We start from the raw sequence: 72,089 nt of genomic DNA on the forward strand, positions 1-72,089 counted from the left end.
CACAGTGTCATATGATATAATATTAGTACCTAAAGCTGTACACATGATTTGGTGGCATTCTGTAGCTGCCTTTTTTCAACAGAAGTGGTAGTAAAGGATGGTTCCAATCTCGTAGCGTGATAGTTCCATATCAAACACATTGTATTTAATGGTAATGATATTTTTTCAATGTCACAACATAGTCTTCCATGCAAGTCTCTTTCTTTCAAATGTTATTAATCGTTGGAGAAAATATTATTAAACATGCCAACGCGAACTGTTTGTACAGACGATATTTTCTGTGACGGAAAGCTTTCGTTAAAACCTGATATAAGCTCTTCTGCTTGATAAAATGCAATTAGCTTATAAAAAATATTTTGGGCTTTTGAGATGAAAATACTATTTGAGGAACCAGAAACTTAGAAAACTGATTCTGAACTGGCTGTAACAGAAGTATGTTTCACAAAACTCTAATTAAATGTTTAATTTCCATTTTAAAAAGTGTTTATGGAGAGAAATACAACGCATATCTCTGACTAGTCAGCGTGGCAAAAACGAAAGTGTGAAATGACATTCGTATGTGCATTTCCCTTACCTTATTTACCTCCATAAAGCATTGATGAGTGTTGACTAAAATTAGCGGACGATTCTCCTATGTCCGACCAAAGTGAGAGATTTAACAATTACGTGATGCAAAAGTGATTTGACAACGAATTTACGGAAAGCATTTGAAATTGTTACGACAAAAAGATATAATGATAAATGCTTTAGACGGCTAGCATTATAAACTGAATAATGGCATAAGAAAATCGCATTCAAATGTCTTATACTGGAATTAAATCGTCTATTATTATAATGTTCTGAGATATAAGCATAGAGATCAAAATTCCCAAGGGAAAAAATGAAAATGTACACCGAGTTAGACGAAATAGAGAGAGCAATTATTATGAACTTTAAAAACGGTAAGATCTCTTTTGAAGTTTATTTAGAAACACCGAATCAACTTTTACATCTATAATATCTACATACTTTTTAATATAACGTTGACATACCTGTATGATATATCAGGTATTAACTGATTTCGTGGTATTACTTAGCATTGGTACTTAAGAGGAAATTTGTTTTGTATCGATATTTGTGAAGCTCTTAGCTGAAGTTTTCCAGAATTTTTCATATGTGTATATTACGCTAACATCGCGCAGTACCACAACGCGAAAGTATTGATTTATCTTCCACATTCGCTTACGTGTAGATAGTTCTGAAAGCTATTTTTCAAAGCATAAAATTTCGAATTTAATCAGTCTGTAGCTGCTTAACAAATTCTGAAATTTAAATTAAATATGAACTTGCCAGTCAGAATTTTCTTTGTGAAAAGATTATAAAAGTTTTAATGTATTGTACTTTTTTTATTTATAATTTATTCAGCAGACAGCGCAGCATTTGTTTTCTTTTCATTCATTATTTATTTTTATTTCATATCTTAACTAACATATATTCTACAAAGTAACTCAGAATCTTTCTGTACCTTGAAAATATAGTATCAGCATCAAACTTCTCTCAGAATGCAAGGAAACATTCTTTCAAATCAGCATCAATCAGTGATTAAATTTTGCCAAATTCTAAGTTTATTGCAGTTTCAGAAAAACGAAATTTGCAATAAAAAACTGAAACTGTAAAATTTAAAAACTGCAAAACGTGAAAATTCATTGCGCAGTGAATTAAGACACAATTGATTAAACATTAAAAGCTATGTAGATAGTTTTTAGAAAAGCAAAAGCAGTAGGCTAAGACATTCGTCTTGGATGAATGCCTTTATGAAGCAATTCTTGAGGGAAACTGGATTGTTCTTTATATTTCAACCTCCTGAGAAATTTACAGAACCGGCTGAAGCGGAACTTTTCCAGCTCCCATCTGCTGCTCCAAGAGCGCCATCGTATCTGATTATTATTATCGACCATGAATCGGGAAAGGCGGACGTGTATTGAGAAGCCATTGAAGTGCCACAGCCAAGCAAGACAGAAAATTACCCCTCGACGAAATTAATCGATACTGTCTTTGATCGCAGCAAACAAGCACATCAAATGCACCAACCTCACTCCATGTACGTGTGGTTATATGCTTTACAATGAGGGCTGAAGGAAAGGTGAAGTTGATTTCAAATGATTAGATGTTGTTGCTATGATATACAAAGCTTATGATTTCAAACAGGAAATGGTTGATAAGCATGAAATGAGACCTCAACTTTAAAGACTTTTGGCACATTTACTAAGTAGTTTAAAAGTTTCTCTTATTTTAAAAAGGGATTCAAATTTTACTTTAACAATGATATTAAAATATATTTAGAGGAATTAAATATATTTATAGGAAAATTTTTATACCATACACACTATGTCATTTTATATTAGGCTAAGCTGTCACGCATTTATCATCCACGCAACTTTGCAAGTATTGCTACTGAACGAAACATGAGAAGTTGAATTCAGTTTCCACAGAATTTGATAAATAATCTGTTGTCAGAAGACTATCATTCGATGTGACGTTAAGATTTTAAATTTATCTTCCAGTTTACATTAGTTACATTATTTCACTTACCTTTTGAAATCGGAAACGCTAGATATTGACAGATACAGTGGAATCGCTGGTTATTCAGACTTTAACTATCCTGAAGCTCGAAATATTCTCGTCGGTTTTATTTTTCCTAAAAGACAAATAAAGTTTGTTAATTTATTTTATTTTTTTAAATCTTTAGTCCTTGATTTAAATAATATGAATAAAATTACTATGAAAATATATATTTAAGAAGCTGTTAAAAGTAATCTGGATAAAAATCTTTTATTAATTTTTTCATTAAAATCAGAAATTTGGGACAAACTTTAAAAGAAAAAATGTTTTTAGTTTCATATTAATAAAAACGATGTTTCATTTTAATATAAAAGAATTATAGTACACAATTTATTTTTATTTTATTTAAGCAAATAAAAAGTGATTTCTTTGATTAATTTTAGTGTAATAAAAATGATAACAGGATTCAGATTTAGAGAATAAAATACTAAAAAACGAAAGTATCAAAACTTTAAATAAATTTTGGAGAAACTTTTGCAGTAAATTTTTGCCATTTTGTAAGGAATAACGCTTTTTTGCCTTCTAAGATGATAGACTGAAAAAGTTTGACAAGTGTCATTTCTCAGAGACCTGCCCTAAAAATTTAACACCATTTCTTCTATTTCTTCTTATTATTATTCATAATTACAGTCCTATATTGTTTCCTTTGTGTAACTGAAACGATAAAAATTAGCTTCAATCGGACTCTGTTTTTATTTTCTTTTCTAAATATAATGAATAAGTAACATTATCATATTAAAGGATAGCTTCAAAAATGAACAATTTCTGTACTTTACGAAAACAAGCGCGACTAAATAAATAAATAAACAGAATCCTAAACCTCTCTGCCCTAATTAATTCGGATAAATGGGGTTATATTGTACTAAAATATCCTTTGTTACTAGAGAATGATTGTAATACTTGTCTGAAACGGTGTAGCAAAGCTGAATTAAACTTGCATTGAATTTCTAACTTTTATTCTGTGTTCTCAGACAAAGCTCCTGAATTACTGAAGTTCCCTCTAAATGAAATAAATTCTACTGTAATTTTAAAAATACAGGCATTAAGAACACACTTATTCTTAGAACAGTTTTATAGCAGCTCCTTGGTTACCTTTAAATAATCTAATTTTTCTCTCCTCTTCCTTCACCATATCTTAGTTTTTAGTAGGCAAAAGCATGCTTTACTTCTATTGTATGGGACAACCAAAAGATATTTATTTTTAGAAAGCCAAAAGTACTTTTCCATAATATGAAAAAAAAAATCACATATGAAATTCGTTCAATTTTTTACCTTTTTCAATACTTTATAAGCAATCTATTTTATAAAATGCATCGCCTACTCTACCTAAATTCACTTTTAGGTTTTCTGCTGTCTTCTGATATTGTGTAAGCCCTTTTTTATGACATTCGATATAGTTTTTAAAATTTTCATACAACATACCCTGTAAAACATGAATAAGAAGTTTCCAATTTTCCTAAAGTAAAGTTAAAATGATGTGTACATACTTTTCTCGGATATAAATTTCCCGATTGCTCAGTTTTCTCGCCTAAAAGTCTAATTTCATACATTTTGCGAAATTTTAATTGTTTAGTTAAGTTTTTGAAACCCTATTTATAATAATTGCATATTCAAAGCTTTAATTCCTTCGAATTTCAAAAGTCGTTCAAATTTCAGTTCGACTGACTGCTTGTTTCGAGTTGACAATGTGTGCCTTGATCAGGTAGATCTCTACTATGCAGGATAAGGTGCTGATTTTTGATTATTTTGCTGATTTCAGTGGATGGAACAGCTAAAGCCTGAACAATAATGTGTTAGTTACAACAGTTAATTGGCTGATAAAATTGATCTATGTATACCTGTCAAAGTATATTAAAATCTGCGTACATTTGTGACTACTGAATCCTACGTTATTGAGACTCTATGTAACAGCAGTAAGTTAACTTTCCTGTAGTAATGAGGACTCTTCTTTCGAAATGGATTTAAAAGCTACGTTATTCTTGGTTATTAAAGGTCAGAAAAACTTGACCGAGTACTTGAGTATACTACAATATGATATGACACAAGTACATCACATTATTTCACAACATAATCATCCAGTCTTTAACTCTTGTCTTAACATTCAACTAAATGTTATATTCCCTGACGCCAGAAATCTGCTGCTGAATCATGCAACCATTATATAACCTTTATCTTTGAGGACCTAGAGTCCTTTCCCGTGCAGTTCCTACATTGTCATTCTGCGAATTATTTCATTAGCTTAGAGCACAATGCCTTCTGTGATTGATGTTTTTTGCCGATCAGCATAACGCACATCTGTGCTACAGTGTTTGAAGTTTTGGAAATTATGCCCGCAGCATAGATGGTGTACGAGAACATAGTCGAAACATAGACGGATTATGCCTGAAACATAGTTATTAAACTAAAATGTTGGAAAGCTACTTCGCCTTTACGTACTTTTAACAAAGTACCAACTTCTGCAATATTCGAACCACTGCTGGCTGAGACATCGCATTCGCTTCCATAAAACTTTGTAATTTTACAATAAAATATCAGTACAGCTGAGACGAATTGTTCTAAAAAATCTCACAGATCCTTGTCCTCTACCTTACAGTTGACGCGCCATCACTGCAATTACAACGAAATTATTTCCATTGAACAGCATGGACACGACTTCAACTTCATGCATGTGACGCTCTTATTGCTTAATTCTGCCACATACTGGTGATAATTATTACTTATTTCTTGAACCTTCTAAGGTGAATTCAGCAAAAATCGAAAACAAAATGTATGTGTTTATGTATTTTCCTCGCACTGTGGGAAATCGACATCATCTACCCCCAGCCATCAGATTTTCAGTACACATACGCCTCCGCCCAAACGCATACGTCTCGAAGCCAGAATTTTGAATTTCGGATTTATTTTATATTTATTTCGTATTTTGTGCGAATTTAAGCAACTTTTAATTAAAAACTCAAAGATTTAAAAGCTTCGTGTTGCCACCCGGCAAAACGGAAGATATATTTCAAATTTAATCAGAAAACTCTGTAATATAAAAGAAGTCTGTTACCACTCACGGCAATGTGCTATCATTCAGCAAAGAGTAATAAACATAATTTTTCTTTCAAATTTGTTCTGCTATTAATTAACAGATCAAACCATTTAAAAGCATTATACACAGATTGATATCAATTATTATTAATTACAAGCTGAATCCGTAAAATCACATTAGCTGATTCATTAAATTGATACGCATTTTTTTCCTTTTTAAAATAATTATTTTAGGCTAGTATAATAAATTTATGATAGATCAAAGTAAATATGAAAAATGTCTCTTAATGCTTCTAGTGATATTTTGAGTTTTTAACTAAGTATCATATTGCTTTTAAATATGCTTAATTTCTTAATAAATCTTCTTACCTAAGAATTTCGTAACTATCTGGCCACTAATGAACGTCATAGCAAGCTTAACAAGTTATTTTTTTTATCAAAGAAGGTCTACATTTTCGCTGTTGTTTGAACCATTGTGGTCAATAGACGATTGCAGTGCTTATAGCTTAAAGCTTCGTCAAATTGTAATTGTCATGTCTTTTCTGATAATTACAATTTGACGATCTCACAAACAAAAGACAGAATAAATTGTCAGTTTTGATAGCTCAGGAGACTGAATCTCATATCAAGAAATTTGTCTGAAGGGTTTCTGCATCCCGCACATTATTTTGCTGTTTTAACTGTTATTAGTTGAAAAATGCTTTTCTTTAAAAAAAATGATCGCAATTGCCCCCAAAGGAAACTATTGCATTTATGTATTTAAAGTCTCGAATGATGTCTTAAAATGAGGGCAGCATAAAACATGAGAAACTCTACCCATTTAAGTACCTTAAAAAAATTAGAATCTTAGCATAAAATTGAAAGCTTAGAACATTGAAACCAAATAACTTACTCCACATTTAGTGCCACGGCGATACCTCATTGCGTAGTAACAAATTTTTTGCTTTTTCTACATTTGATATCATAATGTGAATTCTACGTAAGTCCATCTACTCCACATAAACACTACCTTCACAGACGAATGTCAACGCCTTATCCATGAAAAATATTTCAATTCTTTGGCAAGAAAACAAGTTTCACTTACTTAACCTATCTGTCCGGCATTGCGCTGCATTATTCATTACTCATGAAAAAGTTCTTTTCGTGAAAAATGTGAGCATGGTGGGTGTTACGAAGATTTTTGTGAAATGCATTGAACTTCCTTAAAGAAGGAAATTTATCTTAGAAGGAGCGATAATTCTCATGCCATCTAATAGGGTCTGAAGAATTTTGAGTTAAATCTACACAATTAGGACCCCATAAGTTAAGTATAATAATTTAAGTTTACGCATATCATTTCATCCAGAACAGTCTTGCACTTTTAATAATAAATACAAGACTATTACTCTTGTATTTTTTAATTAAATTACTGCATTTAAAAATAAATACAAGACTATTTGACTTCCATGTAGTTAAAACTCTAGTTCAAAGGATCTAGTTTTGCATCGATGCAAAATTCCATCAATCTGGCAACAGACCTTACTGATATATATTCTTAGATTTGATTCCTATTCGGAATTTCAGTGCTCAAGATACAAGAAAAGATAGTGAAGTACCATTTACAACTACCTTACGCAGGAAAGAGAAATCACCGGCCACAAAAGGGAAAAGAAAACTACATCCGAACTCTTACCACAGCCTATCTGCTGATAAAGGCCAGAGACTGTAGTCGCTATCTGGACAACATTAAAGAATTAGTGACTAGTATCAGGCCTCAACACTTAGAAGTTATAGTAATACAAGTTCTTCCGACCAGAATAAAGAAGCTTCTGATACCTTGCAAAGAAAGGGCTTCATACTTCAAGACTTTATACCTACAACTAGCTTAACCATTAACTATCCCAAATCCCTTCCAACCTCCAGTATTAGCAGAGCCAAAAGATGGCCTGACCTTAATCTAGCCTCCCTTGTGCTGGTCACATGTGTACATAAACAGACAGTTAGTGACTTGCAGTTACTGAATGGTCTAAGTCCAATAAACCATACAGTTGATATCCATTTAATACAAGTAATCAAACAAAGGTTTAAAACCAGTTTTAGAGAACGTGCAAAATTCAGAGAATTCCTACAAAGTTTAATTACCATGCATTGTACTGCAGTTGACTCATCGCACAGTCTTAAAAATATGTATTTCGTTAATCTGATTAATGACACCCAAAGTAGCCTATAAAGTAAAGGGAAAAAACTCTTTCTCCTGATAAAGCACAAAACTCACCAATGACTAAAACAGAATAGCACTAATTAGGAGAAATGCACAAGCAGAAAAAAGAGGGTCTTCTAGCAGGAAAAGTAGTAGGAAAATTATCATCTTCTACAGGAATGCTAGATCGTATATAAAAAAAAAATAAAGTAAGCTCGGCAAAGTTACTGCATTAATGTTAAACAAAACTATGTCATGGAGCAAAATAATGCGTGGTTTTGTGTGTTAGAACTCTCAGAAGCCATCGATCCACAGGACACGACAAGTCAATCCACAGGACACTACAAGAATGAGACTTTCTCGCTGGATAACCTGGAGCTGGATGATGATATAAAAAGCACAACCAAAGTAAAATTCCACGAGAAACAATGGACTTGTTTTAGCATAAAGAAGCCTAACCTTTCACACGAAGAACTAGCGAAGAACCATAATTCAGGTTACGGTGGGTAAGAACTTACCTGGGCCTGAAACAGATGAAGAAATCATAAAGGCCATATAAAGAAGCTTCTTAGAATTACTTCTCTATCCAAACCATACTCGAGAATTAGACACTTCTCGCAGGCTACGAAAACTTCGAAAGAAGTTTTGTAGAGACATAAGGTTATTTTTCTGAAGCAGGAAACGTGAAAAAAAAGGCCCCTTCGCCGGAGCTCGAACTTGGACCTCTCGAATACGCGCCGAGTGTGCCACCGTTACACCAAAAAGGCAAGCTGGAAGGAGGGAGAAAATACCTTATAGTCTTCTTTCTCAAAACTGAGAAAAATCCAACAGACCAGTGAATCTTTTCGCCTCGGTTAATAAGGTGCTTCAGGAAAATTGGACTTGCACGTCTAAATTGCCACTTAGAGATCTCGGCACATAAGCAACCAGAATAGTATCGGTTTTGAAAAGTAAAATCCACAGAGTATGCGCTGCAAAATCTGCTACAGTCTTTTACTATAAAGTAGGAAATTATTTTTCTCCGCTCGATTTGACTCGTAACCATGAAAACAACTGCTACGGAGAAAAATGGTCAACTTTTTTTTTCCCCCATTTCATTTCTGTTTAGTGTTTTCGCTTTATAAAAAGCAGGGGAATAAAGGCTGACTTAAAACTACAATCTCAAATAACGTGGAGAAAATAAATGCTGTGCAATGATGATAACACGAGTTATGATCGCAAATATAGAGGTGGGCTAACAACGGCGTTGAAGTGCCTATTTTAAAGTACCAAATACAGAAAGAGGCAATAAAAGCAACAACCTCCACTCCATTGTCAAGTGGATTTGCTAATCATTTCTTTCCCCACACACATAAAATGGTGACTGGAGTATGGTACGAAACTCAGCCAGTCAAATGCAGATATGCCATCACATTTTATTTTTTACACAACTGTACATACTGTTAGACTTTGAGAGCTGGAAACATGAAAATCAACTAACCCTCGTCAGTATTCGAACCATGGATATACAGATTGTTAGCTGGATGAATCACTTACCTCACAAAAACAAACTTAGGATAATATGATAACTCTTTAGAACCACTCACATCGTCATTTCAAACCTCGAGTCAAATAGTAACCCCTGATAGCAAAGAAATAGCCCTATCCTTCAAACAGGAAATAGAAATAAAAAAAAAATATATTATTTTTCCTAAAAAAGTGTTTCGATTTCCTAAAAACATTTTTAGCTAATTTGCAAATTAAATTTTAGATTTTATAATTTATAGATTGCAAATTAAATAATTTTTGTAGTGAAAAATAAAACAGCATTTAGGTATAAAAATATATTCTTAACCTTTTACTATGCAAAATATGAAGTTAATTGTTTAGAATACGGAAAAGTGCACTTCACGTGAAAGGGGTTCTCGAACATTTAAAAACCTTTGGTGCATTAAGTAGAGAAATTAAGAAATTTAAAATATGAACGAAAAATTTAAGACATAGTCCTTAAAATTTTATTTTATTTTGTCAAAAACTTTAGATCTGGAATATTAGGACTGCTTATTACCATGTTATTGCATTATTTCCCCAGAGGAAGATGACAGATGAAAAAGAAATCTCAGAATGCCCTGACATACATCAGAAACTATGTCATCGTAATGGCAATACGCTCGATAAACAATAAACAAGGCCATTGGAAGAAGGGTAAAGTTAATTCTTGAACGACGTTTCGAACTGTGAGCGTCCAAGGATATATAACCTTTTTTAAAAATAAATAAATAAATAAAAGCATTGAAATTTTGGGTTTTTGGCTATTTTCCACATTTTCAGCGAGTTAATGACAGACATAAATATGAGCATTGATAAATAAAGTATATCAGTAATTGTAAAAGTATTTTCTTTTTTATTGCTTCCTTTAACACGGCAATAGAATGCTCAACGCATGATAGCTAGAAATGGAAATAACTAATTGTTTATGTTGTCAATAAGGCTTTCAATAAATGATCAGTTCTGAAAAGTACTGATCAAAATACTTACAGTACTGTTCACAATAACAGTACTAGCGACAAGCTATTAAGAAAATGAAGTATGTGAAATATTTTTCAAAATAAAAAAAATAACATCTCTCTTTTTAAATAAAAATAATATCTATTGCTGCTAAAATACATATTAAAGCTAGGAATTTATTTGTCACTGTTAAGTTCATCGTACTTTCTAGATTTTACTTTTACTGTAGACCACAATATACGAGAATTAGCTAAACATTTGGCAATGGAAAAAGAAATAAAAGTGCTACAAACTTATTTCATGCATAATACTCATAGCATAAAATAACAGTTATTATAAATATTGCTATGAAGTCCAGTTATTGGAAATTTTTATATGCTAATTTTGCGATATATTCAACAACACATTTTTATAATATCCAAAATAAATGAAAAATGTTACTCAGCGTCCATTCCCAATATCTTTTATGCACTTTTGTGCGATTCTATGGAAACTGAAACTGAAAACTTCGTTAAGGCATTCAAAATAAAACATGTAATTTGGAAATTTCAGATTACAACTTAACACATCGAAAAATTATAGTTTAAAAATTATAAATGCTTTCAAATGAAGACGAAAATAAATATAATTTTATCGTTCTACAGTTTTCAAAACTCATTTTTCCTCTTTCTTAGAATTGTGTTTTTCCACATTCACTTAGAACATTTAAATACAATTTTACATTAATTAAAATTGCTACAAGATATTTATTTTATAAGAATCTCAAACGATGTGGAAAGAAAGTCAATATTTGAACACTTATATTCAAATCAAATAAAGTATACTGTTTAGTTTTCTGAAAAATATTGAAACACGAAAACAGTTTGAAACACGAAAACAGTTGGAAGCAACACTAAATATTGTCGCAGCTATTATTTTTATTTTTAAGAGACTGACAAAAAGGAAGTTTCGGTGCAGTACCTATTAAAGAAGCTGATATTTCTTTAGTTTTGTCGAACAACTGAATGTTATCTTGAACAGAAACAGTGGAAGAAAAAACATAACGTTAAATAATATGTGCCATCGCCAACCCTAACATTAAATATTTATATGAATAAATAAAAGGAACTTTAATTTTAAATATAACCATGTTTATTCCTACGTTTGCTCCAGAATATGAAATGGTACAAGTAGAAAATATCAAAATATTAATAAAGTGTATTACCGTTTAAACATGATTTAAAAGGAAGTGTGCAGGAGAAAGGAAAAAAAGGAAAGAAAAAAAGAATCATATGGTAGAATTTTGCAACTTTATTATTGCTATAAAATTTTAACATATCCAAAAACAAAAGATTTTATTTTGGACGCTGACAGTAAATGGTGAACAAGAGAACTACGGTTAGAAATTTTGACAGTCCCCATATTATAGATTGCTAGAAGCATATTTAATATTCCTCATATTTAAGCATATTTAATATTCCTCATATTTATATTATAAAATAATACTTGTTGCAAAATGTTAAGAAGTCTAGATAAAATTATTTTCTTAAATTATTAACTAAAGCTATATTGAGCAATGCATTTTTATAATATCGAAGATAAAGAAACATTTTATGCATTGTCGATTAACAAAAATGTCTATTTATAGCACACTGGAATTTATTCCAAACAACAGTACCTTTTTAATGTGTTAAAAATGTCCGCCATTAGTGCTTCGAAGAGCAATCTTATTCTAGGATTTGTATTAGATATTGAATTTAAAAATCGCATCTGTTTGTCCGCATCAACTTTAATTTTGGAAATAAGGGATAATGACAATCTTTTATGATAAGGTATGTGTCCACGTAGCGTCGACGATTTGGTCCATAATAACCAACTCAGATACCAATGCGAGTTTAAGATATCTTTTTTTTTCCCACAATGATAACAAAGTAGACGAATTCTATTTAGTTTTCTGTCAGCATTAAAAAAACGCGGGAGACAAAATCTTAATCCCAGAAAGTATAAAAAAATATTAACCAATATAAGTAACTTATGTAGATCTATAAGTGATGAAATTTCTCCTTGATCAACAAATAAATCCGCAAAATATTCTTGTTCTCTTATATGAGGAAATAGAGAAAGAAAGTCACTGGAGTTAAAAAGAGAAAAGTATCCATCCATCCGATCAAAAAATAGAAAACAAATTCTAATTAAGCAACTTTTAGTTGGTAAAGAATAATCCTGTTGCCATCATTGCATATCTAGGTTGACAAAACAGTTTTGGTACATTTTGAATAAATTCCCGCGACTGAGAATCTAATGCTGATAGCTGAAATTAATTTTTCGTCCTCAGCTTAGACAGCATATAAAAGGTTCACATGTGACAATAAGTATTAATTCTAATGTCTTATGCTTATTAATTTTATTTGTCAAAAAATATTTTGACAAGCATAAGTGGAAAAACTGTTCATAGTTTAAAATTTTTAGCTTATAAAATACAAATGAGAGGAATACGACCCGATCCACCTGGTATAAAAATAGACCTTATGATCTTGTTTGGGTATGCTCTCCAATTTCAGTACGCCTAGTTGTAATATGAGTTAGAAAATTCATTATTAGCGATGAAATATGAATCTTCAAATCCCACGAATCTTAAAGAATATTCGAGATTCGAAAGCACAAATCTGTGCGCTTTTTTTTTTTTTTTAAATTTTTCAAATCTTAATTAAAAAAAAACCACTTTGATTTTTTTAAAATTAAAAACTTTTGTGTAAAGTTGTAAGGTATTTCTCCCGCCTTCCTAGCGTGCCTTCGTGGTGTAATGGTCAGCACACTGAGCCGGTATTTCAGAGGTCCGCGGTTCGATTCCCGGCGAAAGCGTTGGTTTACTCCTGCTATGTACATTGTACATGCTTTATTTGTAATACTAGTTACATATGTTAATGATGTTCTCTAAATAATGGTGGGCGTGGTGCTGTACTGATTAACCACTATGGTAAAGGGACAGTGCCCACGTCCCCCGTCACTTATTGCTTATCTCTTCTGCTTCCAAAAATTGCCTAATGTCACTCTAAAGTCTTGAATTAAAAGACTGCAGTCCAATAGAAATGCTCATTTAAAAAAAGAGTACAGTTGTTGCAGTTTCAATGTTACCTGCACAACTCGGGACAGCTCCGAATGCCAAATAAGTGCGCTTTTATGAACTTTTAAAGTAAACTGTATTCCGACATTATTCATTTTCTAGAGATGAATTTAGCATTCATGCATAATTTTGACCTACCTTAAGTCTAGAAATTATTTTCCATATATTCTGTAAGCTTGCTTTCATATAAAAAGAATACGGATGATTTCGAAAGGAATTTGTCAATTATGGAAAACTACATCTATAAGCTCGGTGTCCATTTTTGAGAAAATAGGCTTTAAGCAACTTTTTTTGCAGTTGACTAGTCCGAAGTTAGTGCAATTGTTATTCAGAATCAGATTAACCAACGCGACAATGTCAGATATTTCCAAGATTGCATCATCAGAAATGGAAGTGGTTTTTATATTAGATAACATGTCAAACTGTTTTCAAAAACTAAATTATGTTAATCAAAATATAAATGAAAATTTGGGCCAAATATGTAATCTTTATAATATGGCGACCCTCCATCGATTTTTAGTAAGCTGGTCTAAGTTACCTTTTAACATAAAATAATTGCATGGATTTCACATATCACATATATTATTCACGTGTGTCGAGGGCGTAAAACTCGATTTTCATATAAAGCCTCGAATGAATGTTTTTTATACATACAATGAGTTATGTTTTCGAAGCCTCTATTATATTTGATGTTTACAAAAAAGGTGCTTTCATGGATAATGATCTGAAGAAATGCATCTACTAAACTGGAACTATTGTTAAAAAAAATTAACATCTAAAATGCTGTAGATAGACAGTTCAAAATGTAATGAAATTGGGAAAGAAAGCGCTGTTTTGTGGCTTTCTCAAAATTTCAAATTGCTGTTTCATCTGCTCCAGATACAAATCTGCTAACGAAAAAAACATAAAAATGAAATCTAGATTACAGTTTAAAATTTCAAAAAAGACTTCTTAAAAATTTGAAGAAAAAATATTTTAAACATAAAAAAGCATATTTTAAGTCTAAAAAAATAAAATTAAAAAATGCATTCTAATCTTAGATTTCAGATCCCACCCAGGCAGCACGTCTCCAAAAATATACGTATAATTTTGGTGAAATAAGGGTATGGTATTTTTTGCACGTTACTTTTACGAAATTTATACGAATGAAAAAGGCTGAAGTTACTGTTGACTCTTGATCGTTATTTTCCACACGTTATTTTTACGAAAATTATACCAATCCGAATGTACTGATAAAACTACCGCCATGACGGTATATTTTATTCGTCACTTTTACGCATATTATACGAATCCGAATGTTCTGAAAGAAACTACTGCCTTTATGGTATATTTCATTCGCCACTTTTACGGATATTATACGAAGTCTAAAAAGATTGAAAATGAAGTTTATTAATTCAAAATATTTAGTGTATTTCTGGCATTTCACTTTGTTTTCCTTGTCCACGAACATGAAAAAAAGGGCATTCATATATGAGGCTAAAATTTTTCTATAAATTTTAACATGTGAGCTAAATCTTTACGTGCATTTTTACAAAAAATTATATTTTCTTAATTCAAACATCTTCAAAATAACTTATTTATTTTCTGATATCAAATTTGTTATTTTTATTCATATCAACACTTACATTAATTTACACAATTTAATTTCTTTTATGAAAATCCTATTACCCATTTAACTGGAATAAGCTGTATATTAAATTTGTGTACTTACTGAGTTTGGTATAATACTCGCCTTATTTTATTTAGCAAATGTGGGCAGTTAAATTGGAATAAGACTAGCAAATCTTTTATGTAGAGGAATAGAATAATAAATACAGCAGAAGATGCTCGAAAACGTTTAACTTCTTGAACAATAGTTTAATGTAGACCAAAGGATCATTAATTATAATCAAAGATATACTAATATTTTTATTTAATAATAATAATAATAACTCTACGAAATTGCAAGCTGAATCCTGATATTTTACATATATTTCAGTTCCTTTAATCTTTGTTATAAAAATCATATGAGGCTAATTTTTTTTTTTTATTATTTTGTTTAATGTACGGAAAAAATGATATAGCGATTTTAGTAATTTTTATATGAGGAAAAAATTAATAAATAATGTAAATAAATAATTATATTATATTTTATATTTTTCCTGAAACAGTTAAAGACATTCTTAATATGGAGATCTACAGAATAAGTACAAGGGTCCAGTTAAATGAACTCAAAATTTGCATAGTTAATTTTACGCTAACTTTTAATTTACGATTATACACTGAGCATGCGCATACACAGACATTTCTATTTTTCGTAGAAAAATTTAATTATTACCTTAATACAGAGATGCTGTGAATATAAATTTATATAATGCAAAAGTAAGTTTATTTCATATGCTAATTTAGAGGCTTTCTTAATATGTTTAATTGTAAAGAAAAAAAAAAGCGTTGCAATTCTTGTTCACTGACCAATGGCAAAGCAGACACTTTCTACTTCCGGTTGTGGCGGGATATTTGTGAAGTCAGCACTCAGCAATGGCGGTCGAAAAGAATGGTAAACTCGCAAAGAATACTGTTTGTTCGTGGATTGGCGTTTGTGACTGAATCCATCGAAGTTACTAATTATTTGAAGAAAGTAAGTGAATATTTTTTATTTTCAGTGTTTAATACTCGTACTTTCTTCACCTATATAAAATTTTATAAATAACGTCTGTGTAGGAAATGTGATTTTCCATGTGTTGTTCTTTTGTGTACGTGCCTAATGATTCATTTTCAGGATTTGGTACTGTTAAATTTTGCACTAGTCTGTTTCTTACTGTTTGTGTCACTCCTTTTTGTATGTGTCTCACCTTTTTATAGTTATATTATTTTTACTCAAACGTTTTAATATTTATCTTAAAGCATACTGTAATTAAGCAGGAAATAACTTTTAGTGGAAAAAGAAAGGCAATATTAACATGACTAATTGTTCAGAAATCTGTTATGGAAATGTTATCTACCTTATGCCAAAAAATAAAGCATGTAACTTTCATTTATTTATGAAATTCAAAATTTTTTATTTGCGTAGTGTTTTCCCTAAAAAGAATTTTATTTCTTATTTTTGAATTTAGTTTTATAAATTTGCTTTAATATATAATCATTAACTCAAAGATATTGTGCTATTAAAAAAGGAAATTTTATGCCATAGAAACACAGGTACTTTGTTCCAAATCTGTGTTCTTTTTTTTTTTTTATATATATATATACTGAATTTTTATGCACTTGTAATTACTGAAATATATCCTTTCATGAATAATAAATAAGTCCTAAGTCCTTTCATGAATGCATTTCTTTTTTGTTTGTTTGATTTTGTTGTTTTAAAAGATCTGCCATAGTTAAAGAAAGAAAATAAAGTAAGAATGCTTTACTTTCAGTTTTGAATAAATTTATTACTATTTACTGCAGCTTCAAGTTTCTCTAAATATAATTTTCGAAGTCAAAACTTGATAGTTATGTTGATTATTAGACTTGCATGAAAAAATTAGTATTTGATCTAAAATACCTTAAATTATTTGAATTATATTTTACTAAATCATGTATTTTGATATAACTAGATAGTTAAAAAAATTAAAATTGTAAATGTGCAGAAATGCTTATATAAAACCAAGAAATTGTTTATATTTTTGTTGCTTTTTCCCTTGTAAATTAATTATATATATATTACAGTCTGGGGAGTCAGCACCTTGCTGAATTGTAGTAAACGAGACGTCCAATCTACTAGACCGTCAAAGATGCAGATTTGGATTTTCTATTTCATAGTTATTGAAATCATAATGGTATGTTTGTTTAAATTAGTACTGTTTATGAATGTGATAAAAATAAATTCTGATAAACTAAGAAATGATTTATTTTCTATTAATTATGAACTGTAAATAATGTAACCAATTTTCTTCATAGTATTTACTAAACATTTTTTTTAAAAAAGGGAGGTAGTCTTATTTATACAATTCTTGCAGAGATACCAAGAAATAAAACATTTCAGGAATTTTCACTCAGTATATCTTGATGTGTAAAATCGTGTTGTTCAATGCCATATTACTTTTTCACAGGAAAGTAATTTTATTGATTTAACATCTGCATAAATCAAACTTTTTTAAGAATGATTACAGTTTCTAAGCTAACTTAAAATTTTCAGATTTAGAAAATGTATGTTTAATTTAGCATTAGTTTTCCATGGAATAGAAAAGGTTTTCAAAATGTTCAGTTGTTAGAGGGAAATAATATAAATGAGATTGTCCTGATACAGTTTCAGCTGGAAATGAAACTGAATTTTCGGATAGTGAAGATTTCATTTAAGAATTCTAATAAAACTGATTAATGTAAATCCTCTGCATTTCAGAATTCTAATAAAACTGATTAATGTAAATCCTATGATTCATGTAGGTATTCTTCTGTTATCAGGACCAGATTCAGAAATGTGTGTTTATATGCATGCATTTTTAAATGTAGGTGCTCGTGTGTGCATATGTATATTCTTTATGTATGTATGTGTATACTTTACACATATATGCGCATACATGCATATACACATGCTTACATATCTACAGTGGAACCCCGAGATACGAGTTTAATTCGTTCCAGCATTCTACTGGTATAGCGAATTTCTCGTGTCTAGAAACAAGCTTCCCCATTGAAAATAATGGAAATTCAGTTAACCCGTTCCACACCCCAAAAAATATCAACATTTTAATATCAAGTCAATTTTTCCTAATAAATAACACTGGTAAATAATATAACAATAGGGTACTTTTCCGTTTCGCCGGCGCAAATCTCGCCAAGCAGACTTTGTTGGCGACAACATACAGTATACACATAAAAAATGTTAATTCTGAGAATTTTTTATTTTGAAGGCATAAACATTTTAATATGGTTTAAAATTTTGTAAAAAGCCAATAAATAAAGACAATAAATTTGTAAAAAGACATTAATTTAAGAATTTACTATGATTTCATGGTTCAAAATCCTGATACGCCGGTTCGTATCACGTGACCCCAAGTGATCTCATCTCACGTAAACTACGCTACTAAAATCTAATTCGCTCAGTAATTATCTACATTAATTTCAAGTTAAATCTTAATTTGGAATACAAATTTAAATGCAAGAATTATTTCAATTCGTACGAATAGCTTACTCAGAAATTATGTAAAACTGCAGTGCTTTACTTCGCTAGTGCATTCTCATTAGAATTGATGAATTTAACACTTGATTTCGCCTTCGGATGAGCGGTGTAATTGTGTTCTAATTGACTTAGAACTAATTGACTTATTACCGTGAATTGTCTTAGGGGATAAAATTTAAATATCGTGTAAAAATTCTATATTATTGTATGCCAGTATTGAAAGAAACAATCTGATAAGAAATGGCTTCAACTTGTTTTGAAACTGAGGCGTAAAAGGTTACCAACAAAGATATTCCGTCTGGCATCAGTTAAACCATTATTGGCGACTTTATCGTTTGCGCCGTCAAAACGGAAAAGTACCAACAATAGTTTAACTTTGTTACCAACATTTTAACTCCTTCTCATTAATCCACACCAACAACAGCTTCTCAACATCTAGGAGTACTTTTATGGTGCTTGGAAGAAACGATAATTCCTTTGGCTACATCAGGTTTCTTAATTTCTTCCTGCTTCTTCAGAATAGTATAGATTTTCGATGTTGAAAGGCCGCAAGTCTTCGCTAATTCCGTCGCCATGCTTATGTTTATCTATGATTTCTTTCTTGATATCGACGGCCGTGGCCTCCTTATTTTTCTTTGCAGCACTATCTGAGGCAACAATCTTCTTGCGAGGCATCTTGAAATAATTATTTTCACGTTAAATGTCAAAACAATTAACTTACAAGTGCACAAACACGTATATAAAAGAACACTGAGTGATCTGTCGAGGGGATTCCCCGAGTTGAGCCGGATAGGGAAATGGCGCCACCCGTACCAACAGCCTGGCTCATTGCTTGTTACTCGAATTAATGCTCGTATTTTGCTCATACTTTCCTCGTATCTCGAGGTTTCATTGTACATTTCTGAATCCCGTCCTAATAACAGAGGAGTACCTTTGCCAGTATTGCAACAGAGCTAGAATGAATTATTGTGTTAAATATGTGGAAAATGCATGCTTAAAGTACTGTTATTTTCTAAAAATATTCTGTATGTCTATTTTTTACAAGAAGAAAAAATAGCTAAAAGCTGTTAATTTACTCGTATTTATTAGTCCAAAGGGGCTTTGTCCCTAAAGAACTATTGTTTTTGTTTTGCATTGGTTCACTATAAATATCTGTTTCACTTTTCAAACTGTTCCTACCAAATGTTAGAGTCCCTAGTGTGGGATTAATACTTTCTATCTTAGTGCCCTCTATAACCTATGTTAGGGTTAACCTGTATAACCTACAAGGATTGCCAGTTTAGGCGAGATATATAGGTAGTCATCATAATACGTACCTTATTTTTTATTATTTTTAAATTAAATTGAAAGTAATAAACTAGTTTTCAAGAATGGAGTTAAACTAGATTTGCATTCAACTCTGGTTTATTGTGTTAATGATGTTTTGCTGTAACAAATATGAATTTTTTGTTTAAGTATAATAATTTAAAATGTTTTTTCTAGAGAATGAAGTACTGCCACTAAGGTAAAGGTGCTAACTTGCAAGGTAATTTTCTATCCTACATTAACTCAATCTTTATGTCCTGTTACAGATATATTGGCAGAAATAATGAAAACCTGACATTCAAAAAGAAAAATAATAATGTTGAATGTAGTATATTAGATGGTTAACATATAATATACTACATTCTACATTTCTAATATACTATGGTTTGGCAGCTCATTAATAATCTTACACATATTGAGTACGAATAACTTTGACAATTACCGGTATTTTCAATAGTATAAAATTAGGCAAGAAAGCAGCTTTAGCTTAGCACCGATTTTAAATACAACTCTCTTACCAATATTGGTTTGACGAAGGTAAAATATAATTGAATTTAATAAGTTGGAAATACTGTCTGTCTTTCCATGAGTTAAAAAATAATTTCAAATAAAATTTCTTTTTTCAGTTTTTCATGTTATTTGTTTAATGTTATTGTAATCTGATTTATCATATTTAGTCACATATTCCATCCCTCTTTGCACTATAGTATATAATTCAAAGGACTTATCAGTTTCAGCAATATTTTTTTTACCAGTATACATTTTTACCATAACTCTGTTTCTAAATCATATCCTGAAAAATTAAGGAGTAAAGTACACAAAGAAGGAAAATATGCAAGTAAATAATGGCATTTAGTGTTGTTTATGTATCTAATATTTGTACTAGATTGTAAAAGTTATAAAATTCTATTAGCTTTTTAAAATTATTCTTTTTTAAATTGAGATGCTTCTTTGCACCCAAATGGTTAAAGCCCTAGTGTGACTTTGGTACTTTGATCTAACTTCTATTCCTAATAAATAATCCAGCTGCATACAGTTTACTCAATTTCTGCCATGTGTAAGGTAAACAATATTAGCTTTTTTTAAATATATCTTTTACTATTCCATCAGGTAGATTTCTTTCATATTTTGCCTTAATTGAGTCATCCTGCTAATTAAGAATTAAAGTTAATATGTTAAGTTTTTGTGTGTATAATTCATTTTAAGTATGTGCAAGCAAATGCATACATTAACAGTTACATAGAATTATGTTTTTGGTATCAAATTCAGAAATTTTGGGGCTGTTTTTAGAAGATTTATTAATGATTTATACTATATTAATATTGGTAAAAAAATTCTGTGGCTTTTATATGAGAGTATATATTTTAAAATAGCTGCATGATATGGTAGAGGTAAAAAGCTTCATGTGGATCATAAATTAATATTATGTGGGAATTTTTCATTTATTTATAAAGAAAATATTCAAGCCACAATTAAAATTTTTTCACTGGATTATTTGCATAAAAAGTTTGCAGCAAATATTTCCTGCAACAGAAGTGACAATTTTTATTTTGCCAAGACAGGAAATTTAGTTAGTGAAAGCAGTAACCCTATTTTGAGATGTTAAACAGGAAGGCAAATTTTTGAATTTAAATTGATTTTTGAAGGAAGACTTATTTAGTCTTGCTATCATTCTATGTGGCTCTTAACTTTTTTATGGTATTTATAATTTTATTGTTATTCAGCATTCTGTTTGCTTAGAATGCACATGAATGTAGACTTGAAATATTTTATATTGCAAACTGAGATGCCATTGTTATCATAATTAAAGATTTTTGCTCTGATTTTGGAGGAATTTACTGATAATACTTTTGATTGTGTATTGGTTTCTGGTTTATTGAAATGTGTAAAATAGCCTGTTAATGCATATACGTATGTTAATGACATGTATATGTTTATGAAGTATTCTGTTATATGTATATAGTGTTGTGATTAGTTTTCTGCTTACTCTTTATTTAAGAAAAAGTTATCTGTAAGAAAGTGAATATTCTTTACTATATGTAGGAGTAAAATTGAAAAGGCTAATGCAATATAATTAATACAAAATTAAGTTTTTTCTCATGTACTTAAATACTAAAGACTTTCTCAACCTTGCAGTTCTAAACAAATCTTAAGTATTTTTTACTTGAAATTATAGGCATTGTGTAAGGTATATAATTGAAGCTTACTGTGTGATAGTATGAAATTAAATTTTTAAATATGAAATACTCAGTGCATTTTATATGCATCTTTTAATACTTCAACTATATTTAAAAACTGGAAACATCTGAAGTGTGAAATTATTACAAATTTTTCTTTTTCTTGTTTAGGAGCTGTTCTCAAAACATTGGGTGACAAAGAATTCACTTTTACAAAAATCGAGCAGGATATTAAAGACAGCGAACTATAGAACAAATATGGCGAAGCTGCATGAAGTCTATGTGGAATTTTATTATTGAAAAAAATATGCTCTTCAGATTTAATGTTAGTTTTTATTGTTTAACAGTAATTGCAGTTTTCGAATACCTGTAAAATAAACCTAATTCTTAAATTAATTTCATGTGTATTTCTTTTGCAAGTATTACAGTTCATAATACTTCAAACAACTTGAAATTTTATACTTGTTAATTTATGTGGGATATGTTCATAATAATTTTATAATTTAAATAACTCATTGTCATCATATGAGCATAATCTAAAATGCACAGCATTTGACAACAAATTAATAAAAAATTAGCCAACTTCTAATTGCTTTCTTTTGTCCAGTTGCCTCTTTTTTAAATCATTTAATACCATAAAGCTATTTGATGAAAAAAAATAATTGGTATGTGCACATCAACATGTACATTTATAATGATGTTATAGAAAAAGTCACATGAGATAAATATTTAGAAACTTAAATATTCCTAAACAAATTAACTTTTTAAAATTTTATCTGGTATATAAGATAAAATAAAGGACATATTTAGGTAATTTTGAATTTGCATAATTTTATGAACTTATTTATGAAACTAACAGTTACATTGTAAAAGGGAACTTTTTAAAAATACCTCAATAAAGCATTTCTTTTGTAGAGGTGAACTTTTAGTACTGATCTAATATAAGATTTTAAACTGAAAAAGACAACAATAATAGATTACAATACATTGCAAGATTGACTGATAAATGTAAAATTTTTACATATCATAATTATGTGTGTAATTAAAACAGAAGTTACTCGATTAACTTGCATGCAAATTAATATATTCTTTAACATGTTTGGGATAAACTGAATTTTAATAAATAAATATGTATAGATTTGTGTATTACCTGAAGATATGAATGAAATATTTGTGACATTAAACATTCATCTTCAAGGAAAATAACAAAGTAAACTATTGGAAAAGGTAAGTTTTTTACAATTTCCTGGTCTATATTTAACAATTTTAAAATTTAGCGCACTCATTCAAATAATCTAAACATATGTTTTCTTTTGTGCTACATTCGTTTACTGAATTTGTTAATTAACTATATTGTACTTTAGATAGAAATTAACGTAGATATTCCCTGTATTTTACGGTACAAAAACTTATATATTTGATAATAATTGACCTAAATCTTCCCTATGTTTTCTTTGCATATACGAATGACTTTGGTAAAAATTTAGTCCGATGTCTTCTCCTCTTTACTGTGTATAAGTGCACATTTTTGGTAAAAAATTTGCATAAATCTCCAATTACCTATTTACTGCATTTTTCGTAAAATGTGCTTATTTTAATCTATTTTTTATATAAATCTATGCAAAAATGTTCTGCATATTATGATTAAAAGATAAAATTAATATCAAATTTTTACATATCCACCTTTTAGGTATGTACAGCAATATGGAATATATATAACTGGAAAATTAATTTCTATTCAAAAATTACATAACACTAAAAGGCTGAAAATCACTTTTAATATTTCATTTCAAAGTGACTACAAAATATGCAATAAATTTTGTAAACCTGAGTTCTATGTTTTAAATCAATTAATGCTATCGTTCATTTACATGGCATAAGAAAATGTCCTTCAGAAAAGCAAATAATTTATTTAAAGTGTTATTTAGTAAACAACTGTTTGCTACAGTTTTTTACTAAATTTAAATTTATGAAATGAATTTAGTAAACAAAAATGCAAATGAACGATGGCATTAATTGATTTAAAACACAGAATTGATGTTTACTAAATTTATTGCATATTTTGTAGTCACTTTGAAATGAAATATTAAAAGTCATTTTCAGCCTTGAAGTGTTATATAATTTTTTAATAGAAATTTATTTATTTATTTATTTTTTTTTTGCATTTACTAGTGCATTTAAATTTTACAGTTATATATATTCCATATAGCTGTACATAACTAAAAGGCAGATATGTAAGAATTTGATATAAAAATTATTTTACCTTTTAATCATAGCATACAGAAAGTTTTTGCATAGATTTATATAAAAAATATGAGATTAAAATAAGTAATTTTATGAAAAATGCAGGGAAAAGGTAATTGGAGTTTTTCGCAAATTTTTTACCAAAAACTATGCATTTATACACAGTAAAGTGGAGAATACATCGGATTAAATTTTTACCAGTCATTCGCATATGCAAAGAAAACATAGGCAAGATTTAGGTCAATTACTATCAAATATATACGTTTTTGTACCGTAAATTACGGGAAATATGTACGTTAATTTCTATCAAATATATACGTTTTTGTACCGTAAAATACGGGGAATATCTACCTTAATTTTTACCTAATATATGCCTTTATATACAGTAAAAAATCGGGGAAATTTACGTAAACTTTTACTAAATATATACGCATACGTGAAGCAAAAATTCGACATTTGCGTATATGCGATAAATATACGTAAATTTTTACTAAAAATTACGAAAATCCCTGAAATTTACGTATATTATACGTAAAAGTTGCGAATGAACAGTAGTCTCGCGTAAATATACCTAAATTTTACGTAAAAGTTACGTATAGTATAACGTAAAAATATACGTAAATATTTAGTAATTGCCACTGGACACTTTATGATATTTTTACGTTCAACTTGAACGTTTTTTATACGAAAGGCCATTCGTAAATTGCACGTATTTTTCTCGTGCAATTTACGAATGCATGCTGCCTGGGCAGGTTAATACTTCTAAGTTCAATCCTAACGATGAGCCTTTCTTAGGGAAAATTAAAAATTAACCTTCAGAAATTCATGATATATAATACCAAATCAGGTGTTTAGAATGAACTTTTCAAAATAGCAGAGTAAAAGTATGAAAAAAAAAATACTTATCATGGTATTACTAGTATTACACCATGAATTGAACTCCACAAGGAGACTTTTGAATTTATTAAAGGGGGAAGAATAAGATTTAATTGTTCAAGATAGAGTAGCTTCCCCAATTCTCTTTGCATCAGTTGCGTCCAAGATTTTCAACACGTATTTCCCGCAATACCACAACTTTATTTTGCTAAAATAAAAAATTCGGTTCCAGAAGTAAAAAATATTTTACACGTAATATTAATTTACAGATATGTATTATTTCTCGGTTCATTCATCATTTTATTATTTATGAATTTATTCTCCAATATGTTTATGTTCATTTCCCAACCGCTTTTACAATTCATGGAAAAAGTAACATTCTTTGTGCCAGCGAACACTAACTTAATATGTAACTCGATATGCTAATCTAGAAAGAAGTAAATCCAATGCTTGGAAATATGCAGCAAGAATCCATCAAAATCAGAAAAACATTCTGGTTTTAGGACAATGTTTCATAGTTTTTCGCGATACGAACAACAAATATTTTATGTTACAATAGATACACTGATGAATAAGTTATGTAGCATAACAGTGAAAAAATGATCAGAACAGTAACATACCTAAATTATATTTTATAAACAGGATCTCTTAACCAGTTAGACAGTCGCAGGTAACTCCAATTTGTGCATACCAAATGAAAATTTAACGGTAATAGCTATTTGGTTTTAGTATATACCATTATTTTATAAAATTTACACTTACATATTTTCTTATTATTTTATAAAATAATAGGATATACAGTGTCATTTATTGTAACGATGCCAATCACCTCTTCAGCCTCTTATTTATTTTTTTACTTTTATTTTATTTATTTATTAACCCAAAGCGGAAATTTGCGAGGAAGGGCTATTAATTTCGCTTTGGCATTTTGCGTTAATTCACTATGAACAGCGAGTCACTTTTTTAATTTATAAGATATTTCTTCCGCTTTCTTAACATGCCTTCGTGGTTTAGTGGTCAGCATGCTCGAAGCGTATTCGAGAGGTCCGTCCGTAGTTCGAGTCCCAGCAAGGGCATTGCTCATTTTTCATGTTTCCTGCTTCCAAATGCCTAATGTCTCTACAAATTGTTGCCACCAAATTATATTTAAAGCTCTGTATTATATTTAAATAAATTAAATAATGAAGAATCTGCTTAAATGTATGTATGTTTCTCGCACTGTGATAAAACAACGATACCTACAGCCATCAAAGTTTGTATAACGTACGTCTTCACAAGAATATGGGCGTCTGGAACCCCAAATTTGGAATATGAAATTTGTTTTATTATATATTTCATATTTTATAACATTTTATATTATAACGTAAAACATATTTTATTTTTATTTTTTATAACATATTTTATATTATAACATTTTATATTTTATTTTATAACATATTATTTTTATTTTCATAATTTTTGGATTAACAAACTCAAGGATTTCAAAGCGAGCAATGGCAACACTGTACGGAAAAAAAAAAAAAAAAAAAAAAAAAGCATTTTTTTATCTCCAGAGTGCGAGATTGTGTATCGGAAATTCTAAAGATATGCTCTTTTAAATATTTTATGATATTGTTGAATTCAATTTTGTGGTTTAAGTGCGAAGAATATGATCTTTAATCAATAAAAGTAACACACAAAAAGTTTAAAAAACGCCCCTTTTGCCCTTAATATAAAATCTGAAAGCTTTCAGATTTTTTTTATTATTATTTATTTTGTTAGCAACAGATTTTTTAAATATTCTCCTCTGCCATTCGTGCAGTATTCCTACAATCTACCATTCAGGTTTTGCATCGCTCTTTAGACTACGTTGACTGGAACAATTGTAGCTTTTCCTGTTATATTTTGTCAATGTTTTCAGATTTATTAATGTCCGCTTGAGACTTCAGATAGCTCCACAGAAAGTAGACGCATACTCAGGGGTCTGAAGAAAAAGCTGCTCATGGAGAGTTTCCTCTTTTCGAAAATCATGTGCTCAGTCGGGAAATATTTGCTGAGCAAAGTTTGGATTCTTTGGAAGAATGTAATTTTATCTTTCTGGAACTTCACCGTCCCAAGATCTGTAGTACTACCAATTATACTGGTGAAAAAAATCGTCAGATTCTTCATGAAGAACATTTTAAGAAACCTGTTGTTCAAAAAACATGAAACTTGGAAGATCAGTAGCACTGTTACAATAATGATGTAGATGCTCTAGATCAGTGTTTCCCAAGGTGGGGCAAATACCCCACAAGAGCGCAGTTCGATTGTTAAGGGAGGCCAATTCGAAAATGGATTCAGAATTCAGAGTTTAAGTTAACCGTATGGGTACTCTCATTCGCTACTCGAGCTGGAAAAACCTCCAGTATAAACAACTGTCCGCCATATTAGTAGCCGTGATTTCATTGTTAGATATTAGAGTTCAACTATGGCTTATACTGGGTCGACACTAATCATTTGTTCTGAATGACGCGAAATGCTTAGTTTCGGGACCTCAGTTTCTGCACTGTTTTCACAGTAACGTTCAGCATTCATCTTTGGTGTTAATTTGAATTAAGAATCCGTTAAATTGCTGTAAACGTCTCGTTGTTTTGAAAAACATATACAGGGATTTAACTTCTAATTATCTGATAACGTGTGTGACAGAATATAGAAAAACACATGTATTTTTTTCATTTTAGAAGTTTATTTTCATTTTTTACTTCACATCCCAGTTATGAAGAACCATTTTTTCAGTTATTCTAGCCTTCTAGCAGTTAACCATTATTATCAATATAAATAAATTACAGGCTGACCAAAATATTTTACTTCATCGAATAAAAGGTAGCCTCAGATATAATTCATGAAAATTAGAAACTGACATCCATCTCATTTTTCTCTTCAGTTCAGCACGATCCAAAATAACTTAGTTTTATTACATGATTTATGATTATTATGCAGATAAAAAACTTTAAGAAGGCATCAAATTCCTTAAAAATGCTTGTCGAAATTATTACAGTGCAAACTCTTACTGAACAATATAAATCCCAAGCATGTAATGAAGTAATTTTTTCTGATGTTTAATGCCAAATTAAAGGTACATGTTTATTTTGAGGTCAAGCGTAGTAGTTCTGGACCAGGCGTGGGGTTAAAACTGAGAGATTATCACATACTGAAAAATGGTTCGTTTATTTTATTTATTAGTAATCAAGAAATTCTTATTACGGTTTTAAAATAAATATTTAAAAGACAACTGCTCTTTTCTTTTCACCCAACACGGGTGTTCCGACGTTACAGCTTGCTGAAATTTCGTGAGATTTTATTAGATGGCTGCCTTTAGGGTCTCTACGAGGAGAAAGGTGATCCAAATGATGAAATTCAATCTATGAAGTGATCCAAATGTCGTTGAAGCTGCTAATAATTGGATTTTCTTTAATTAATGAGGGTTCTATCCAACATCAATGAAATTAATCCTTTCAAAATTTTGCGATAAAACATTTTATTTATTTATTTAAGATTTTTATTCGAAAGACTGGAAAGATGCCGCCCAGAAAGTGGTTAGTGACTCTGGCTGCTGTACCGATGGGCCCCAGCTTCGAATCCCGGATGATATGGATGTAAATTGCCTGTCGTTTCATAGAAGGCAACGATGGCTCACATATTAGGTGCCTACATAATAAAGCGAACACGATTGGAAAAAACGCGAAATTTGAGGACTCGAGCCTCAAATGATTTCCAGAATTCGCAGAATTCAAATGTCACATTCTTACATGCATGACATGGAAGCCAAACTTGCACACTCAGACTAACTGTTTTTTTCCCCTTTTTCTTTTCTTTTTTTTTTTTTCTCGAGGTTAATATTATGTATATGAGTAAAAACAATGAATACATTTCTTTCTTTCATAAATTATTGATTATTTCTATGAATAACTGATTATAAAATAACCAGACGTCACGTATAGCCGCTTTAGTGTCGTGTCCAATTTCGGGATACATTCCAGATTCTGTAAATATTTCCATCTTTAGTAAATAGCCGAGTAAATAGCCATCTTTAGTAATTTTTCTAATGTCGTTCGTTTAGCATAGTGATGAATGTATTTTTATGGGAAAAGAATAAATATTTAACACAGACAAGTATAACCGTACGTTCCAAATATTCCTTTTAGGAAACTCGCCCGCAAAAAGAATGATTTCTGAGGAAATTTTGAGTTTCCATTCCATTTGCGTTCCGTACTTAGATAATGATATTAAATTATCTGCAAAATTTTAAATGGATCCTCTTTAAAATATTGTAGAACCAGAAAATCTGAAAGAAAGCTTAATTTTTAAAGAAAGTATTTTGATGAGAAATAGTTATTCGGATAACAAATTATTACCTTTAATAATTGTAAAATAATAATTGTAAATAATTAATAATTGTAAATGCTTTAATTATTACATTTAAAGGATTTATTGCATTGAGAAAAAAGCGTAGCGGTAGAAAATACAATGGACCCAGTATAAAAGTGGAATTGAGAGGAAATGGTCTGAGATTTTTGTCATATCCCATTTCTTTCATATATGTGATGTCAACAACTGAATTATAAAAGTGGAATTGAGAGGAAATGGTCTGAGATTTTTGTCATATCCCATTTCTTTCATATATGTGATGTCAACAACTGAATTCGCTTACTGAGAATAAATACAGCAACTAAGCGTGTATTATGACCATTAATAATACGTTATAAGCTGGGGGAAAAAACTTATCTTAACGTCAATCACTAGCATGATATTGCAGAATTGTACGAAGTACTCAGGGCGTTAATAAAAGAAATGATGGATGTGCGAAACGGGAGAAAGTATTAAGTAAAATCTTTTAGAACATAATGACTTTTGAGTACTTTGTTTTATTTCCTTGTATAGAAAAATGCTGATAAGATAAAAAGTGTCGCAATCATTTTTAAAATAATAATACTCTCTAATATTTTAAATATTTTGAAAAAATATTTCCAAGGTATTTATTTTTCTAGTTTGCAATAAAATCAGGTCGTCGATAAATAGGAGCAGCTGCTAGTCGACAATGCATTTAATTTCGATTTTATAAAATTACGTTGTTCAGCACAGCGTTTAGTTAAATATTTAAGATGCCATATTACCTGGTCTTCTTAACAATATTTTGCAACACGTGTTATTTTATATCACGAATATCATCCATAAGATAGGTTTTTTAAAAACTTCTAATCGATTGATTGCATAATTTCAAATTCTACTGCTTACGTTGGGTACGGTCTGCATTGAGATTAAAATCTAATGGTTACACATTATCTCACTGTATATTTTTCAAAATTTTATTCAAACTGTAATATTCGTTTTAAGTATGACGATAATTTTTTGCTTATACGTTTTTTGGAATCAAACAGAAACGGAGGAGAAAAACCGCAAAGATTTTAAAACTGAATTCCTGTTTAGTTTAATTTTATTCAACAGTAAAGATTTAGCTTTATGAGTTGCCAAATGCTGATAGTAATTTTTATTTAAAAGGAAAAGCGTTATTTTTTAATGATTTTTAATTTCACATGTTTAAAATTAATTCATAACGTCTTTTTGGAAGTGTTAGGCTGTAATCTGAAATTTTCAGATTGCTATTCCCCAGCCTCTCCCCAATTGTTAGATATGTCGTTCCCGGACTGCAGATGAGTTTCGAAAAAAGCTGGTTATTTTAACTAGATTGTAGATTTCTTTTACAGTTATAAAATTCGTATTTAATAACAAGACATTCACTTTGAAAATTAGCACATAAAATAACGGGAAAACAATAGAATATTGGTGCCAGCTAACTGTTATATTGGGTAGGAAAAGCTTGTAGCAAATTTCTAGTTTCTTGAACTAAGAGGAGAAGGAATCCACAATCGAAAAACTAAGCTCACTTACCTAAGTTTATTTTTTGTTTACTTGAAAAATACTTATGTGTACCTGGAAATCTTCATTTTGAATAAAAGTAACGGCATGCATTTTAAAATAAAAATAGTAATCGCATCTTTAAATAATTGATTGTATCGTGAATGAAATCGAATGTGTTTTTTTTTTTTTTTTTTGTTTTTTGTTTTTCTTCCCTGGGTCCATCCATAGGATCTCATCATACCAGTTAAAGGTTGTGTTGATCGCTTCAGGAACAAAGCTAGCTCTGAATGGACAATAAACTAAATTTTTACTTATGGTTTTGTACAACATTTAAAGCAATTAATTCGATTTAATTAAAATTCGCCCAGTAGTAGTTTCAGGAAAACGAGCGGAACATGATGGAAATGCTGACATTATCCATCTTCCATCAAAACTCGTCGTCTTTCCGTTTTTATGTGATTTTCTCATTGCGTGTTGTTCTCTGCAGAAATTGTTGTTTTACAGTATTTTTAGAGTTACGATTTTTTACCCGATTCGGCATGTCTTATGAATATTGTGTTGACTATCTGAAGTATATATAGAAGTTTTTACAGTCTAGATCTTATTTTAATTAACACGGGTTTATTTTAATTAACACAGGCTTATTTTGTTGCTGCTTTAGCGCATATTAAATGATCATTGGAGATTTTTTTTTTATCTTTGCACTTTGAATTGTCTGATTTTAAATCAAAATTGTCAAAGAGGAATGAGTGCAACCATTACTTCGACTGTCTCTTAAACTTATATATTAATATGTTGTTAAATGTAATGTTTGGACAAAATTCTCGTATGGGCACACTCCATAGTTTTATTTATTTAAAATTTTATTTTATTTTAGATAATTTAACTGAAACCAAGTAAGTTAAAATGTTATTTTACGTATATTTTATTTTATGGTTTAAGTCCAAACAAGCACACACCCCCCCAAAAAATTACTGCCTCTGACTCTCCCCTTCCCACATAAAAATAAAAATTCTAAGCATGGCAACAGCATATATGATATCACATTTCTTTCAAAGTTTTCTGATATGTCTTGATTGCCTGACATTACATTCTAATAACATAAGTTTCTATTTTATTTGAAAATCCGTCATCACTGAAAATGTCAAGGCTACTGACAGTTATAGATTAAATCTTGATTTAAAAATCCATCACTATATAGCGCCGTAAAATAACCCCAACCCCAACCGAAAATAAACGAAGATCGATTTTTTTTAAAAAAAATTATGCTGTGATTAACTTGATAAGTATGCAAATGATATGCGAAACCATAGAAACACTAAATAAAAATAAAAATTAAAAATGTCTACATCAAATTTAGGGGATGGACTTTGTAGGATATTCTATTGTCATTGCAAATACACGTGGTAAAAATTTTAAGAAAATAGGTAGGGCAGAAGGCAGCCAAAAATTATTTCAAGCAAGCAAACAAACAGAGAAATAAAGAAAAATAAAACCGTACACGTGATGTCCGGTTCCAACAGCAAAAACTTGATGTGATTTTCAGGACCTAATAAACTAGTATGTGGTTTCCCAATTCATACTTTTGATGTTCACAACAATAATATTCTGAGTGAATCAATTAGTTTAACAATAGTTTTAAGGAACACGCACGGCATGTATTACATACAAACTTCTTTTTAAACCAGTAACAAACAGCAAAAGCGAATATCTACAGATAGTAGCGATATACAGCACTGAGTTGGCAAATAATAATTATGTCGCAGGAAAAAATCCATTATCGGCACAGAAAGATTAACATAAAGAATTAAAAGAAGTAAAGTTAATCAAGGAGATTAAGAATTGACTGTAGTTCGGGTAATCTCTGCTTGTTCAAACAACAAATTCAAGTGCATCCGCCTATAACTCGGTAGATAAGAGAATTAAACATTGCTTGTTGGACCCGAGTTCGGTTCCCGATACATCAACTGGTTAGTTCTACAGTTTCAATGGACTTTCCTTATATGTAATGTAAATATGTGTTAGCTTCCCTTTAAAAGTTCTCCACAGCTGTGTTCTTTGGCAGATTGTATTGCCACAGTATAGTATATAGCATAACTTAAGCGATTAATTAATATCAATATAAAAAAAAAAAAAAAAAAAAAAAAAGGCACCAAATACCGATGATTGTACTAAGTAGATTTTCCACTGAAAGTCACTCTTGAAGACATTTCTTCCAAGATGCATCGCCCCTTGAATGACTTTTTACAGTAAATAATCTAACTAAACAACAAATTTTCGTTCAAGCAGGGAAAGCAAGGTATCGAACACTAATATTTAGCGTGTATTTATTAATTGAAGTTAAGTAATTTGTAGTGGATAAAGTTAATTTAAAGTGGATCAAGTTAATTCTTCAGTACAGCAAATATATAAGCAGGATATATTTCATATATATTGGTCATTGTATGACACTGATCTTTAATAATCGTTAAGAGGAATCCAGCAAACGAAATTATGAAAAAACCGATATTTATTCAGCTGAATCGTTCAGCATTTGGCATATCAGAAGAGTTCCAGGCGAATCACGAATGTCGTTAAGCTTTCGTGAGGAGGTTTTTCCTCCACTATTGGGCTGCTAGCTTTCCATAACTGGAAAAAAAGTCACACAGCCTCGAAAGCCACCGACGCGCATTGCCCAGACTGTTTTTCAACCGTTGCTGAAGTGAATGAGTTGCATCAGACGGGACTGGCTCATTTCGCTTTCGGAGGGGGTTGTTCGATTTTGCTTTTTCGTTCTTCTTTCCTGCCTCGCGCCACGTTCTTTGTAAGCAGGATATAGCAAAGCACTTCTGTCGACCATCGTTCCAGGCTCCGACTGTCAAATGATAGCCATTTTTATTCTTCAGCACATGTCAATGTCTGCCTCTCTATGGTGGCGCCGTTCGCATTGTTTTTAGGATGAATTCCATATGCTCAATGACTGTTGAAAATTGGTCAGCAAAAAGCAAAATTAAATTTACGGTTGTAGGAAAAAATGTCACCCTGAAAAAAGGAAAACGGAAAGAATATCCCCGGAAAATAAGGAACGGAAAAAATGTCACCCTCCGTTTGCAATGGGAAATATAAGGCATGTTTAGAAAGATCGCCAATCTGGGTGATAAAAGTTTTATCTCAATAACCGTAACTTCGGATGACCGGAAATATGTGCGAGTAGAAGCAAGAAGATGAGTTGGCTGCTTGTTTCTTCCATGGAGCCTACCTCCGTAGTTTCTTCGCTAAGGTTAAAAATAGCGGTTTGTTTAGAGAGGGAAGCTTTCGCGATGGACGCATGGAGGTAGGAAGTAAGGATGGAGGTAGGACTCATGGATGGACGCCAGTGGGGAAAGGCGGGTTGTCCAGCGTCGGTCATTGTCAGGTCTTTAGTAATTACTCTCCTCGCACTGCATGTAGTTATAGCCTTAAGCTGTGGTTTAGTGAAACATTTATTGACGCACAACAGAAAACTAATTCATCCTGAGCTTTGGTATAAGAAACAGTTGTAGATGCAATTTCAAGTTACGGTTTGCGATAAGAATAGGACTAAATTTTTTAACCTAATTAATTTTCGCGTAATTTTTTTTTTTCTCATTTGATTTTAATTAAAAGTAACGCATCTGCACAGGAAACATTTGTTTAAATTTGCACTTAAGTTTGAAAACAAGAATACCACAGTTATTAAAATTAAGAGGTTTATTTCAAATTTATTAGTCCAAAATTATTAGTCTCTGAAGGACTAATGTTTTCATTTTGCGTCGAATCACTCTGAATGTCCGTTTCACTTTTCAAACTGTTGCCACCAAATATTGTGATAAAACAACGGTACCTACAGCCATCGAGTTTCGAATGACGTAATCCTACTGCGAATATGGGCAACTGGAAGCCCAAATTTGAAATTTGGAATTCGTTTTATTATCGATTTTATATTTTGTAACGAATTTTCGATTAACAAACTCAAGAATTTCAAAGCGAGCCATGGTAATGTTGTACAGAAAAAACATTTTTATCTCCAGCGCGTGAGACTGTGAATCGGAAATTCTAAAAATGTGCTCAATTTAAAATTATTTTGCGATACTGCTCTTGAACTGAATTTTATAGTTTAAGTGCGAAGAATATGATATTTAATAAATAAAGGTAACACACAAAATGTTAAAAAAAGGCCCCTTTGGACGTAATTTAAAATTTGAAACCTTTCAGATTTTTTATTTTACTAAAATTTTAAAATCTAATTAAAATGGATCCCATAACCACGCGATCTGGATTTAAACATTTAATATGCAATGAACCCTCTTATGGCGACCTCTTCCAAAATAATTTCTCAGAGTAGAAATTAACACTTGTACCGAGCATTATCTCTTTAAGATGACCACTTCCACCAAAGACCAAAATAATTAGAAACGTAGATGATCGTATTAGACAGGATTTAATGCCTTTTACAATGCACCAATGCGTAACCTACTCAGAGCCGGACCATCTAGTAGCCCATAAACGATTGGCGACCATCTCCTTAAGACGATCACTTCCAAAAGTGACCGGCATTTTCAAAAGTATAAACAAACACTTGCACTGAATATCATCTTTCTAGGGTGGTGATCTTCACAGATATCAAAAATCAACTAGAAACATGGATGGATTAGGATTATTCAATTATTGCAAAGCGCACGAGGGCTATCTACCTAAAGGGAGGGATGCCTTCGTGGAGAACTTTCTAAGGGAAACTGGCTCGTATACATATTACACATGGGGAAAACCACGAAAGTGCCCATGCAGCCAGCCCCTTCGCGGGATTGGAATCTCGGACCGAACTACCAGTGTTCAGCGTCTTTACCGCTCGGCCGCTGATAGGCTGAAATCTGATGGATGGCTGATGGATATCTTAGAAAGGATTTTTACTTATAGTAGTTATATTAATTACAATTACGTGTAGAGCTTATGGAAACTTAAAAGCGGCCGAGCGGTTAAGTTGCTGAATACCCTGGTTGTTATATCTGGGTACGATTCCTAGCAAAGCAGCTTTTCGTGGTTTTTCCCCTATATAACGTGGTTACGAGCTAGTTTTCCTTAGGAAGCCCTCCCCGAAGGCAACCATTCTCTTAGGCAGATACCTTTCGTGCACTTTGTTATAGTCAAGTAAACCAAACCAAATTAAAGAAACTTATTTATTCTACTCTCCAAATTGAGATCCAAATAAGTCATACGTGGGAGCTTTTCGTATTCATAACGTAAAACGTATCAAAATGGGGAAATTAAATAAATTTAATTATTTAACTTGGTTATCTAGAATTCCAGTTTTTAATTTATCTCTTGTTTCCAAAAATCTGAGCATGAATAAATGTGTAATAAAGCATAGACAGATAACTTTGAAATTCAGAGAATAACTTAAATGACCTTTGACCACTAGCAGCCGAGAGGTAAAAATAGTTGAATATTGGTAGTTCGACTGGCACGCCACGATAATTTCCTGGTAAGCAGCACATCCGCCATGGCGTTCAAACCATGGCGGATGTGCTGCTTACCAGGAAATTTTCGTGTTTTTCTCCATGTGTAACATAAATACGAGGCAGTTTCTATCAGACGTATGAAATAATTTTTGTCAACTACTCGCTATAAACAGTCCTCCATGAAGGCATCCATATTCACTTTGGCAGATAATCTTATGGTACTTTGCCATAACCTAAATAATCTGATTTAATGATTATGCTAATTTTTTCTCATACTGAATCCTGTGATGCTTTAATTAATGTTTTATTTATCATAAACTGTGTTAACTGCTTTAAATTAACCAAATCAGGATTTTTTTCTGTTAGATTTCCTTTTTGAAATTTTTCACATCATTTTAGAAGCCTAAATATGTCAGATCGTTTTAGTAAGACGTATTATTTGTAACTGTTTTACATATAAGTACAGAGAATCTCATGACGGCGAACTCTAAAAGTGTTTCCTACATAAATAAACAGGCTTTTATACATTTGCCTCTCTAATGCAACCATCTATATAAGTGGCCTAAAAATCGCTTGAAGCCGCCGTTAGTGGTCGCATTAGAAAAGTCTCATTATATTTGCATTTTTGTGGCATTTAATAATTGCAGTTACATGTCTGCCTTATAAATTATAATATTGATTTTTCAAGGTCGTGTAACAACTTTCAATATAAATTAGAATAGTAATAATCTTTTACATTCCATTCGGATTATTGTATTCGTATGAAAGCCTTGAATCAATTGTTGATCATTATTTTGTACGTATGCTATTGCAAAAATTTAAAAATTCTTAATTATGATATTTTCCAATATTCGGGCTTTAAATGCCCAAGTTATTTAATTTTATGCCAAGATTTAAACTTTGTGCATTTACAATAAGAAGGTCTTAATTCTGGAACTTTTTAACATCTGAAGCTGGTTAAAACTGGTTGAAATGTGTTGCAGTCGCAGTTCGTATGCAAAACCATTCTCGCACTGATTTGTTTTATGCTTTAATTTATAGCAATTTCCCTAAGTAACCAAATTTTAGATTTATATCATTTTTTTTTTTTTTTTTTTAAATTGTGAAAATAAACAAAAAGAAAGGAGAAAATTTTTCTTTCTTACATTATAATTATTTTCAGTTCATCTTTTATGATAATTAGTGTATTTTTCAATTTTCCTCAACTGTCAAATCTTGTTGTATTTCTAAATATCTTTAGATTATTTACAGTCCCTGCAATTTTAGAGTTTTTATGTTAAACTCTAATATAGTTATTAGAAGAATTATTAGAAGCATTTGATGTAATTAATGACGTACGTCGCCCATAGATTCGCAAATTTTGAATTTTCAATATTGTTGCAAGCACTTGAGCAGAAAATTCGTCTTTTCTAGCAAATTGCAAATTTTAAAATTCAAAAAATTCAACTCCATCAATCCAATTTTCAGACTCAATTAAACGCACTGAAGTTATTTAACATTTAAGAACTCTCGGTGATTTAGAACTCCCTGGAATTGGTACTCAAGAAATGATTTCAAAAATGCTCTTCTACATCTATTAATAGTAATTGTTCTATCCCTTGAATAGCTAGTATCTACTGCATTTTCTCCTCATTTCTTCTTTGGTGGTTATTTGAATCATGGCAAAGCACGGGAACTGTCTGTCTAAGAGAAGGGATGCCTTCGTGGAGGACTTAACGAAGTATGAGAATGGGAAACTTGATTGTATTTACCTTACACAGGAAGAAATAACTAAATTATCTTGCAACCAGCTTGTTTGCTGGAATTTGAGCCCCTGTCGAACTGTCAGTGTTAAGCGACCGCCAGAGTCGTAGCTAGGGTTTTCAGCGCTCAGGGACAACTGAAGATTAATTCTACAATGTCGTAATATCAGTTTGGCGCCCCTTGGATTCTGCGCCCGGGAACAGATGCCCCCTTTGCGTCCTTCTAGCTACGGCCCTGGCGACCGCTGGAGCGCTGATGAGCTGCATTATGTATTCTGCTTAAGAATATAGAACACAAATGACTGTCAATTTTATTATATCATCAGTGTTTGGTAACTTTCTCTATGAAAATAAAATTGTTAGAAATATGAGTGAAAAGACATGTAAATTTTTTGAATTTGGATTCAATTTAATCCCCTTCATGTAACATATAATGCTGTAGTTTACGTAATAGCATTTAAAATTTTTGAATATATTAACACAAAAGGATACGGCAATGCTGTTACGGCATTCGACAAAATATGTCTCGTTTACGTATATATATACGTATATATTCTTTGCAGAAGGAAGAAAATTATAGCCAATGCAGAAAATTTCTAAATTCAATTTCGCCAGATAAATTTTACATAAAATGAAAAAACAATTTTCAGTACATATAAATAATTAATTGAATGAATGTAAATTTTTACTGCAGAATACATAAACTTATTTTCAGCTCAATGTAAAACTGTTCCCACGCAAAATTTATATTATAAGAAAAAGTTAAATTTATGTCGAATATTTCTTCACTAGATTGCAGAGACATTCGATATTTTATGGAAGCAGGAGACTTGAAAAATGAGCAACCCCCTCTCCGGGAATCGAACTGCGGATCTCTGGAATACGCGCCCAGCGTGCAGACCACTACACCACGAAAGCACGTCAAGAAAGCTGAAGTCTAAAATTTATGCATATTTAGTATTAATTCTATATTTTGCATATTAACATTTTAAAAATACCTGACTAAATTACTCCTGGACGGTTGTGTATAAACCTATGGTTTGTTTGATCAAGTGCGACTCATTTGTAAAGTATTGAATGGTGTACTCGCTTGCAAAACCTTGTGAATTTTGTTTTTCTTGAAAAATCGGCAATACTAAGTATGATTGCTAAATATTACATTCTTTTTAAGGGAACATTATAGTATAATAATAAGAATATTTTCTCCTGGGATATACTTTTATCAATGATATGTTACTGTAGCGCAGTTTTGCTAAATTCCTATAAATCAGTTCTAATTATTCTAAGCTGATGTACTAAGACTTGGAATGATGCTCAAGGCCGGCGCTAGACGTTTTGCCGCACGGTGCCTGCTTTACAACTTCAAAATTCTGCCGCCCAGCTCTTTCCAAAGTTCTAAAAATTTTGCGTTCTCTCAATTCTGCCGGCCGGTGCGGCCGCACCGATTGCATATGCTCTGGCACCGGCCCTGGTGATACTAGGAATGACTAGGAAACGATAATTCAGATAATACTTATTATCTGAATTGTCATTTCCTCATAAACATGATGCTTATTAAAAAATTACAGATGTTTTAATTAATAACAACCTTAAAAACTGGTTGTTAGTAGCTTTAATTTTGACTCCATACACTTCAAGAATTAAAAAAAGCCAAAAGACAGGAAGTTTCCTTGTCAGCTCTTTTTGAGTCCTTTTTCTAATACTGCTAAAATTCTGCATGATATTTGTTTTAGAACTGCTAACAAACTGCTAACAAAATTTTAAATACAAAAGTTATACTGCAATTTTAAGTCTGAAAAGTAATTAATTCAGACTTGAAAGCTCTTGAAACATAGAACTCAAAAACAATAAGAATAGAATTTTGCATTCATTTTTTTTAATTATACGATTGTTGCTTCATTGATAACAATGTTATTAATAGTTCATTTAGAATTACACTACAATTGCTGCATTAGAATCCATATTTCTTACTAATTATTTAAAGGCCCACCAGCGGCCGAGCGGTAAAGTCGCTGAACACTGGTAGTTCGGTCTGAGGTTCGAATCCCACGAACGGGCTGGCTGCATGGGTGCTTTCGTGGTTTTCCCCATGTGTAACGTGTATACGAGCCAGTTTCCCTTAGAAAGTCCTCCACGAAAGGCATCCCTCCCCTTAGGCAGATAGCCCTAGTGTGCTTTGCCATAATTAAATACACCAACACCATGCTAATTATTTAAACATGAAAAATGAGAACTATAATATTTATATGTACTTTTTAATCTCCAAAGTCATAATAAAGTTTTCTCATAAATAGGAAATTCGCTGTTTTCAACAGTTTTCACCTCTTCGTCAAGATGCATTTCTTTTACGGTCCTAATTAAAAATTACAGAACAGCAGAACATAATCTTCTATCTCACGAAATTTGCTAAAACAAATTCTTTCGCATTAATTTTGAGTTTTATTTAACTCTAACTTATTCAATATTTCGAGTTCTGGATAATCAAGTTAGCGGTATCATTCTAAAGCTGCAAAATGTAATTAAGAAGCTCAGCTTCGTTTTTAATGATTCATTTTACCATGCCACTGGGGAAAAAAAAAATATCTGAGTTTTCAGATTTTCAATTACGTCCAAAGGGCGTTTTTTTAACATTTTGTGTGTTACCTTTATTTATTAAATATCATGTTCTTTGCACTTAAACCATACAATTCAATTCAATAGCAATGCCGCAGCATATCTTTAGAATTTCCCATACACACTTCCGCGCGCTGGAGACAAAAAAGTTTTTCCCAGCCGTAGAGTGTTGCCATTGCTCCCTTTTAAATCGCTGAGTTTGTTACTCAAAAATTCGTTAAAGTTTTGCAAAATATAAAATCGATAGTAAATCAAATTCCAAATTTCAAATTTGGTCTTCCACATGCCCATATTCGTAGGAGGATTACGTCATTCAAAATTCGATGGCTCTATGTACCGTTGTTTTATCACAATGCGAGAAATATACATACATTTATGCAGATTTTTCATTATTTAAAGGAAAATCTGAAAGCTTTCATATTTCATATTGCGCCCAAAAGGATTTTTTTTAACGTTTTGTGTGGTACCTTTATTTATTAAATATAATGTTCTTCGCACTTTACCATAAAATTCAATTCCACAACAATATCACAAAATATTTAAAAAGCGCAAAATTTAAGAATTTCCAATACACAGTTTCGGGCGCTGGAGATACATTTCTTTTTTCGTACAGTGTTCCCGTTGCACGCTTTTAAATCGATGAGTTTGTTAATTAAAAAATTCGTTAATGTGTTGCAAAATTGGAAATAGCTAATAAAACAAATTCCAAATTCGGAATTTCAAGTGCTCATGTTTGGTTGGAGTACTGCGTTATTCAAAATTGGATGGCTCTAGGTACTGTTGTTTTTTGAAAATGCGGAAACATTCATGTATTCATGCAGAATCTTCATTATTTAGTTTCTTTAAATATAATGCATGGCAATAATATTTTGTAGCAACAGTCTGAAAAGTGAATCAACGCAGAAAGTGAAACCACGCAAAATGTCGTTTTGAGACTAATAGCCCTTTGGGTCTAACGCCCCTTTGGGCTTAAAAAAAAAAATAAATAAATAAATGTTAGATTAGCAAGTTAAAAGTAAAAAATAGCAACATTTAACCGATAAGAAAGTCAGAACTCTTTACTACCTCGCTCGAAAAATGCAATTTTGAATAAAATGATAATTTTGCTTCTTTATTAAATTATTCTTATAACAGGGCTTGCATGAATGGATTATATTCTACTATAAGAAATCTTTTCATACCAATAAATTGCCACAGTTAGAGACAGAAAGTACAGTAAACCCTTTCTAAGATGACCACAGGTTCATAAGATTTTGGGCTTTTGCGAATTAGAGAAATAGCTCTCAGCACCGATGTCCAAGTTCTCAGAAATACTGATCATCATAGGAAGATAATCACCAGAAGAAAGTTCACTGTTCACATTCGGAAGTGCATTATTCTATAAATGAAAGTACATTAAGCCGATTCGATTGCGTGTATGGCCGTATCTATTTATATATAGGAAACATTTTAATATAAAATAAATATAGTGTAAAATATATGTTACCTTTAAAGCGTATAATTAAGTTATTTCCTCGAATAAGTAAGTATTTGGCAGGGAGGAGGAACTAGCCAAGCCGGTTTAGCTAATTATTTTAAAATAACTATATTAATTAGTATATAATATTCTATAAACTAACCAATGACGGTGTAGTGGTTAGGGGAGCCAACTTCGATACCTAACGGCTTGGGTTCGAATACAGGGGAATGCATAGTTCTAATGGTCCGTCTCTTCATAGGAGGCAAAGGTGGCCCACCTATTAGGTGACTGCATAATAAAGTGACTGGTCAAGTCGAAGTCGGCTGAGGGACCATCATTCATATTTAAAAAAAAAAAAAACTTAATAACAAACAAAAAATCTCAAAGGTTTCAGGTTTTAAACTACGTCCAAAGAGGGCGTTTTTTTTAACGTTTTGTGTGCTACCTTTATTTATTAAATATCATATTCTTTGCACTTAAACCATAAAATTCATTTAAATAGCAATGTCGCAAAAGAATTTCAAAAAAGCATATCTTTAGAAGAATTTCCGATACAAAGTTCCGCGCGCTGGAGATAATTTTTTTTTCGTATAATGTTGCCATTCCTCGCTTTTAAATCGTTGAGTTTGTTAATAAAAATTCATTAAAGTTTTACAAAATATGAAATAGATAATAAAACAAATTTCAAATTTGGGCTTCCAGATGCCCATATTCGCAGGAGGATTACGTCATTCAAAATTCGATGGCTCTATGTACCGTTGTTTTATCACAATGCGAGAAATATGCAAATATTTATGCACATTTTTCATTATTTAATTTCTTTGAATATAATGCAGGACTCTAACATTTAGTGGCAACAGTTTGAAAAGTGATTCGCCTTTTATAGTGATTCAACGCAAAACGAAAAGAATGGTCCTCCAGGATCAAAGTCTCTTACACCTAATGATAAACCGTTAAAGTGGGGAAAAAAATTACACTATAAAATATCTGTCGTTTTATAAATTAACTGATGATAAACCGTTAGTGTTTAGAAAATTATATTTCATATTACGGATAGATTAATTAACTGGAAGCTGTTAGCTTCCAGTTAGGGATAGATGAAATTTAGTTTAAAGACCGGCAATCATTATTTAACAGAGGAGAAACATTTGCTCTCCGTGAATTCTTTCCTTCCCGTTGAGGTGGGTCGGTTTCTTTAAGGAAACGGGTGAAGCAAACCACGGGGGAGAACATACGATATTCCCGCAGACAAGTTGGAAAAACCTGCTATCGAAATGACCTTGCTCAACTGCAGCCAGCTCAACGTCTTACCCTTAAAACCTCCCTCAAGAGAGCCCGCTATAACCCTGCCCGTTTGGCAGGTTTCCCCATCTCCAATCGGCGACATTATTTGGCGAGATTTTAGAGTTCCTTTTTTTCCGTTCCTTATTTTCCGAGTGACATTTTTTCCGTTCCTTATTTTCCAGGGACATTCTTTCCGTTTCCCTTTTTTCCGGGTGACATTTTTTCCGCACACCTAAATTTACAGTTATCATCAAAGCAATGATGAGGATGTTTTAATAGGTAGTTGAAAATATTTACATAATGCATTATCTATCAATTACAAATATTTACATAAATAAAAAGTCCGTTAAAGTTCACACTTGCTACAAATCACATGAGTTGCTAATAGTTCCATCATTTTCTTAGGCCTGCTGGAAAATGCTAACAGTGAAAATAATTGTTGTCATACATAAATTATCAGCACTCTGAAATACTATGTTTGACAAAATTTTTATTTTCTAAAAATTCCTTTTCAAATCAATATCCCGTAATCCTTGAATCGGAATTCTCCAACTAGTCTTCCCTGAAGCAAATCTTCCGCGGAAAAAGTCTGCTAGGTAGATTAGGTTTTACGATCTTTGGTTCGTATCCCTTCGCGATGATTTTAGTTTACAAAAATTAGTTGTCGTAAAAGTGTTGCAGTTAAAGTTTGCTTTTACATATTGAATTAAGTTCAAATGCTGTTATGAATAACAAAGTAAGGCGGTACTTGTGGGCAAGATAAACTCAAAATACTTGTATGCGATAGTCGTTCAGTTGACATTTAAAGCCATACATACGCATATATCCGATTAATTATTAAATGTTGATGCCGAATTCTTGGTGTTTTTTGATAATAAGGAAAAAAAAAAGACTTTTGTAACCGATGTTTAGCAGCTTGAGGATGAAACTAGATTTTAAGACAAATCGGCAGTGTTACAGATGGTTAGAGTAAATAATTTTATCGTGGAACAAAATTCTAGATTTTAAGAGATAGAAGGTGTCACGGAAAAGATTATTTTCTTTAAAGCAGTGTCTTCCATCATGTAAAACCTTTTTAAATTTACGAAAAAGTTATCTAGCATCAACACTTGCTAAAGACAAATGGCAGATAACGTTAGGTATTTAGAAAATTCTGCATTCCAGAAGTCTACCAAATATTCCTGGATTTGAACGTAATCTGAAATCGCAAGACGTAATTTCAAAGTATTAAATTTTAGTTCAGATTTTGGCATAGGGTTACTTTTTTTATTGCTTATATTTTTCCTTGTAAACTCAGATGAAACAGGTACTACTCAAATGAAACATGGAACATTATCTATCAATTACAAAAGAACCTAAAAATATGTTAAATTTGCACAACTTCTGTAACAGTCATGAAAGTTTTAAAAAACAGTGACATTTCTCAAAAATAATCGCGGGAATTTGCATCGCGGTAAATTATTACTGTACAGATGAACACAATTCAACCATATTTCCTCTTTCAGCTTTATGACACAAAAATAAATAAATAAATACAGTGACTCACCCAGATGGAAGGAAGAAATTATAATTAGCGCAGTTGGAGTATACCTTGAAAAGTATTGGAGCACGGAAAATATTTAGTGATGAAATTTCAGTTATTATTATTATTCCAAAATTAAGTATTTTTTTATTGTTTTCTGTGTGTAAATACCGTGCTAATTCTACAGTGCTAAATAAAATTAGATAACACTAATAAATGAGATATTTTAAATTCTTTCACTTTAAATACGAAACTAAGATTAAAAAAAAGAAACGGGGTGTTGCGGTAAAAAAAAAAATAAAGCTAATTCTGCCAGACTTACAACTGCTTGTAAGTTTTTCAGGTAAAACAACTGGAAGAAAAATTTAAACCTGAAAAAGATAAAATTTAAGCCTGAGGAGCCATTTTGGTAACATGTGTCGAAAAAATTGTGAGATTTATTTTTATGGCAGAAAACAATTTTTTATTGGAATCGGCGAAAATGGTCTGAGAAAAATAGCTGACTATTCAATTCAAGCAATTTGTTTGTTCACCATATAATTTCTAAATACTCGAAAACAAATTTGATTGAAAATAAACCGAGAACAAGGCGTTCAAGGTATTTTCCTGAACATTAGAAAAGTGGATCCTTAGAAATATTATTTGTAATTCCAAAATTATGCATTCCAATTGACTTTATTAACCTAATGAATGTTCATAAAATTTATTAATACACAAATTAACGATTTAAAAATATTTGATGTAATCGCAATCAAAAGAGGTAAAAGCAATTTTTCAATAGCAAAAGAAAATACTCGTTTTCGTAACAATTTTTTTTTTTTTTTTCTGTTTTTATGGCTTTCAGAGAACTTTTTCAACTATCGTTTTTCGAATTTTTTTTTAAATTACCAAACACAATTTTAAATCGCTCTCTCAAGATTCGATTTGAGTTTCATATAGGCAAACTGGGCTGTTATTATAACTGAGACCTAAAGCTCATTACAATTTCAGATCACCAGAGATATGGATTAAGTGTAGTGGATAACTTCTGTATTTGTCCTATAATCTCAGTTTTTGAAATATTTCAATGCAATGTGAATTTTTTTATAAAGGAAAAGAGTTATTAGAAAGAAAAAAAAAGGAAATATGAGAAGAAAATATTTTAACTAGATAATTTTAAGCTAACAAATTATTCGATGAAATATCGTACTGATATGATTTATTAATAGTTGAAAAACATCAAAAGTGATTCGAGAATAATTTGCAATAAATCGAAACTTTTTTTCGCTTTTTGAATGAAATTTCTTTTGAATTTATGAAATTGATAAAAGACTTACATTGTGAAGGTGTTCACCAGGAATAAATACAGCAATCAATAGGGTGACCAAACGTCCGGTTTTTCGGGATTGTCTCAGTTTTAGGTACTCTGTTCCGGCGTCCCGAAAAATCAGGACGGTCTAATTTACATATTTTACAAAAATCGTATTCGAAAAAAAAAAAAAAAAAAAAAAAAAAAAAAAATACTGTTGTTCGTGAGCAAGCAGCTCACTCGTTTTACGAAACAGATGTAAATGGTTGTAAGCTTAAGCACACTGACGTACTTGTTTACATTTTTCTTGTGGCGCTGGCCATATAGTAGTGGGGGTAATGAACCTGTGTTTCTTTTGTTTTCACTTTGCTGAACACTTTCGTACAGATAACAGCGCTTTGGTTCAAGCTTTGTATCTTTTGAGAGTACACTGTTTGCTCAAGACTCGAAATGTTAGTTTTTCGACCCACAGCGTAAAAAATAAGGTAGTATATTTTTTCCTTTTTTAAATAATTTTTCAATTTAACCCAATTTTTAAAAATCAAGTTCGTTCTATCCACATTAAAATTATGTGTTCTCTATTTTGTAATTTGATAATTCGTTTGTATATTAAATAAGTTGGAAAATTAATATAAAATTAAATTTCATTAATTACTATTTTGATTTTAGATCTCTTGAAATGCCGAAGCCTAAATGTACGTATAAAAAAGATTCCTGGAAAGAATGGAAGTTTATAAGATAAGGCAGACACGTAGAGGAAGTAGAATGTACAATACGTATGTCCTTTATAAGTATTAGGCATGGCGGTCAAGCAGATATTAAGGACCACTTAGAATCGGAAAAGCATATTTGTAACATATCAACTGCAAGTTCTTCACGAACAATAGTTTCTTTTTTTTTAGCAAACCTAGTTCCGATGAAGAACATTAAATAAATGCAGCTGAATTGACTACTTCATATCATACAATTAAACATCATTATACATTTCGCAGTACAGATTGCAATAATAAGTTAAAAGTTTTATACTCAGATTCAGTAATTGCAAGTAAATTTTCGTCAGCACGAACCAAGACGACTGCATTAATTAAATCCACATTCTCTTCAAATTATTAATATCATTATTGAAAAAAATAATTTTTACGGATTCATTACAGACGCTAGCAATCATAAATTGACAAAAATGTTTCCTTTTGGAATCCAGTATTTTGACATGTATAAAGGAATACAATATAAATTGTTAAGACTCACTTCTTTGCCAAATAAAACAGCCGAGACGATCACCAAATTTTGCATTGACATGTTAAAATAATTTAAATTGGACATAAGTAAATGTGTAGCTTTTTGCGGTGATAATGCTAATACGAACTTCGGAGTTATTCGAAGAAAAGGAACGCGCAATATTTATTATAAATTGAATAAAATAAATGAAATTATAGAGGGTATCGGTTGCCCGGAGCATATCGTGCATAATACTTTTTATACGAATAGCCGCGGATAGACTTTCTTGTGATAGTGAGGCCGTAGTCGTTAAAATATTTACACATTTTTCAATTTATACTGTGAGAACTGAAAGACTAAAAGAATTTTGCGATTTCGTGGGAGTCCAACATCAAAATGTGTTGTCCCATTCAGGCACACGTTGGCTCTCATTGCTTCCTGCAGTACAAAGGATACTAAAAATTTTTTGAGGGAATACAAAGTTTTTTTCTTTCTGAGGAAAGAGCTCCGAAAACCTTGTTGACATTTATCTCTAATCCCTTGAGTGAAGGCTCTCTATAGTTTATTCATAGTCAATTGCATGTTTCTGAAAAAGGACAAGTCGGGTCAACCAAAAAATGTAAATAAGTGACACATTATTTATAATTTATAATTGACGATTTATAATTTATTTTATTTTGCATAAACCATTAGAACATGATAATTCTATCCATTTATGTACTTATTATATGTATAAACACAAGTGCATATATTTCTGTGATTTAGATATAATTGTATTGATTCAAATATTGAGACTGATGCGGTTTTTTTTTTTTTTTTTTTTTTTTTTTTTTTTTTTTTTTAGTGACCTGGTTTTGGTGTTTTCGAAATATGGTCACCCTAGCAATAAACTATCCGTTTTCCATAATAAGTAATAGATACCTGAGGGAAACAAATACATACAGTAGATACCGTTTAATGTGATCGTGGTTAATATTGCTACTAGGATATTGTTATCAAACTGCCGATGTCACGCCTGTTTGTATGCGAAAACATGGAAAATACGTCATTTATTATGATCTAGAAATGCGGTTAATGTGATCAAATTACTGTAGAATAAATTTTTAAACTGAGGTACAGTCACCAAATAAAATACAAAATCTCTAAATAAGATCAAAATAGATTGCAAATTCGCTAAATAACAGAGAAATGGGAATAATGAGATTAAGCCGCCAAACAGCTTGATTTCGATTTCAGTCAGCCATTTAAAATTCGGCAAAAAAGCAACTTTAGTTTGAAGTACAGTGTCTCACAAAAGTGATGGGACACTTGTGCTTTACCAAAGGAAACTGTAATAAAATAAATTAAAGAAACATGTAAAACTTTTTTGTGTGTTTCATACTTAAATTTAGTAACAATTATTACACAACATACATTTTCTCAAAATATTAAAATTTTAATTTAATAAAAATACAATTGTTTAGAACGGAGCAAAAAATGGCTCACATAGGTGATGGGACACCATTAGATACTACTACGTACTACAATAAAAATATTTTTTGGGTTTTTATTTTTACTCAAAAGCAATTGGCAATAATTCGTCTGCAGTATTTTTCTCCAGTTTGTTTTGGAATTTTTGTGTTTTTTAGCTCTGTGCAGCCATGAATGCTAAACGAAAATAAACTTTGCCTGAAATTCGAAAATTAGTTATTAATTTGCATATTGAACGTGGAAAATCTATTACAGAAACTGCTGAAACAGTTAACTTGAGTTATTCAACAGTCTTCAGTATCATTAAATGATATAAAAATAATCATATGATTCAGGATAAAAGAAGACCTGGCCGACCATCAAAGCTATCCAATGGAATAAAGCGAATTATTGTTCGAAATATTAAAAAAAAAAATCCAAGAATGAGTGCTCCTAAAGTTGCTGCTGATTTACAAGCATTATATGGAGTAATTGTTAATCCTGAGACTATTAGAAGAGTAATTCGATCTGCTGGATATCACGGTAGAGCAAACAGGAAAAAATTCTTCGTGAGTGAAAAGAATAGAAAACTCAGACTGGCTTTCACAAAATCAAGCATAAATAGGAATTCTGATTACTGGAATCAAGTTATATTTGCTGATGAGAGTAAATTTAATATATTTGGTTCTGACGTTAGAAGCTTGGTGTGGAGAAAACCCAGGGAAGAATTTCGCAAGGAGGAGTTATGGTATGGGGAGTGTATGTCGTCCGCTGAAGTTGGTAATCTTGTTTTTATTGACAGTATAATGGATCTGTACAAGTATATTGACATTTTAAATCAAAATTTGAAATCTTCAGCACGAAAATTGAACCTTCATAACGATTTTAAATTCTGCCAAGACAATGACCCCAAGCTCACTGCTTTGAACGTTAGACTCTGGCAGCTGTATAACTATCCTGAAATAATAAAAGCACCACCACAAATCTCCAGACTTAAATCCCATAGAGAATATTTGGCAAGGATTGGAATCAAGAATTCGCAAACACGCCATTTCTTCAAAACAACAATTAAAATCGGTGCTTCAAGAAGAATGGAGTAAAATCACTCCAGGAATAATAATAAAAAAAAAATTAGTCGAATCCATCCCAAGAAGATTAAATCATGTTTTAAAAGTAAAAGGAAATCCAACAAAATATTAAAACCTTTTAAAAAGTAAAATTTTTTGATAAATATTTGATGGAAAAGTAAATGTCCCATCACTTATGTGAGCCATTTTTTGCTCCGTGCTAAACAATTGTATTTTTATTAAATTAATATTTTAATATTCTGAGAAAATATATGTTATGTAATAATTGTTACTAAATTTAAGTATGAAACACACCCACAAAAAATTTTACATGTTATTTTAATTTATTTTACTACAGTTTCCTTTTGTAAAGCACAAGTATCCCTTCACTTTTGTGAGACACTGTAGGTTCTGAATAACTCTATCGAATGGTCCCACTAAGTGCGACTAGACACAGGTCCCTCTTCTTCAAGAGGGAAAAAAATCTACAGTATTTCTTACGCCTTGGGAAAAAAAAAAAAAAAAAAAAAAAAAAAAAATCCTTGAAAACATCTAAGGTTGCTTTCTTTGCCAAATTTTCGATTTTAGTGTAGGTACTGATTCTTGTTGCTTTAATATCTCTAATAATCGTTATTCGCTGTTATTTTTAAATAAATTTATATTATACGTTGACATCCTCTCTTCAAATGAGAGATGCTCTCCGAGTATTAAGGCTAGGGATACAAATAATTTCCAGAAACGTTACGAACATTTTATAAATAAATTTTTGCATTAAAGATACAAAATAAAAAATCTTTTGCAATTCCTTAATTAAAATGCTGTGGAAGTATCTATTTATGTGTTTTTAGTTATAATTATATTAAATTAGAGAAATTTCATTGCTATTCTGAAAGATATTTTTTCCCATCGTTTAATGTTATTCGATTAATGTTATCAAAGTACCAATGATAAATGCTGTCATAGTAAGCGGCACCTATCGTATCAGTATTCTAAAAGACTAAGACAATTACAAAAGTACATTCTAACAAAATCATTCGAAAGGTAAGCCCGTTGGATAAATCTTAAGCCAATACATGTAAGTGTTTTATTTTCCGCGATGAAAGGTTGATGGGAGGAGAACTGGCATGTTACTTTTTTGAAATAAGATATAGTTCTGTCCGAAAGTGCTTTTTCGCTTTTTAGAAAAACCCGTTAAAGTTATTATTTCCAGGACTGGCGTCGAAAAATTCCAATATCCTCCTTATTAGAGTGAAAACTGTATCATTATAAATATCTTCAGTAGCCACCAAAGCTGTCATTAAAAAAGGATAAAAAGATACATTTTATTTTACTCGAAATGCATTTTACTTTCATAAATATCATTTAACTATGGCATAACAAACTCAATAATTTTAAACAGTGTATTATAATTATTTGAACAGTAGTAATTTTTAGATGATGGGTACATAGAAAGTGCTCTGTAAACACAATAATTAATCTCAAAAGAAACTATCCCCACCACCAAAAAACAAGATGTTGTTGAAAGTTTAGTTTTAGTTTTATTAATAAACATTTACACATGAAGAAGCATCTCAAGCTAGGGTTTAGTATTTATTCTGATACTATTGAAATCTTAAATATAAATTTCGAATGCATTTATGCAAAATTTACGCATACTGCACATGTGTAATTCAAATCAAACAACTCCTTCATAAGTACGAAATACATTGAAATTAAAATAATCGAAATATTGTTTCAAGTGTTCAGAAAAATTAAAGAACATGTTATAAATTAACTAAGTTAAATGGATTGGATAAATTATCAAAATGAAATTAAATAGAAGAAGACCGTCAAGTTTGTTATTATTGACATGGGTCACCAAGAGAAATTAAGACAGATTGTGAAAATATAATTAAACCGAAAAATGCATCGATTGTTAAGACTCTTTTGTTCACATTGTTTGATCATAACTGCTGAAATACAGCAGTTATAAATTAGCAGTAAATTAGTTACGTAATAAATTAGCAGGAGATGTTCATTGGCATTAAATAATTATGTGAAGCAATTACAAATTGATCAGATGTAAAAAATAAATTAAGATTGATGTTTTTCAAAACAGCAATACTCTATCTGTAGAATTTAAATTAAAGTTATTAAATTATAGTTTTGCTCAATGGGAACGCTTGCGAAGTCGTATGTTGTGTCAGAATCCAAAAATCTTAGAAAAAATGATAAGGACATCTCTAATTTAAAATTTCAACCAGATGTCAGTAACAATCAAAGTCACGGTTACCGGTATGACTGACGATCATTGGCGCGAGGAGCGAATTAAATTTAATAAATTCTTTATATAAACCAACGGATAGTGTAGTATTGAGTAAGAGTGTAGTATTTTGTGCAATGGCAAAATGCGTAGTGGCATAGTTAAAGTTCTAAGAAATTAAAAAGACATCGTTAAGATGCTTGGAACTTCAAATTTGTATTACATGTATATGCCAACTATAAATATTGTCTAATCAAATAGGTATTATATTACACTAAAGAAATAAACGAGATTCTCGCATGAAAACCATGTTGTTGAAGTTTTTCGAATTTTAATTCATAACACATCTCATACATAAACATATTAACGATTGCAAACGCACGATCGCCAAAGATCACATGATCATTTTATTTTCAACAACCTGCCCCCCATTGAACCACAGGGGGTTCATCAAACTTCTATATAAGCAGTATAGATTCATACTACAAAAAAGTCGAGTTCTAGACAAAAGAAAAAATATATCTCATCAAATAACTGCGAAATTAAATGGAATATCAAACAATTTAAATTATAACATTACTAAACTAAAAAAAATCACATTTTTTAGGAGATTGTTCAATGATTCCTAAAAGCATGTTTTAAATTATTAAATTAAGTATGGAAGAAGCTACTAGAATTACAAATGTTTACAGAGTTATTCAAAAAATAACAAACAACCATAAAAAGGTATACACACAATACATATTTGTAAATTAACGCTGATGATAAAACTTTAGTTCTGAAGTTCTAAATTGTAAAAATATTGTATAGGATATCTAATAGCCGATAACTCGGTTTTTACCTAGCAATCCCTCACCTTGCCATCTCTGCCAAGAAATAACTCACAGATTCTCCCAGTCTCCAAAAATTTCACGGTAAATGCTCCTTCTTAACTAAAATTATATCATTAACTTTAAATTCGAGAACATTATTGTTAACCAAGCTCGAATGGGCCAGATCTTAAATTCAACAAATACTTTTTTTCCCTCTTAGACCAAAAGGAATTCATTAATGTTTCAAGATAATTATAAGCCTTTATAAAAGACTTTTTGGAAGAAAAATTTGAATCAAGATGAAGTCTCACACAAGGCAAAGATGATATTCTTTTACCAGAAAGGAAATGTGCTGGAGTTAAGGAATGTAGTTCATCGAAGTCATTTGCAATGGGTAGGGATATTAATTATGTCATGAGCTATAATTAATATCCCCAACATCATATATACTAATTATAGCATGAGCTTTACATTCAGCTTCAATCTCCTGGTTTATTAAACCATATTCAAATCTCTTCGGCTGGGGCCAAGTATTCTCCGGGTACAATAACCTTTTTGGGCAAGCCATTATTATTATTTTTTTTTAAGTTAGCAAATTTTTACTAGTTAATCCTCTTGTTAAGAAGTCCGCAGGATTATCTTTACCTATATAATGTCTCCATGCACTGGGATCTGTAATAGCAAATTGTTTCCACTTAGTAAATACCATACCTTTTATCCAGTGTTCCACAATTGTTGAATCATTCCACAGAATAATCTTTTCTAAATTTTTAGAAAGATCTGACAATATGGCTAATCTTGCTGCAATTACTGCACCCATTAATTCTAGTCAGGGCAATGTTTAATCAATCTTTTAATTGGCGCAACTCGTGATTTCAAAATTATGAAGCTAGTTTTAAAAGTGCTATGTTATGTCTTGTATCTAAAGTATGCCACCACTCCAAAAGCTTTTAATGAAGCATCGGAGAATATATGAATCTGTAAATTTTCTTCTCCTTTCAGATTTGTGCCAGAAAAATAATCTCGAGGAATCTTCAATTTTTGAAATTCTTTAATTTCACTACACCATGCTTGCCATTTTTCTTTAATTTCTCCGGAAAACACCTCATCAGACTCTACACCAAATTGACATAACTCTTCTAAAAAGCACTTCACTGGAACTAAAAACGGTGAGATAAGCCCAGATGGACCAAAGATTTTTGCGGCTGTGTGCAGTACGTTTCGTTTAGTACATTCCCATCGTAGATAACAATGACTTTAAGTCTAGACTTAATGTGTCTTCAATATTATTCCAACTGAATCCTAATACTTTGAAATGTGAATCAGAATTTTCATTTGTGTTGATTAATGAATTGGAATTCTTCCATAAATCTTTCAGGTTTTTAGAACTAGTGTCAACTTTTCTCATATTAACGTTTGCGTCCTTTAAAATCAAAACAGCATCAAAAGATAACTGATAAGCCTTCATGAACAGTGGAACTTGCATGAAAAAAAATCATCCACATAAATAGAACTATTTAACATTTCATACGCGAGAGGGTATGTATTCTTGTAAGCATTCATATGAGTTTTAATTTTTGCAACCAAAATGTAAGGAGAACAAGTGATGCCGAAACAACGTCTATTAAAATGATGCATGGTTTATGGTTGGGTTTTGTAGCAGTTTTTATAATACAGAAAACATAAATAATTTCGCTCACCTCACGTGACTTGAATTTATAGAAATGCCCGTACGATATCTCCATACAATCCAATTTTATATTCTATAAATTTAAAAAATAATATCTAAAGGATTAGCATTTAAATTCTTTCCGGAAGAAGACATTCATTAAGACTATTATAACTTCATTGTTTACTTACTCGCATCATAAACTATCCTAATTTTAGTACAGAATCTTCCCTGAAAGCTTCTCTATCAGGCATTGCATATCCAGTGAAACAATTGTTCCATATTTCACTAATCCTTTCATTTAATTTTTCTCTCCAAACTGCATTATATCTCTCAAATAATAACTCCTCACCCTTTAAACGTTTTTCTCTAATGCAGCAAATCTTTTTGCCGCGAGTCACCACACACAAAGTCACCACACACCACAGTCATACTACACAAATTTTCTCGTAAAGTCTCAGACTTTCATAAGACTGGCTACTCATACCTTTCATTCATAAACCGTAATTGTGTTTCGATTTCTGTAATATTATCCGAGATTTTCTCTTTTTCATGTTCAAGCAAATATGATTCAGAAGTCCACAAACATTTCAAATCATTTTGTATCAAAGTACATACAATCTTGAAACAAGAAATATAATCAAACAGACGATTTTCTGGTATCTGCCCCGGTTTGTATCACCGAATAGTGTCTGTTGAATGTATGAGTTATTTTTTTAACTTCCCTTAGCGTCGAACACATAAAATCGGCGCTTAAGATTACCTGGACGGATCTGTTATCTTGTAATGATTCAGAACCGTTTAGAATTAAATCTTTTAATTACTCAAGCTTGATATTCAAATGTATCTGAATTCCGCTGATTTCAACAGTTACTAAAGCTTGAATATTTATGCTAGAATTAGGGGGATATTTGCTTCTAAGACTGATATTAACGACTTCAAAATCCTTCTCATAAACGCTACTTTTCGAGAATATTATAAACTAAGAGCCTTTCTTTCTTCAGGGTTGCACTTTCAAAGCTTTTGCTAAATCTTTTCTAATAAATGATTTCTGCGAGCCCGAATCAAAATAGCATCAATTCACTTGACCGTTTAGAATCATTTTCCGCTTGGACCGTTTAGAATCATTTTCCGCTTGGACCGTTTAGAGTCATTTTCCGCTTGGAAGTAAAACAGTGTAATTTTGTACACAATTTGTGACTTAAATACAGAAGACATCCCAGCTTGTTTATCAGAACTTTGAATAAATTCGGCTTTTTCTGACATCTTAATTTCCAGTGTATTTTTATTCCTTGCAGTGGGACAGAATAACGAATCATACTGTAAGCTCTGGTAAATTTTACAAGGTTTTATTCTTACTTTACACTGAGAAATTAAATGTTTATTAACAAAACATTTATAACAATGCCCCTCTTTTTTTAGTTTCTATCGCTTTTGTTCATTGGTGAATGTTTTGCACTTTAATCTGGATGAGAATTAGAATTACAAAAAGTTGCACGTATTCTTCACTACCGTATTTAATGCAGCTTATGTTGGAATATTGGTTTTAAATCTAGTTTGAGGCTTTCTTTTTGAAGGTCCCTGTGTCTTTAAAACAGCCCAGATGCAGTTCTTTCTGGGCTGTTTTAAAGACACGGGACTGCATTCAATTTCAAGTTTGATAAAATTCATCAGCTGATTTATATCACTAAAATTTTTAGGATCTTCCTTGCGATAAAATTCTATTACTAAATCCTGAGTTAATTGTTTTAAAAAAATTGGTATTAGCAAATGAACGTAATTTCCGGATGCAACTCCCATAGAATTTAAATTTCTTCTAGTAATTTCACTTTCTTCATACAATTTTCTAAGTCTGAAGAGATTCGAAGAAAACTTAACTGGTTCAATTTCCAGTAGTTTGTTCATGAAACAACTAATCAAGTATTCTTGTTTACCGTATCGCTCCTTTAACACATTCAAACAGGATTTATAATTTTCTTTGGTAAGCGTGAATCCCAAAACAATTTTGTAAGGATAGTCCGAAAGAAAAGATTTTAGATACATAAGCTTTTCACACTACTTAGTGACTCAATAAAGCCAATTGCACTTGAGAAACTATTAAAAAACTCTTGATATAAAATAGAATCACCATTAAAAGTGGGAATACGTAATTTATGCAAATTGAGAAGATGATGTGTTACGAACATTCGATTTAGGAACGTTAGCATTTTTAGAAGATTTAAAATGTTCAGTTTCATACCCTTTTAATCTTGTTTTGTTTTTTAATTTAGCATTACTTATAGATTCATTATATTCGAGTGAACTTTGAATTTCTGTTTCGAACATTGAACTATCATAAGTTAGGTCTTCTATTTTCAAGTGTTTAAAGTCAGAAGTTCATTCTGCTTTTCTTCTAAACTTAACAAAAAATCCGACAAATTCTCCTGAACGAATTCATCTTTATTAATATCAAGACCGTTCCTCTTATATCTCTATAAAACTCTTATTTTAAGAGTCAGTTCTATTAATTTCATGCAAGCACTTCTAATGACTTTCCTCTTGGATTTCAACTTACAAAAGTTTTCACACACGCAATAAAAATTAAAGTGATAACAATTCAAGTGATTAATAAACTGTTAAATTACAGAATTACAGTGCTTGCAATATGAGTGTTCGAAAATTATCCTGGAACACTTCGAAACCAATAGTCCTAGGCTTCCGGGTTTCGTGGCGCCCTGAAAAAAAAATATTATATTACACTAAACAAATAAACGAGATTCTCGCATGAAGACCATGTTGTTCAAGTTTTTCTAATTTTAATTCATAGCACATCTCATACATAAACATATTAGACTGAATTATGAACCAAGTATAATTAATCAGGTAATCCGAGAAAAAGAATAAACTAAACTTAGTAAGCAAAAAAATATGTTACATTCAGAATTCTAAAGATTTGTTTTATGTAAACTTTTCTTGCGAGTCCCGCCGAGAAAAAGATATCAGACGATTGCAAACGCACCATTTTTAAAGATCACATGATCATTTTGATTTCAACATATATGTATATAAATATTGTTTCCAAAGAGTTCGTCAAAAACGCTTTCACTCAAGAACCATATATATATATATATATATATATATGTCTGACTCATGGTATTATCTCAGATAATCTGTATAAAATCTCACAGAGAAATAAGCATTTTAAAGACAGCAGACATGCTTGCAAAATACAGTAAACCTCCTGCGATAAACCTTTAAGAAGACCACCCTGGAAAGTAACCAACATTTCCGAGAATATAAATATTGGTATTCCATATTACCCAGAACTATGTTTTCTTATGTGACCACACCCTCAGAAAAATAAAGTGATTTGGAGGCTTGAGTGGTCCTCTTATGGGAGGTTTCGTGGTTAATTGTTTTAAAGGCCAAAGCTATTGTAGCTAGAAATCATTAGAAAGAGAGTTAACTTGTTTTTTAGTTTGACATCTGTTCCCTAATTTTTCGGGCAGCTGGGCTAGTTCTGACATGGCACTATTCGTTACTGGAATCTTTCGAGCTAATAAATAGTCTTTCCAGATTCTTATCATGAGCAGGAGTGGCAATGAAAAACTGTTTCTAAAGTTCAGAATGAAATGAAGTTGACTTAGGTCTTTAATTTTTGTAATAAGCTCTGAATTTCTTTAGACTATAAGACTGGTTAAAGTGTCCCCATTGTTCATTCCTTTGCTTTGATTTCATGTTTGTGGTAGATGACTCAGTTTCTGTACGCCAGATGTTTTAAGATTTCATCATTTAAATCAAGAAAGCTCCTTAAATGGATCATTCCACATATCCAAGTATTCTAGACAATCGTTGTGCAGAATTTTGGCGCATTTAGGAAATGCTTACTCTTTTCCATATCTTTATCTACCTGGCTTGCTGTAGATTCTAAGTCTCGTTGGATAAAAACCAAACATTTCTAAAAAATTTCTAAAATCGTCACGTCCAACCTTTGGATATTCGTGCTGATTTTGGCAATTTCTCGTGGACCATGAAATCAGGTTATGTCTGGAAAAATGAGAATATTATAGTAATCATACCTGTGCCACATGTCACACTCATTCATTTAGCTAAAAACCATAAAAAAATTTATTAAACTTTACAATTCACTTTTACAAATCTAAGTTAGAAATAAAAATATAAAGGAACCGTCCGCAACATCAGATTGCGCATTAAAGAGCCTCCTTTCAATCATAATGATACATACAAATAAACAATTCGCCAATTCAACAAGTTTCCACAAAACACTTTTAAAGAGATTAAGAATGAATTAATTACAGGCAATGAATGATATAGTAGTAGAAGAAATATTCACTGTCTAATAGTGATCGCGTAATAAAAGCACATTTAAAATACTGAAGAAATTTCATATTAAGGAAACAGCAGAATTTTAGAAGTACATGCTTTGGAAAATATAATTCTGAAACTTCAGCAGTGATGTACACAGTATCAAATCCAGCTAAATATCTGTCGATGGGATTAGTCTGATTACTCGAATCATACAAAAATATAATGATTAATTATGAGCCATTTCATTTGAAGTTTTGGGAGCTCCTCATCTTAAATCACAGGGTATGTTTACTATTTTTTAAAAATTAATTAATGATTTGGGAGCCCTTTGCAACGCTTAAGTTTGTCGCGTTTGAAACTTGGTGAAACCGCTTTCTTCGCCATGAATGCATTTGTAAACAATGTCTTTTTCTTTTCTCCCATCGCCTAAATCAGCTGTCCAATGCTGCCAGAATTTTTTCAACTAAAGTAGCAGGAGAAGACGTAAAAAGTAACACATGATGTCAGAGATCACATGATTCTGGCGACATCATATCATAGTTACGTATGTTCACATGACCTCTGACGTCATTAAAATTTAGTCTCCATTGGTTCCATAAGTTATGGCATGTAACTCGATTTTTGTCGAAATTTTAAAACCATATTACTAATTATACCTTGTTTAAGGACTCATTTTTTTTTCGCTTGATTAAATCTTTGATACTTTTGATATGCCTGTTTCAGCAGGAATTATATCCCGCTATTACAGGCACCTCAAATAACCCCGGTTAGGGGATACATAACATAGAGTGCTTCGCAGGAATACCTTGACAAGGAACTGCAGGAAGATTGAATAGACGTGGCCCAGGCCAGTGTAAATACAAATGTCATACTTTGATACTTCGAAATTAGCTGGAAGAAGTTAAGATTATTTATGGGGGATTCCGATAAATGTGGGTTGCATAGGGCCTTAAATTGATGTCAATTTCTAGAAGCTCGTATTTAAAATTGTCTGAATAATTTACCTCCGCGTTGGTGATGGCTTTGTTGAAAAAATTATTGTTTGATTTATTGATGAATAACGCCAGACTTTCGAGTTTAAGGTCTCTTTGTAGCTGTTCATTGCGAACGAATCAGGGGGCTCCTGTGATTTTTCGTAAGTAGTTGTTTTGGGAAACCTGCAATTTATTTAATGCTTGATTAAATCTCAGTTTGTTTAGGCTTTTATTTTAAAATTCATTTGTTCATATCCATTGTTAAATGCTTTCTCAAGTTTCGATCGTTAGCGCTTTCATACTTATTTTTTTTTTTTATCCGCAGTTCATTTTTCTAATTCATTAATTTTTTGCTTTATTTTAATTGTAAATGCTTTTCAGTGAAATGTTCGTTCTGGGTGTTTCACTTAGTTAATTTATCATATTCTGACTAAAATCTCCGCTTTTCCATAGTTAAATTTCCTTGTGTTGTTATATAGAAAATTGATTTTGCTTTGATTTTTAAGTCATCTCAATTGTTTAGTTCTTAGCAATTAATAGTTAGGATGATGCATTTCATTTCTTTCTCTGCTTCAGTAATATGGCGCTGATGCTATAATTCACTTTGTTATTATCATACAATTGTAGGATTGGTGTTGGTGTATTTAATTATGGCAAAGCACACTAGGGCTATCTGCCTAAGGGAAGGGATGCCTTTGTGGAGGACTTTCTAAGGGAAACTGGCTCGTATACACGTTACACATGGGGAAAACCACGAAAACACCCATGCAGCCAGCCCGTTCGCGGGATTCGAACCTCGGACCGAACTACCAGATATACAATTGTAGGAAAAACTGACTTAAGAACTAAAATTTGTAAAGAAATGAAATCCTCAATATTAGTATTAAGGTGCATAGCTCTGTTTTACACTCTTTTGCAATATTTTACCTTTTATTGCATTAATTTTTACGTTATTCGCCTGCCTATCAGTAACACAATATAATCTTTTCTTCATGAGTCCAAAGAAAAAAATTTTTAAATTGCTCTTCACACAAAGATAAACAGTACGAATAGACATTGCTTTTTACAATATGTTTAGTATAAAGTTTTGAAATTACATGTATCATCTTTATATATAAATTTCTCTTAGCAGAATTTTTGAGCATGAAAAAGAGAAAAATTACTAACTTACATGCTTGCCCTTTGCGCTTAATATTGAATTCATTTTCACAGAATTTTAAGAAGAGAAAAAAAACATGAAAAATGATGTTTTGGAATTCTGTAGATACAAATGAGATAATTATTTCAGTTATAAACAGACATTCAAGGCTTAACGTCTAACGTTTTAACTGTATTTTGCTTAAACAGTATGTATCATTTCTAAAAATATTTAATTTTAAAACTAATCAAGAGACATCTTACAGATAATCTTGCAGAGATCTTACAGATAATTATGGATGCTGTATTGTATGTTTCAAAAAACTGTCTTTCTTTCCATGGGGGGCCTGATGAAACACCTAGCAGTCTGCTCACAAAGTGTCCCCGGCCTAGTCAAGGCAATTTTTTTAATTTAATGACTCTGCTAGCCGAACATAACTCAACTCTTAAGTACCAGTTAGAACACCTAAAAAAGTACGAAGCAGGAAATCTGCTACATGTTGTAAAAAAATTTGAATTTATTATCAACCTGACAGTTTGGGCTAATATTCTTCGACAAATCAATCGAATAAGTATTGAAATTCAAAAGGAAGATATTCTTGCACGTTCCGTCACATAAATGGAAGGTCGGACTATCACCTTGCGGCGATCACCTTTACAAAAAAATGAGAGAAATTCCTATGGAATATTGGATAGAAGAATCTACGGCAGCAGCCGAAAAAATTTAGGTTGAACCCATTCTGACAAATAAACTAATTAATTCTAAGGTGCAAAAAGAAATTTAATGAATTGTGCAAGAACGAACCACGAACACTTCATCCTGTTCAGCTATTTTCTAATGCAATGGAAATTATATTTGATCGAATCTTATCAAAAATTAAAACGAGGGGAAACTGCGCTATTACACTAAATTCAAATTTCGCATTTTTCAATGCTCGCGAAATATTGAATATGCCAACTGTATTGCAAAAGAAGGGAACAGATCTTGTAAGAAAATATGAGCGAGATCTAAACGCATTTGAGTTCTGCCAGGAAATTGGCGTTTTTAAAGAAAAAGCCCCAATGTTATTCGTCGACATAAAAAAGGCTGGAGCATTCTGCCTCTTTGCAACAGATCTACACCTATGATTTTCAGAATGCCTTTTACAATATTTGTATTGCCCTGCGGATTTACTCTACGCTTCCGATTACATCCGCAAGCTGTGAGCGAAGTTTTAGCAAATTAAAACTTATTAAAAACTAGCTGCGATCATAGCGTTTATCAAGTCTCTCAATTCTGGCAATCGAAAATCAAATAGCACATCAAGTTAATTATGACGATGCCATAGATTTATTTGCAGAACAAAAGGCACGTAGAGTAACATTTTAAACCCGTAATATTTTAAGAGGGTTAGGTAAAATTATTAATGAAATAAGAATTATGAAAAAAAGTACAAATACTAACTTTTTCCTTTCAGCAGTAGCTCGTTTTGTTATGTATAGCTAATGATAGTTAGTTACGTAATTAATCAATTCATCTACTGTCCCAACTTATGTAATCTATTCTTTGTAACTAAAGATTATTTTTATTTCGAGAGCATATATGACTGAACGTAGGACTTACTTATTTAAGCATGTTATTGAAAAAAATGAATTTAATTATTCATTGCATTAGTGATTTGTAACTCAAATGTATTCGTTTAAGCTATTATTAGTAATGTGCCGTTTCTATTTTTCGTACTGTGCTGAACTGCTTAAGTATTTAGTACTGAATTACTTTCCATTAGTATGGTTAATTATTGTTGCAAATATTGCAAAACTGCATATTTTAGAGAAAACGTAAATTTGATTATTACAGTACGAAAATAGTCTTTTGTGTGAATATGTAAATATTTATTACGTTATCGGGCTGTGTGAGGACGATAGTAAAGTTCTTGAGTAGCCTACATAAAGGCGTTATACTGAAGTGGAATTTTAAAGTGCCAGGTTAAAGCTGCATTTTATCGATACAAAGGATGAAAGGCTGAGTCGACCTTGCCCAGCCCGGGAATCGAAGCCCGGACCTCTGGAATACCGGCCCAGCATGCAGAACCACCACTACACCGGCCCACCAGCGGCCGAGCGGTAAAGTCGCTGAACACTGGTAGTTCGGTCCGAGGTTCGAATCCCGCGAACGGGCTGGCTGCATGGGTGTTTTCGTGGTTTTCCCCATGTGTAACGTGTATACGTTACACATGGGGAAGTTTCCCTTAGAAAGTCCTCCAGGAAAGGCATCCCTCCTCTTAGGCAGATAGCCCTAGTGTGCTTTGCCATAATTAAATATACCACCACCACCACTACACCACGAAGACACGCTAGGAAAGCGGGAGAGATACCTTATATGCTATTTCTGTCTTTTCGAACTCTGGACTTTGTAACTGCCGCTGATTGGCTAGGTAGCTCCTGGCCCCATATGCCTACAAATTTGCAAATATTTATTTCTGCTCTTCAAGAGCTGACTCTCTTGACTTGTAATATAATGTAAATAGTGAACTTTTACTTTATTCTTCTTTTACTGTTTGTATCCTGTATGTTTTACTCTGTACAGTAGTTGTCAAGTTAGGAGTTTCGGACTCACCACCCCCACGTGACCAGTCTCACGCGTTTCTTTTAAAACATCGAAGCAAAAGGCTTTTTCTTGTATCCCCTCTTCAGTTTTACCTCGTATGAAGAACCTTCGGACTTCATCATATGTCAGGCCCAGTCGAGATATTCTGAGAATACTGGCAAGAGCAGGAACGAATCATCCTGCTGAATGCCAGGAAAAACACCAAAGTATCGGTTTTTAGCGAAGCACTAGTCGCTTGTGTCAGCATAAAATCAACACCAGCGCCTTAGTTTTCCCTTTTTCATGATAACCGGTAAAAGCTGCAAAGCTAAATGCCGGTCAACACCATCCTAATCCAAGATCCACTGTTGTTAAAAATTTCTTTTGCATTACGATTTAGGATACTTTTCAACGATCGAAAAAATGAATCGCCGTAGGATACGAGTTCATTACGAGCAACTGTTAGAGTTTGAAAGAAGTCGTATCATTGGATCATAGGCAGATTGGGACAATCGGAGAATCGGTCATCATATGAGTCGAAGCAATGCGGCGATTAGAAGATGCTGGCAGTGAATGAGTGGACAGTAGAAGATTTCAGCGTCATGATGGTAGCGGTCGACCTAGGGCCACAACATATCGGGAGGACAGAATGATTGTCATATCTGCTATCACAGCGTCTGATTCATCGCTATCAACCATCAGAGGTGCGGCTCGCACACGTGTGTCCACTATGATCATTCATAGATGGCTGATAGAGCGAAATCTACGCCCGTACCGACCGTTACGCCACCTACCACTCACGCCTGCGCACTGTCGAGCCATATTACAGTGGTTCTTATTCGATCAGGTTGGAATGATACTTACTGGGAACGTATAGACTTTATCAACGAATCCTGCTTCCAACTGTGTCGTGACGATCATCGAAGACGTGTCTGGAGACCCCCACAGCAGCGTGCCTATCCTGCTTTCACTATTGCACGCCACACAGATCTTCAACCAGGTGTAATGGTCTGGGGTGCCATTTCGTTGATAGTCAGACCCCTTTGGTGGTCATTAGAGGCACACTTACGCGGTACGTCGACGACATTCCGAGACCAATTTTGCTACCGTTTCTTTTCAGTACCGTGGCCTTATTTTTCAGCAAGATAATGGCAGACCACATACGGCACGTGTTGCTATGAACTGTCTTACAGCTTGTCAAACACTTCTCTCTGGCCAAACAGATCGCCAGATCTCTCTCCCATCGAACATGTCTGGAATATGATGGGAAGGCGACTGCATCTATCAGCGAATGTTGATGACCTAGCCCGACAGTTGGAGCAGATTTGGCAAGAAATACCGAGGGATATTTTTCGTTATAGAGTGTAGATTGCATAAATACATGCTGAGCCGGCTCTAAAGCGTATGCAATAGCTGCGACTTCACACAGTGGCACAATTTAGGGGCAGCAAAATTGTTAGAATTTAGATAAAAATTGGGCGGAAGAATTTTGGATTCGCAGCGTTTGCACCGGGCAGCGAAAAGTCTAGCCCTGGACCTGAATACATGACTGGACACATATTTTTTATGAAATGATCAACCCCTCCGCCCACAAAATGCAGGCATATTTAAAAATGATACACAAAGTGTTTGCTTGGATCGGAATAGAGTTCATTTGGAATGCTGAGGAATTCTTCTTAGAGCGCTTATGTTAAGCGGAAAACTTATCTTCAAAGTAACATCAAGAAGAAACCTAGTGTTAGATCAGAACAGAGGGTCGGCCATTCTACTAGGCCGTGTCTTCCTATCCAAAGATGGGGGCTAGTGAAAAATGTATTATATTATTATTTATGAGCAACGTAGAATGTGTAATGAAGTGGGTCTCTACCCTTCTGTTCCACATGTCTGCAAAATACTCTAGTGTTAAATGATGAAATAAACATTGCTTTTCAAGAAGATCGAAGTAATTTCCCTCTGTCACATATCAATCAAAAATGAGCGAGCCTATCATTTCATGACACGTAATTTCAGCCCAAATCATCATATTTCGCCTTCAGTCATTCATTTTAACTGTCACTTTTGAATTTTCACTACTCCAATGAACCATGTTCATTAGCATGTCCAGACATATGCAATATTGCTTCGTTCGTCTACAGCACTTTTCTTCCAAATAAACATCATTGTTAAGCTTATCAATCTACTTCAGTGAATTAGATTTATTTGTTCGGAACTTAATTTATTAATGAGCTGGAAATGATAGGGATGGAGGTGTTTTAATAATGTCTATAATAAACTAATAATTTATAATAAACTAATAGTTTTTAGTATAATAAACTAATAGTTTGTAAAAACCATCTTGAAATGTTCAACTGTCTCAACAGTCATTGCGATTTTGATTTTTGTGGCGGAGGATTCAGTTCATGCAGCGAAAGCTCTTTATTTACTTTCGAGCTAATTTGATTTTTCTGCCATCCTTTTCCCCATCTGACATGAATTCTATTTTATCAAAAACTTTGTTAAGTTATTACCATGGAAAGTTCAGATGGTCCAAATTCATATATTATCTGCATTTTCACTGTCTTGTAACTTTTGGTAACCGAATAAAGACAAACATATCACATACACTTCGTCATTCATCATTTCTTCAGTGATGTGTATGTTGCCAAATATTTCCATTTAAAATTCATAAATATTTAACTCTAATCCTTCCATTGTAACGTGGTACCTATCGCAATCATTTTTAATTCATCTTATTTTATAGTCATAGAGCTTTATACATGATATAATTACTAATGCACTAAGCAACCAAAGCTAGTAGGGCTGTCACCTCTGCGTAGTTTGATCATAAATAAATTCAATTTTAAGTACTAAAATAGTATCCTAAGTAATCAGTATGAAAAAAATACCCCTAATCTTTCTCATTTTACTAAATTATTGTAATGCTGTTAGAGATTCTCAATTTATTTACATGTAAATGACATAGAGTCGCTAATAAAAGACCATAAGCGACATAATGGCATAAACCATTGTTACGTGAATACGTGGAAAACAAATGTTAACATGTTGTTTTAACTCATCAGCAGCCAATCATCTGAAATTTAATATTTCGAAGACAAAATATTTAAGTAAACTTAACGGTATATGTCCCTTGATGCTCAGAACGCGTTCATAAAGTAACGAGTGGTATATGCTCCTGAAGTTCTAAAAATCTACATACAGATAAAATAACGGCTTGTATGCTTTAAGGTTCTGAACAGGAATTGTAAAATTTATCGACTTTTATCAGTTACCAGCAATTCCGTAAGTTAAGTTAAAATCGTTTTATCCATAGCTGAATATTATTTTTTTATAAAAATATTTAAAATATAAGAGTGAATAATACAAGCAATAATTTATTTTGCAAAATTTAGAAGGCAATGTAGAGCTTGTATGAAAATAAAAGATGTGTCCTGATTATAAGTATAAAATGATGTAACGAAAGAATAAAAAATAATTCAAAATAATTTTTAATTGTGTAAAGTAGCACAGAACTTTAACATGCAAACACTAAACAAATTTTTAATTGTGTAAAGTAGCACAGAACTTTATCATGCAAACACTAAACAAATTTTTCACATGTGTAGTTATCTGTTTTTCTTTTATTTATTAGTTGTTTAAAAAAAAAAAAAAAAAAAAAAAAAAAAAAAAAAAAAAAAAAAAAAACAAGGGTAGAGGATAATAATTTATCAAATTCTCTTTTTTTAATAAGATCCAATTTTTGAACAAAATAAGCTAATCGCTCAAAATTTCTCGGATTCCGCGTTTATAGTGTTAGAAGTCATTCGTAATCTTGTAATTTTGAATGTATTTATTTTTTTATTTTCTCAGGCAGATTATTATTAATATTATTGTTATTATTATTATTACTATTATTAAGATTTTATTTACAGTTTTTATTTCACTTTTTGATCAGAACTGGTTCCTTAATGAATACTTCGGTTTTGGTCTTAACGGGAATTGAAGTTTTTTCTTCATTGGTATAATTATAATGGATAAATTATATTGGATCAGTGAGATGTTTAATGACATCATTGATAATGTAGCAATGGGGATGTTTATGATTTAGAGAATTTTTGGAAGCAGAGTTACATCTTATTTCTAGCAATTCAATAGCATCTCTTTTGTTCTTATATATGAGTTTAATCAAGTTTACGATTTCCTTCGTAATTGCAAACTTAGCTTCATTAACTGTTTCTTTTCTTTTCTTTTTTTTTTTTTTTCATGATTTTAATTTTTTTTTTATGGATCAGTACCAAAACAATATTGCAAAATATTTAGAAGAAATAATTCTTTTATATAATGTATCAAAACATTCTTAATTTCATTACTTAATATTACATTTTTATTTATAATTTCATCAAGCATGAATTTCAGTGCAACGTCAGAATATACATATAAATTAAAGATTTAAGAACAAAGTACCAACAAGCAAGTTTTAGCCTTGGTAATGCTAAAATTATACAAAACAATGATTTAAATTCATTATCTGTAAAATTTATATCAAATTTTTAAATATATGAGAAATTTTCATTCACAAATTTTAATCATCAAAAAAGTTCTAACGTAAAGTTAATTAAACTATGGCAACGAGCATTTGAACCTATTATCAATGGAACTCATCACTTTCTTCTTTTACATTTTTAAAATTATGCTGCCTTTTTCTGTTAATGATTTTTGGGATATTTTGATGCTTCGCCTATCTTTATTTTCATAGAATTTGATTGTACCATGTGTAAAGTACAGTCGATTCCGATTAATCGGACCACATCAAGAAGCGATCGTTTTGGTCCTAATAACCGGCTGGTCCGATTACACGAACATGTCCTATGTTGTAAGACGGGAAGTGCTATATGTAGCAAATAGTAAATGCACATGTAAATCATGTACTAAAATGTAATTATGAATTTTATGGTGCGGTACACACGTATGGCGAACATACATGTACAAACAAGAAATACAGTCGAAATTTTTTTTTCATTGAGAAAATTAAATCTAAAGAAACAATCTCCACGATACCCAACATGCGAGCACAATAAAAACAATTTCTTACCAAGTTCCAGTCAACATTTGAAGAACTTATCCAATGTGATCTGACGCGTTCTCTTGACAGATTGCACGTGAACGAAATCGCCACAAACATCTAACGCAGCAATGGGACTGCCTTCACTTCCCTCCTGCATGAAATACCGACGCAAAGTTTTAATGCATTTCCTCGCATCCTGTATTGTCACTTGCACCAACTTATTATAGCGACATCATCATCATCACTTTCTTGGTCTTTCGATGCTGTCGTGTGTTTTGCTGCAACTCGAGCAACGATTGCAGCGTCGTAATCTTCATTTTCATCGTAGCATTGAAGCTCTTTGTCAATGAATAAAATTTTTTCGCATTTTTGTACCTGTTGAAGTTCCACACTGTTGAAGAAATGTAAATCATCATTTTCACTTCAATGAACATCCATGAAATGTCCACATCCATCTCCAAAACCAAGTGCTTAAAGCCACAGTGAGAAAAACAGTTCTGAATTGTCTCACTGCTCATTTTTCGCAAGCTGTCGGCCACAAATGTAATTGCTTGTAAGATGTTGATCTTTTCACTGACTTCGCTGGCTTTTGACGATGAGGTCAGCAAACTTTCTTCCATTGCTTCAAAGATGTAATTAACCAACCTTGCACGATAAAGGTTTTTCAAATTTTTTCCCATCCATTGGCTGGACCAAAGCTGTGGTCCTGGGAGGTAGAAATTCCAATTGGACGTTCATCAAGCAATCTAAATGAGGATGTGCTGCACAATTGTCAAGAAGAAGCAGCACTTTTATCGACTGACCTTGCAGCTCTCTGTCCCATTCCTTCAACCATTTTTTTAAAAAGTTCAGAGGTCATCCACGCATTTTTGTTCGGACGATACACAACTGGTAAACTCTCCATCCTAAGTCCTTCAAAGCGGCGAGGCTTAGTGCTTTTTCTTATAACCAACAGCTTCCTTTTGTCCGTTCCTGACATGTTTGAGTAGCACAAGACAGTTACGCAATCCATCGCTTTTTTGGAGCCAGAGAGTGCAACATGTTTGTAACTTAACGAGCCGTCCGGTGTAGCCCGATAATATAGCCCAATCTCATCAGCATTGTAGATATGATCTGCTGAAATATTTTCAAGAAGCTCGGAAAAGTTTTGCTGATTTCCATTTTTCAGCATTTGCTCTATCAGCACTTTCTTTCTAGCCATGTGCTTTCTTGAAATTTATGTCATGTCTAGATTTCCATCTAGACAACCGTCCGTAGTTTTAAAGTCATCGTGGCCCAGCTTTTTAGCGAGTTCTTCTGCTTTGCATTTTAACATTGAACCGCTTACTCGCACAGATCGTCCAGTAACAATGGCAAACCATTCATTAAGGGCCTCATCGACATCTGGGTCCTTGCCTTCACGCTTCCGTTTTCTGGAAGTTTCTCCTCGTCGTTCACATTGTACCCATTCTACTCGCAGCTCATTCTCTTGTTTTATCAAGCGCGAAATTGTAGTTTTTGCCAATCCGGTTATTTCCACCAACAGGCGCTGACTAGTGTTTCGTGGTTGTTGCTTGATCTTATCCAGGAAACCAATTTTTTTTCAGCTAACGTCAATTCCCGTCGTGGCATTCTGGCAGGGGAGACAAAACACACGCACAGTTCACTAACTAAAGTGGTTTGAAGAAACCTTGGTGTTTCGAGTTCAAGATGTTGAGGTCAAGAGGGAGATAAAATGCTCCGCATTCAAAGCTTTGGCACTAAAAATAATCCCAAAAAGGTGATGAAATGATAGCTTTCTGGTGTAAACTTTAATCATGTTTGACAGGCGGGAATTCCTTTCAGATGGAGCCAAACACTCTATTGTTCATTTCCTCGAAACTCGGAAGAGCAGGTCAAAGAAAGGTCAAAGAAAATGGTGCGCGTGTTCACCTCCCGCCGGTTTTGATTTTGTCATGCACTTTAAGGAATTTCTGACCTTTGATAAAGCATTTTCCTGGGGAGCCGCAACTACAGATCCTCCCATATGTCGCGGACCACCTGTACATCCGTAGTACGCGCCGACTTGTGGCTTCTGTTTCTTATTCGCTCTCACGTTTTTTAGTCCGATTAAACGGAATTTTGGTCCAAATAAGCAAATAATATTAGGTTTATGTACATAGTATTTGTTTCAGTTCTTTAGGATTTGGTTCGAAAAAGCGGCTGGTCCAATTTTCCGGTGGTCCAATTAACCGGATTCGACTGTATTTAGGTAAGAATCGATTCTCTGTATTTTATTACTTCAAAATCATTATTTTAAAAGTTTCCGTTATTTACACCAGAATTTATAGAATCTAATGTCTTCGCCAATTTAATTTTTTTAATCTTAGTCCTCAATTTCATCGAAATTATTTCTGTTATTCAGATATTATCCGCCAATTTTATGAATCAGTGCCAGGCTCCATGCCCGTAACAGCTTGTGTCCAGACTAAAGGTAAATCAACGTCTTACTGATCTGCTCATTTTGTATAGCTTTTCCTGCTGAACAAATCAGCCAGCTTTTCTGAAATTGTAATGTTAGAACGTACATGCACAGTGCGTGCGTCGAACAAAAAAATTCTGTACTCCCCCCATTCTAGTTGGCGGGCTGACAAATTTTAAATTAAATTTTTTTCTTATCCTGAAAATGTGAGTTAGGATATGAATTCAATTTATATATAACATATAACGGAAAAAAAATGGCGACTTTTTCCACAGTTTGATTCTACGCCTCAATATGCGCAAATCCAAATTTTACAATAATTTTGTAAACCATTTAGAAGCTATTCGAGTTTAAAACCCGGCGCTAAGTTTTCAAATTTCTAAATTTTTCATCCTATTGTCCTTTTTAATTAAGGTTATCGTAATTCCTAATTTCATGCAATGAGCAGAAATTTCAGCTAGCTGATATCTTAAGGGTAACACTGTCTCAATTTTACATCTTTATGGATTGGCTTCGACAATACTAAACCGGGATTGCTCATAGACGCGCAGCCGGTATACTGGTTAGCGTCGCAGATTGTCGTGCTGAAAGGCCCGGGCTTGAATCTCGGAGGCGTAATGGCAAACCGCACATTGAGTTGATCAGTGGTAAACAAATTTCGCTTACTGCACATGCCCAGAAGCGAATTTGGCGCAATTACGACTTTCGCGCAATTTTAAAAGAAGATAAATACGGTATGTGGTTGATATTGTGTTATCTGATCGTAAACAGTTCGGGATTTAA

At 32.0% G+C, this 72,089-nt stretch overlaps 1 long non-coding RNA gene across 1 annotated transcript; it reads left to right on the plus strand.

The window, feature by feature from the left end:
• The first annotated feature begins 15,887 nt into the window (after window positions 1-15,887).
• On the plus strand, window positions 15,888-22,418 carry LOC118184857 (uncharacterized). Its single transcript, XR_015041120.1, has 4 exons — window positions 15,888-16,017; window positions 17,088-17,197; window positions 20,023-20,065; window positions 22,194-22,418. It is a non-coding gene; the product is annotated as an uncharacterized LOC118184857 (long non-coding RNA).
• Window positions 22,419-72,089: the final 49,671 nt, after the last annotated feature.

Source organism: Stegodyphus dumicola, chromosome 5 (genome assembly GCF_044657685.1).
Source record: "Stegodyphus dumicola isolate Sdum_Otavi_A_Nest chromosome 5, ASM4465768v1".
Classification (NCBI taxonomy): domain Eukaryota; kingdom Metazoa; phylum Arthropoda; class Arachnida; order Araneae; family Eresidae; genus Stegodyphus; species Stegodyphus dumicola.